The following is a 72,089-nucleotide window of genomic DNA, read 5'->3' on the forward strand; positions in this document are numbered from 1 at the left end:
CTGTCTGGAGGAATGTTCACCTACTGTAATGACTTCTGTCTGGAGGAATGTTTCACCTACTCTAATGACCTCTGTCTGGGGGAACGTTTCACCTACTGTAATGACTTCTGTCTGGGGGAATGTTTCACCTACTGTAATGACTTCTGTCTGGGGGAATGTTTCACCTACTGTAATGACTTCTGTCTGGAGGAATGTTTCACCTACCGTAATGACTTCTGTCTGGAGGAATGTTTCACCTACCGTAATGACTTCTGTCTGGAGGAATGTTTCACCTACTGTAATGACTTCTGTCTGGAGGAATGTTTCACCTACTGTAATGACTTCCGTCTGGAGGAATGTTTCACCTACTGTAATGACTTCCGTCTGGAGGAATGTTTCACCTACTGTAATGACTTCCGTCTGGAGGAATGTTTCACCTACTGTAATGACATCCGTCTGGAGGAATGTTTCACCTTCTGTAATGACTTCTGTCTGGAGGAATGTTTCACCTTCTGTAATGACTTCCGTCTGGAGGAATGTTTCACCTACTGTAATGACTTCTGTCTGGAGGAATGTTCACCTACTGTAATGACTTCCACCTGGAGGAATGTTTCACCTACTGTAATGACTTCTACCTGGAGGAATGTTTCACCTACTGTAATGACTTCTGTCTGGGGGAACGTTTCACCTACTGTAATGACTTCTGTCTGGAGGAATGTTTCACCTACTGTAATGACTTCTGTCTGGAGGAATGTTCACCTACTGTAATGACTTCTGTCTGGAGGAATGTTTCACCTACTCTAATGACCTCTGTCTGGGGGAACGTTTCACCTACTGTAATGACTTCTGTCTGGGGGAATGTTTCACCTACTGTAATGACTTCTGTCTGGAGGAATGTTTCACCTACCGTAATGACTTCTGTCTGGAGGAATGTTTCACCTACCGTAATGACTTCTGTCTGGAGGAATGTTTCACCTACTGTAATGACTTCTGTCTGGAGGAATGTTTCACCTACTGTAATGACTTCTGTCTGGAGGAATGTTTCACCTACTGTAATGACTTCCGTCTGGAGGAATGTTTCACCTACTGTAATGACATCCGTCTGGAGGAATGTTTCACCTTCTGTAATGACTTCTGTCTGGAGGAATGTTTCACCTTCTGTAATGACTTCCGTCTGGAGGAATGTTTCACCTACTGTAATGACTTCTGTCTGGAGGAATGTTCACCTACTGTAATGACTTCCACCTGGAGGAATGTTTCACCTACTGTAATGACTTCTACCTGGAGGAATGTTTCACCTACTGTAATGACTTCTGTCTGGGGGAACGTTTCACCTACTGTAATGACTTCTACCTGGAGGAATGTTTCACCTACTGTAATGACTTCTACCTGTAGGAATGTTTTATCTTTATTGCTAATAAATGGCTGAAAGACCCAACCAAGAATCTGTTTGGAAATCATTTTGTTGTAACACATTTATGAACACTGGAAAGCTCACCTTTTACTATATTAGCTATCAGGAAGGTTTCCACCACACACACACACGCACTGTGGAGAGGGTAAAGGTTTGGTGAGTCTGGCATAGAAGGTGTGGGATGAGTTGTGAATGGACATTTCCCCATTGAAGGTCTATGACCATTGGAATGCATTGAATTGTATCATATATATTGCTGTGGTTTAAATAACTTCAATCTTTTAAACTTGTCTGATAAAACCACATTTCTTTATGGTGAGCTAGTGTTGCGCCTTTTCCTGTCCAATGGTTTAAAAGTAGAAATGATATGGAAAATATACTGCTCAAAAAAATAAAGGGAACACTTAAACAACACATCCTAGATCTGAATGAAAGAAATAATCTTATCAAATACTTTTTTCTTTACATAGTTGAATGTGCTGACAACAAAATCCCACAGAAATAATCAATGGAAATCCAATTTATCAACCCATGGAGGTCTGGATTTGGAGTCACACTCAAAATGAAAGTGGAAAACCACACTACAGGCTGATCCAACTTTGATGTAATGTCCTTAAAACAAGTCAAAATGAGGCTCAGTAGTGTGTGTGTGTGTGGCCTCCACGTGCCTGTATGACCTCCCTACAACGCCTGGGCATGCTCCTGATGAGGTGGCGGATGGTCTCCTGAGGGATCTCCTCCCAGACCTGGACTAAAGCATCCGCCAACTCCTGGACAGTCTGTGGTGCAACATGGCGTTGGTGGATGGAGCGAGACATGATGTCCCAGATGTGCTCAATTGGATTCAGGTCTGGGGAACGGGCGGGCCAGTCCATAGCATCAATGCCTTCCTCTTGCAGGAACTGCTGACACACTCCAGCCACATGAGGTCTAGCATTGTCTTGCATTAGGAGGAACCCAGGCCAACCGCACCAGCATATGGTCTCACAAGGGGTCTGAGGATCTCATCTCGGTACCTAATGTCAGTCAGGCTACCACTGGCGAGCACATGGAGGGCTGTGCGGCCCCCCAAAGAAACGCGATCCCACACCATGACTGACTCACCGCCAAACCGGTCATGCTGGAGGATGTTGCAGGCAGCAGAACGTTCTCCACGGCATCTCCAGACTCTGTAAAGTCTGTCACGTGCTCAGTGTGAACCTGCTTTCATCTGTGAAGAGCACAGGGCGCCAGTGGCGAATTTGCCAATCTTGGTGTTCTCTGGCAAATGCCAAACGTCCTGCACGGTGTTTGGCTGTAAGCACAACCCCCACCTGTGGACGTCGGGCCCTCATACCACCCTCATGGAGTCTGTTTCTGACCATTTGAGCAGACACATGCACATTTGTGGCCTGCTGGAGGTCATTTTGCAGGGCTCTGGCAGTGCTTCTCCTGCTCCTCCTTGCACAAAGGCGGAGGTAGCGGTCCTGCTGCTGGGTTGTTGCCCTCCTACGGCCTCCTCCACGTCTCCTGATATACTGGCCTGTCTCCTGGTAGGGCCTCCATGCTCTGGACACTACGCTGACAGACACAGCAAACCTTCTTGCCACAGCTCGCATTGATGTGCCATCCTGGATGAGCTGCACTACCTGAGCCACTTGTGTGGGTTGTAGACTCTGTCTCACGCTACCACTAGAGTGAAAGCACCGCCAGCATTCAAAGTGACCAAAACATCAGCCAGGAAGCATAGGAACTGAGAAGTGGTCTGTGGTCCCCACCTGCAGAACCACTCCTTTATTGGGGGTGTCTTGCTAATTGCCTATAATTTCCACCTGTTGTCAATTCCATTTGCACAACAGTATGTGAAATTTATTGTCAATCAGTGTTGCTTCCTAAGTGGACAGTTTGATTTCACAGAAGTGTGATTGACTTGGAGTTACATTGTGTTGTTTAAGTGTTCCCTTTATTTTTTTGAGCAGTGTATTTTCTCAGGTAATGTAGTCTGAAGCAGCCTTTTAATTTGGTTTCTCTAGCTCAAAGGGTTCAGAGCAGGGGTGGGCAGAATACAAATAAGAAGATCATTTAAAGTTAAATTACATGTGTTGAGCTGTTACAAGCACACTAAAACCCTGAAACTATTACCTCGGGTTAGTTCAGTAGCGTATGTGTGTGACAAATTGCATTAGTAAGTCAAAAGAAATAACTTCGGTGGAAAAAGACTCATTTGTCAGTCATTTGTTGCGCACAAAATTAAATATGTGCATAACTTAACATATACTTTGCATATGTATATTTAATTGTAGTTCTTTTTAACATGCTCATATTGTTGTATAACCCCTGAACATGGCATGTTGATAGGACATTGCTATTGTGAGATATTTGAGTGTCTGTTAGTTAATCTCAGTCCCGTGTCATTTCGGTGCCATTCTAGGAAAAGGCTTAGCCATTGACTTCTGCGTTATCTCCCGTGACCTTTTGATCCAGAATTCGGACATATAAATTGTAATATCTCAGCAATGGTAAGGCCTACAGACATGACACAAAGTACACTGTGCTTCTGAGACTCTGTTGTATCATTTGGTATGCTCAGTTCAGCTGTAGAAGCCATGTTTATTTTATCTCCCTACTAGTGGAAACCCTAATTCTGTGCTTAACAGATGTAGACTGACTGTAATTCCAGATTGGATTAGATCCTGGCCGGTGACGTTGGGGGTACTGGAAGACCAGGGTTGGGAAACATTGTTGGGAGTACTGGAGGACCAGGGTTGGGAAACACTGTTGGGGGTACTGGAGGACCAGGGTTGGGAAACACTGTTGGGGGTACTGGAGGACCAGGGTTGGGAAACACTGTTGGGCGTACTGGAGGACCAGGGTTGGGAAACACTGTTGGGGGTACTGGAGGACCAGGGTTGGGAAACACTGTTGGGGGTACTGGAGGACCAGGGTTGGGAAACACTGTTGGGGGAACTGGAGGACCAGGGTTGGGAAACACTGTTGGGGGTAGTGGAGGACCAGGGTTGGGAAACACTGTTGGGGGTAGTGGAGGACCACGGTTGGGAAACACTGTTGGGGGTACTGGAGGACCAGGGCTGGGCTGTTGGGGGTAGTGGAGGACCAGGGTTAGGCTGTTGGTACTGGAGGACCAGGGTTGGGCTGTTGGGGATACTGGAGGACCAGGGTTGGGCTGTTGGGGGTAGTGGAGGACCAGGGTTGGGCTGTTGGGGGTAGTGGAGGACCAGGGTTGGGCTGTTGGGGGTTGTGGAGGACGTGTATGAACTACGACCTAACTAAGTTGTAATGAGGTTTTAGCTAACGTTTTAGCTAAAACGTTAGCCTGTCTGCCTCGCTAGCTAACGTTAGCTAGCCTGCCTCGCTTTAGCAAAAGATGGCTACCTACATAACCAGCGATAACGTTATCTAACATCGTTAGCTAAGTTATACCAGAGATGTCCTCCTATTCCAGTATCTCTGGTTATATTCACCACCACCGGGTCGTTGCACACCAAGCTAGCGTTACTGGTGCAGACTTGGGGATTGACAAACTCTAAGCACCTATTCCGACTGCGTACCAGGGTCCTTTCAGCAGGGCATGTCAACAGTAGAACTTTGGCTGTGGAGGCATGGTCAATCCGTATAGGGCCCGTGATCCTTTGAATGCATTTGGGGGCTATAAAACAACAGAGCCCCATTCAATGAAGGGAAGCCAAGTGGGTGGAGGGGCGATTTGCTCATGGAGGCTTGGCAAAAGGGGACATGATTTGTCGACATAATTGTAATCCAAACCAAAACTTAATTGTGACGCATGAAGGTTCCAAACTCCATTTTAGACGAGACTGACTTTATGACCAAAATGATCCTATTTCCACTTTGTCGTCCGTTCAGACCACTGTAGTAAATGTTTAGGCCCTTTTCAAAGGGATTAGTGGCTTTTTAGAGGCAGGCGCTCTTTAAATTCACAGGCCCGTCGTGTGTGTGTGTGTGTGTGTGTGTGTGTGTGTGTGTGTGTGTGTGTGTGTGTGTTAGACTTAGAATTGATGTGAATGGGCTACCATTACATGACCTTTCACCTGCTTGGCTTGTCCTGCTATGACAGTTGTGTGTGTGTGTCTTACTGCCTGTGCTGTATCATAGTGAGTGTGGGGTGTTGGGTACTGTATCGCTCTGTATTTCTCCAGCTGTTATGTGATGTTCTCTCTCTCCAGTTTATTTGAGAGACACACACACACACAGATCCAGGCTGGCCTAGTTTCTCTCTGCGTTGTAGTGACTCACCTAACAGTCTTCTGCTTGGCTGCACGGCTGACTGGGGACTCACTGTGGATAACACATTGGGATGGTCACACACACATATACACAGCCACACATATGCACGTGCATACCACACACACATCACTCATGTCCACACGGACACACACACAAACAAACATCAACAGGCACTCTCTCCCTCACACACACACACACACACACAGGCACACACACAGGCACACACACACACAGGCACCCCACTTTTGCTCCCTCTCTCTTTCTCTCTCTCTCACACACACACATCCGCATATCATGGGCACACACACACACAAACACATACAGGCACTCTCTCCCTCCCACACACACACACACACACACACACACACACACACACACACACACACACACACACACACACACACACGGGCGCACAATTGTACCGTGTCCAACGTAGGACTGTTATTTGTAAGTGTGTGAACGGCGGGAGAGTAAATAGACTGACCACCCACTCTGCCCAGAGAGGGTGAAAACACGCTTTGGGGATGAAGTTTCACTTCTTTATGTTATAAAAACACATTTTACCAAGACAAAGGTGATTTGTTTATTTTGTGAATGGTTCAGTGGTATCTCTAATATATCATCAATTTAATTCATCTGATAATAACAACTGAGCTCTGTTGACAGAGCGGTGCAGATTTCTCACAAAAAACTTTTCAGGATTTTAGATTTTGTGCTCGTTGTCTTCCAGATTGTTTCCTCAGGTTGAATGGGACTGTAGTGTAGTGAACCATGGTTGAATGGGACTGTGTACTGTAGCAGTGGTATAGTGTAGTGATGGGACTGTAGTGTAGTGAACCATGGTTGAATGGGACTGTGTACTGTAGCAGTGGTATAGTGTAGTGATGGGGACTGTAGTGTAGTGTAGTGTAGTGAACCATGGTTGAATGGGACTGTGTACTGTAGCAGTGGTATAGTGTAGTGATGGGACTGTAGTGTAGTGTAGTGAACCATGGTTGAATGGGACTGTGTACTGTAGCAGTGGTATAGTGTAGTGATGGGACTGTAGTGTAGTGTAGTGAACCATGGTTGAATGGGACTGTGTACTGTAGCAGTGGTATAGTGTAGTGATGGGACTGTAGTGTAGTGAACCATGGTTGAATGGGACTGTGTACTGTAGCAGTGGTATAGTGTAGTACACCATACTGAAGTTGCTATGGTGTTGGGAGAGAGAAATAGAGATACAACATGGAGGCCTGGTTTACAGATTAAACACGGAGGCTTGGTTTACAGATTAAACACGGAGGCTTGGTTTACAGATTAAACATGGAGGCTTGGTTTACAGATTAAACATGGAGGCTTGGTTTACAGATTAAACACGGAGGCTTGGTTTACAGATCAAATTTGGAGGCCTGGTTTACAGATTAAACATGGAGGCTTGGTTTACAGATTAAACATGGAGGCTTGGTTTACAGATAAAACATGGAGGCCTGGTTTACAGATTAAACATGGAGGCTTGGTTTACAGATTAAAAATGGAGGCTAGGTTTACAGATTAAACACGGAGGCTTGGTTTACAGATTAAACACGGAGGCTTGGTTTACAGATAAAACATGGAGGCCTGGTTTACAGATTAAACATGGAGGCTTGGTTTACAGATTAAAAATGGAGGCTAGGTTTACAGATTAAACATGGAGGCTTGGTTTACAGATTAAACATGGAGGCTTGGTTTACAGATTAAACATGGAGGCTTGGTTTACCGATTAAACATGGAGGCTTGGTTTACAGATTAAACATGGAGGCTTGGTTTACAGATAAAACACGGAGGCTTAATTTACAGATTAAACACGGAGGCTTGGTTTACAGATTAAACACGGAGGCTTGGTTTACAGATTAAACACGGAGGCTTGGTTTACAGATTAAACATGGAGGCTTGGTTTACAGATTAAACATGGAGGCTTGGTTTACAGATTAAACATGGAGGCTTGGTTTACAGATTAAACATGGAGGCTGGGTTTACAGATTAAACACGGAAGCTTGATTTACAGATTAAACATGGAGGCTTGGTTTACAGATTTAACACGGAGGCTTGGTTTACAGATAATAGTTGGTTAGCTTGTGAGGGCAGATTAGAGGACTAGTTAGGGACTATTTAAAGGCTGGTCAGAGGCTGTTTAGGGACTAGTTAAGCGCTGGTCAGAGGCTGGCTAGTGGTGGGCTGACTGACCACATGGTTATTGATTCCTGTGGTGAGCTCAGCAGCAGATGTGAAGCCACATCCCATCACAGTGGATTATTATTTTAGAGGTGGACAACACAGAAGTATCTAGCAACCGCTGCAGTGTCTCTGACTGACCCCCCCCCCCCCCCCCATGCTCTCTCTGGGTGGGGTGGTGGGGGGCTAGCTGCCATCAGGAAGTCAGAATCTTACTGTTCCAGATGACTGCCCATTTCTGTTCCATTCATTTAATTTCTAACTCAAAATATTGGCATTTATCGCTTCCACTGATTCAAGTCTTGTCTACCACGCCGCCGGAGAATACATATATCTGGGGGAAACACTGTGCCATTTCATTGAGTTGACCAAGCTAGTTGATTCTGATTTCACACTGTATAGGGAATAGGGCCCTGGTTTATAGTTGTGCACTATATAGGGAATAGGGTGTAAAGTAGTGCACTATATAGGAAATAGGCTGCCGTTTGGGCCTCCGCTGGTGTGATCTGGTACAGGGTGTTTGTCTGTCTGTCTGTCTCTGTCTATCTGTCCGTATTCCCTGGTCCCACAGACACCTGTGACTGGTCTGATCTCTATTCCCTGGTCCCACAGATACCTGTGACTGGTCTGATCTCTACTTCCTGGTCCCACAGATACCTGTGACTGGTCTGATCTCTACTTCCTGGTCCCACAGATACCTGTGACTGGTCTGATCTCTACTTCCTGGTCCCACAGATACCTGTGACTGGTCTGATCTCTACTTCCTGGTCCCACAGATACCTGTTACTGGTCTGATCTCTACTTCCTGGTCCCACAGATACCTGTGACTGGTCTGATCTCTATTCCCTGGTCCCACAGATACCTGTGACTGGTTTGATCTCTATTCCCTGGTCCCACAGATACCTGTGACTGATCTGATCTCTACTTCCTGGTCCCACAGATACCTGTGACTGGTCTGATCTCTACTTCCTGGTCCATCATCAACCTTATGGAAGATCTCCATTAGAACCACAATGCTAGGCCACAATAGCCCCACACACACCCACACACACACACACACACACACACACACACACACACACACACACACACCACACACACACACACACACACACACACACACACACACACACACACACACACACACACACACACACACAGGCTGTATAACACACACACACACATACATGCTCACAGCCAAACACAATAACACCATAAGAAACCAAGCACAGCAACGCAATAGGCCAAGACACACACACACACACACACACACACACCCCACTAGGTTTCTTCCTAGGATTCCCTAATCTCGCTGTAGTGTGTCCAGCTCCCAGCTCTGTATTAGAGGAGGAAGCTGTTGCCCCTCTCTATCTGTCTCTACTCTGTTCTGACGCAGACCGACGCTCCTAACAATGTCATTCAATTTCCTGTTTTTCACTTCACTGGAAAGACACTATCCTACTGTAGTGTACTGGAGTAGGATATATGGCTGACTGGCTGAGTGAAGTAGAATATATGGCTGACTGGATGAGTGAAGTAGGATATATGGCTGGCTGGCTGAGTGAAGTAGGATATATGGCTGACTGGCTGAGTGAAGTAGGATATATGGCTGAGTGAAGTAGGATATATGGCTGGCTGGCTGAGTGAAGTAGGATATATGGCTGGCTGGCTGAGGGAAGTAGTATATATGGCTGACTGGCTGAGCGAAGTAGGATATATGGCTGGCTGGCTGAGTGAAGTAGAATATATGGCTAACTGGCTGAGTGAAGTAGGATATATGGTTGGCTGGCTGAGTGAAGTAGCATATATATAGCTGGCTGGCTGAGTAAAGTAGAATATATGGCTGGCTGGCTGAGTGAAGTGGGATATATGGCTGGCTGAGTGGAGTAGTATATATGGCAGGCTGTCTGAGGGGCGTAGGATCTATGGCTGGCTGGCTGAGTGGAGTAGGATCTATGGCTGGCTGGCTGAGTAGAGTAGAATATATGGCTGACTGGCTGAGTGAAGTAGGATATATGGCTGACTGGCTGAGTAAAGTAGAATATATGGCAGGCTGGCTGAGTGAAGTAGTTTATATGGCAGGCTGGCTGAGTGAAGTAGAATATATGGCTGGCTGAGTGGAGTAGTATATATGGCAGGCTGTCTGAGGGGCGTAGGATCTATGGCTGGCTGGCTGAGTGGAGTAGGATCTATGGCTGGCTGGCTGAGTAGAGTAGAATATATGGCTGACTGGCTGAGTGAAGTAGGATATATGGCTGACTGGCTGAGTAAAGTAGAATATATGGCAGGCTGGCTGAGTGAAGTAGTTTATATGGCAGGCTGGCTGAGTGAAGTAGAATATATGGCTGGCTGAGTGAAGTAGGATATATGGCTGGCTGGCTGAGTGAAGTAGAATATATTACTGGCCGGCTGGCTGAGTGAAGTAGGATTAATGGCTGGCTGGCTGAGTGAAGTAGGAAATATGTCTGGCTGGCTGAGTGGACTATGATATATGGCAGGCTTGCTGAGTGAAGTAGGATATATGGCAGGCTGGCTGAGTGAAGTAGAATATATTGCTGGCTGGCTGGCTGGCTGGCTGAGTGAAGTAGGATAAATGGCTGACTGGCTGAGTGAAGTAAGATATATGGCTGGCTGAGTGAAGTAGGATATATGGCTGGCTTGCTGAGTGAGGTAGGATATATGGCTGGCTGGCTGAGTGAAGTAGAATATATGGCTAACTGGCTGAGTGAAGTAGGATACATGGCTGACTGGCTGAGTGAAGTAGAATATATGGCTGGCTGAGTGGAGTAGTATGTATGGCAGGCTGTCTGAGTGGCGTAGGATCTATGGCTGGCTGGCTGGCTGAGTGAAGTAGGATATATGGCTGGCTGGCTGAGTGAAGTAGAATGTATGGCTGACTGGCTGAGTGAGGTAGGAGATATGGCTGGCTGGCTGAGAGAAGTAGGATATATCGCTAACTGGCTGAGTGAAGTAGAATATATATGGCCGACTGGCTGAGTGAAGTAGGATATATGGCTGGCTGAGTGGAGTAGTATGTATGGCAGGCTGTCTGAGTGGCGTAGGATCTATGGCTGGCTGGCTGAGTAGAGTAGGATATATGGCTGACTGGCTGAGTGAAGTAGCATAAATGGCTGAATGGCTGAGTGAAATAGAATATATGGCAGGCTGGCTGAGTGAAGTAGAATATATTGCTGGCTGGCTGGCTGAGTGAAGTAGAATATATTGCTGGCTGGCTGGCTGAGTGAAGTAGGAAATATGGCTGGCTGGCTGAGTGAAGTATGATATATGGCAGGCTGGCTGAGTGAAGTAGGATAAATGGCTGACTGAGTAGAGAAACACCGCTCTGACTGACTGACTGGAGTCGAGAAACACCGCTCTGACTGACTGACTGGAGTAGAGAAACATCGCTCTGACTGACTGGAGTAGAGAAACACATCTCTGACTGACTGGAGTACAGAAACACCACTCTGACTGACTGACTGGAGTAGAGAAACATCGCTCTGACTGACTGGAGTAGAGAAACACCACTCTGACTGACTGGAGTAGAGAAACACCACTCTGACTGACTGACTGGAGTAGAGAAACATCGCTCTGACTGACTGGAGTAGAGAAACACAGCTCTGACTGACTGGAGTAGAGAAACACAGCTCTGACTGACTGACTGGAGTGGAGAAACACCACTCTGACTGACTGACTGACTGGAGTAGAGAAACACAGCTCTGAATGACTGGAGTAGAGAAACACCACTCTGACTGACTGACTGGAGTAGAGAAACAAAGCTCTGACTGACTGGAGTAGAGAAACACCGCTCTGACTGACTGACTGGAGTAGAGAAACACAGCTCTGACTGACTGACTGGAGTAGAGAAACACCGCTCTGACTGGCTGACTGGAGTAGAGAAACACCGCTCTGACTGACTGACTGGAGTAGAGAAACACAGCTCTGACTGACTGACTGGAGTAGAGAAACACCACTCTGACTGACTGGAGTAGAGAAACACCACTCTGACTGACTGACTGGAGTAGAGAAACACTGCTCTGACTGACTGACTGGAGTAGAGAAACACAGCTCTGATTGACTGACTGGAGTAGAGAAACACCTCTCTGACTGACTGACTGGAGTAGAGAAACATCGCTCTGACTGACTGGAGTAGAGAAACACATCTCTGACTGACTGGAGTACAGAAACACCACTCTGACTGACTGACTGGAGTAGAGAAACATCGCTCTGACTGACTGGAGTAGAGAAACACCACTCTGACTGACTGGAGTAGAGAAACACCACTCTGACTGACTGACTGGAGTAGAGAAACATCGCTCTGACTGACTGGAGTAGAGAAACACCACTCTGACTGACTGGAGTAGAGAAACATCGCTCTGACTGACTGGAGTAGAGAAACACATCTCTGACTGACTGGAGTACAGAAACACCACTCTGACTGACTGACTGGAGTAGAGAAACACCTACTGACTGACTGGAGTAGAGAAACATCAGCTCTGACTGACTGGAGTAGAGAAACACCACTCTGACTGACTGACTGGAGTAGAGAAACACCACTCTGACTGACTGACTGGAGTAGAGAAACACCGCTCTGACTGACTGGAGTAGAGAAACACAGCTCTGACTGACTGACTGGAGTAGAGAAACACCAGCTCTGACTGACTGACTGGAGTGGAGAAACACCACTCTGACTGACTGACTGACTGGAGTAGAGAAACACAGCTCTGACACTGACTGGAGTAGAGAAACACCACTCTGACTGACTGACTGGAGTAGAGCAACACCACTCTGACTGACTGACTGGAGTAGAGAAACACAGCTCTGACTGACTGGAGTAGAGAAACACCGCTCTGACTGACTGACTGGAGTAGAGAAACACCACTCTGACTGACTGACTGGAGTAGAGAAACACCGCTCTGACTCACTGACTGGAGTAGAGAAACACCGCTCTGACTGACTGACTGGAGTAGAGAAACACCGCTCTGACTGACTGACTGGAGTAGAGAAACACTGCTCTGACTGACTGGAGTAGAGAAACACCACTCTGACTGACTGACTGACTGAAGTAGAGAAACACCACTCTGACTGACTGGAGTAGAGAAACACTGTTCTGACTGACTGGAGTAGAGAAACACCACTCTGACTGACTGACTGGAGTAGAGAAACACCACTCTGACTGACTGACTGACTGGAGTAGAGAAACACCACTCTGACTGACTGGAGTAGAGAAACACTGCTCTGACTGACTGGAGTAGAGAAACACTGCTCTGACTGACTGGAGTAGAGAAACACCACTCTGACTGACTGACTGGAGTAGAGAAACACAGCTCTGACTGACTGGAGTAGAGAAACACCGCTCTGACTGACTGACTGGAGTAGAGAAACACAGCTCTGACTGACTGACTGGAGTAGAGAAACACAGCTCTGACTGACTGACTGGAGTAGAGAAACACAGCTCTGACTGACTGACTGGAGTAGAGAAACACCGCTCTGACTGACTGACTGGAGTAGAGAAACAAAGCTCTGACTGACTGACTGGAGTGGAGAAACACCACTCTGACTGACTGACTGACTGGACTAGAGAAACACAGCTCTGAATGACTGGAGTAGAGCAACACCACTCTGACTGACTGACTGGAGTAGAGAAACACAGCTCTGACTGACTGGAGTAGAGAAACACCACTCTGACTGACTGACTGGAGTAGAGAAACACCGCTCTGACTGACTGACTGGAGTAGAGAAACACCACTCTGACTGACTGACTGGAGTAGAGAAACACCGCTCTGACTCACTGACTGGAGTAGAGAAACACCGCTCTGACTGACTGACTGGAGTAGAGAAACACCACTCTGACTGACTGACTGGAGTAGAGAAACACCGCTCTGACTGACTGACTGGAGTAGAGAAACACCGCTCTGACAGACTGACTGGAGTAGAGAAACACCGCTCTGACTCACTGACTGGAGTAGAGAAACACCGCTCTGACTGACTGACTGGAGTAGAGAAACACCACTCTGACTGACTGACTGGAGTAGAGAAACACCACTCTGACTGACTGACTGGAGTAGAGAAACACAGCTCTGACTAACTGGAGTAGAGAAACACCGCTCTGACTGACTGACTGGAGTAGAGAAACACAGCTCTGACTGACTGACTGGAGTAGAGAAACACAGCTCTGACTGACTGACTGGAGTAGAGAAACACCACTCTGACTGACTGACTGGAGTAGAGAAACACAGCTCTGACTGACTGGAGTAGAGAAACACTGCTCTGACTGACTGACTGGAGTAGAGAAACACAGCGCTGACTGACTGACTGGAGTAGAGAAACACCTCTCTGACTGACTGACTGGAGTAGAGAAACACCACTCTGACTGACTGACCGGAGTAGAGAAACACAGCTCTGACTGACTGACTGGAGTAGAGAAACACCGCTCTGACTGACTGACTGGAGTAGAGAAACACTGCTCTGACTGACTGGAGTAGAGAAACACCACTCTGACTGACTGGAGTAGAGAAACACCACTCTGACTGACTGGAGTAGAGAAACACTGCTCTGACTGACTGGAGTAGAGAAACACCACTCTGACTGACTGACTGGAGTAGAGAAACACAGCTCTGACTGACAGGAGTAGAGAAACACCGCTCTGACTGACTGACTGGAGTAGAGAAACACAGCTCTGACTGACTGACTGGAGTAGAGAAACACAGCTCTGACTGACTGGCTGGAGTAGAGAAACACCGCTCTGACTGACTGACTGGAGTAGAGAAACACAGCTCTGACTGACTGACTGGAGTGGAGAAACACCACTCTGACTGACTGACTGACTGGACTAGAGAAACACAGCTCTGAATGACTGGAGTAGAGCAACACCACTCTGACTGACTGACTGGAGTAGAGAAACACAGCTCTGACTGACTGGAGTAGAGAAACACCACTCTGACTGACTGACTGGAGTAGAGAAACACCGCTCTGACTGACTGACTGGAGTAGAGAAACACCGCTCTGACTGACTGACTGGAGTAGAGAAACACCGCTCTGACTCACTGACTGGAGTAGAGAAACACCGCTCTGACTGACTGACTGGAGTAGAGAAACACCACTCTGACTGACTGACTGACTGGAGTAGAGAAACACCTCTCTGACTGACTGGAGTAGAGAAACACTGCTCTGACTGACTGGAGTAGAGAAACACCACTCTGACTGACTGACTGGAGTAGAGAAACACAGCTCTGACTGACTGGAGTAGAGAAACACCGCTCTGACTGACTGACTGGAGTAGAGAAACACAGCTCTGACTGACTGACTGGAGTAGAGAAACACAGCTCTGACTGACTGACTGGAGTAGAGAAACACAGCTCTGACTGACTGACTGGAGTAGAGAAACACCGCTCTGACTGACTGACTGGAGTAGAGAAACACAGCTCTGACTGACTGACTGGAGTGGAGAAACACCACTCTGACTGACTGACTGACTGGACTAGAGAAACACAGCTCTGAATGACTGGAGTAGAGCAACACCACTCTGACTGACTGACTGGAGTAGAGAAACACAGCTCTGACTGACTGGAGTAGAGAAACACCACTCTGACTGACTGACTGGAGTAGAGAAACACCGCTCTGACTGACTGACTGGAGTAGAGAAACACCACTCTGACTGACTGACTGGAGTAGAGAAACACCGCTCTGACTCACTGACTGGAGTAGAGAAACACCGCTCTGACTGACTGACTGGAGTAGAGAAACACCACTCTGACTGACTGACTGGAGTAGAGAAACACCGCTCTGACTGACTGACTGGAGTAGAGAAACACCGCTCTGACTGACTGACTGGAGTAGAGAAACACCGCTCTGACTCACTGACTGGAGTAGAGAAACACCGCTCTGACTGACTGACTGGAGTAGAGAAACACCACTCTGACTGACTGACTGGAGTAGAGAAACACCACTCTGACTGACTGACTGGAGTAGAGAAACACAGCTCTGACTAACTGGAGTAGAGAAACACAGCTCTGACTAACTGGAGTAGAGAAACACCGCTCTGACTGACTGACTGGAGTAGAGAAACACAGCTCTGACTGACTGACTGGAGTAGAGAAACACCGCTCTGACTCACTGACTGGAGTAGAGAAACACCGCTCTGACTGACTGACTGGAGTAGAGAAACACCACTCTGACTGACTGACTGGAGTAGAGAAACACCACTCTGACTGACTGACTGGAGTAGAGAAACACAGCTCTGACTAACTGGAGTAGAGAAACACCGCTCTGACTGACTGACTGGAGTAGAGAAACACCACTCTGACTGACTGACTGGAGTAGAGAAACACAGCTCTGACTGACTGGAGTAGAGAAACACCGCTCTGACTGACTGACTGGAGTAGAGAAACACAGCGCTGACTGACTGACTGGAGTAGAGAAACACCGCTCTGACTGACTGACAGGACTAGAGAAACACCACTCTGACTGACTGACTGGAGTAGAGAAACACAGCTCTGACTGACTGACTGGAGTAGAGAAACACCGCTCTGACTGACTGACTGGAGTAGAGAAACACTGCTCTGACTGACTGGAGTAGAGAAACACCACTCTGACTGACTGACTGACTGGAGTAGAGAAACACCACTCTGACTGACTGGAGTAGAGAAACACTGCTCTGACTGACTGGAGTAGAGAAACACCACTCTGACTGACTGACTGGAGTAGAGAAACACAGCTCTGACTGACAGGAGTAGAGAAACACCGCTCTGACTGACTGGAGTAGAGAAACACCACTCTGACTGACTGACTGGAGTAGAGAAACACAGCTCTGACTGACTGGAGTAGAGAAACACAGCTCTGACTGACTGACTGGAGTAGAGAAACACCACTCTGACTGACTGACTGGAGTAGAGAAACACCGCTCTGACTCACTGACTGGAGTAGAGAAACACCGCTCTGACTGACTGACTGGAGTAGAGAAACACCACTCTGACTGACTGACTGGAGTAGAGAAACACCGCTCTGACTGACTGACTGGAGTAGAGAAACACCGCTCTGACTGACTGACTGGAGTAGAGAAACACCGCTCTGACTCACTGACTGGAGTAGAGAAACACCGCTCTGACTGACTGACTGGAGTAGAGAAACACCACTCTGACTGACTGACTGGAGTAGAGAAACACCACTCTGACTGACTGACTGGAGTAGAGAAACACAGCTCTGACTAACTGGAGTAGAGAAACACCGCTCTGACTGACTGACTGGAGTAGAGAAACACAGCTCTGACTGACTGACTGGAGTAGAGAAACACCGCTCTGACTCACTGACTGGAGTAGAGAAACACCGCTCTGACTGACTGACTGGAGTAGAGAAACACCACTCTGACTGACTGACTGGAGTAGAGAAACACCACTCTGACTGACTGACTGGAGTAGAGAAACACAGCTCTGACTAACTGGAGTAGAGAAACACCGCTCTGACTGACTGACTGGAGTAGAGAAACACAGCTCTGACTGACTGACTGGAGTAGAGATACACAGCTCTGACTGACTGACTGGAGTAGAGAAACACCACTCTGACTGACTGACTGGAGTAGAGAAACACAGCTCTGACTGACTGGAGTAGAGAAACACCGCTCTGACTGACTGACTGGAGTAGAGAAACACAGCGCTGACTGACTGACTGGAGTAGAGAAACACCGCTCTGACTGACTGACAGGACTAGAGAAACACCACTCTGACTGACTGACTGGAGTAGAGAAACACAGCTCTGACTGACTGACTGGAGTAGAGAAACACCGCTCTGACTGACTGACTGGAGTAGAGAAACACTGCTCTGACTGACTGGAGTAGAGAAACACCACTCTGACTGACTGACTGACTGGAGTAGAGAAACACCACTCTGACTGACTGGAGTAGAGAAACACTGCTCTGACTGACTGGAGTAGAGAAACACCACTCTGACTGACTGACTGGAGTAGAGAAACACAGCTCTGACTGACAGGAGTAGAGAAACACCGCTCTGACTGACTGGAGTAGAGAAACACCACTCTGACTGACTGACTGGAGTAGAGAAACACAGCTCTGACTGACTGACTGGAGTAGAGAAACACCGCTCTGACTGACTGACTGGAGTAGAGAAACACAGCTCTGACTGACTGACTGGAGTAGAGAAACACAGCTCTGACTGACTGACTGGAGTAGAGAAACACAGCTCTGACTGACTGACTGGAGTAGAGAAACACCGCTCTGACTGACTGACTGGAGTAGAGAAACACAGCTCTGACTGACTGACTGGAGTGGAGAAACACCACTCTGACTGACTGACTGACTGGACTAGAGAAACACAGCTCTGAATGACTGGAGTAGAGCAACACCACTCTGACTGACTGACTGGAGTAGAGAAACACAGCTCTGACTGACTGGAGTAGAGAAACACCACTCTGACTGACTGACTGGAGTAGAGAAACACCGCTCTGACTGACTGACTGGAGTAGAGAAACACCACTCTGACTGACTGACTGGAGTAGAGAAACACCGCTCTGACTCACTGACTGGAGTAGAGAAACACCGCTCTGACTGACTGACTGGAGTAGAGAAACACCACTCTGACTGACTGACTGGAGTAGAGAAACACCGCTCTGACTGACTGACTGGAGTAGAGAAACACCGCTCTGACTGACTGACTGGAGTAGAGAAACACCGCTCTGACTCACTGACTGGAGTAGAGAAACACCGCTCTGACTGACTGAGTGGAGTAGAGAAACACCACTCTGACTGACTGACTGGTGTAGAGAAACACCACTCTGACTGACTGACTGGAGTAGAGAAACACAGCTCTGACTAACTGGAGTAGAGAAACACCGCTCTGACTGACTGACTGGAGTAGAGAAACACAGCTCTGACTGACTGACTGGAGTAGAGAAACACCGCTCTGACTCACTGACTGGAGTAGAGAAACACAGCTCTGACTGACTGACTGGAGTAGAGAAACACAGCTCTGACTGACTGACTGGAGTAGAGAAACACCACTCTGACTGACTGACTGGAGTAGAGAAACACAGCTCTGACTGACTGGAGTAGAGAAACACCGCTCTGACTGACTGACTGGAGTAGAGAAACACAGCGCTGACTGACTGACTGGAGTAGAGAAACACCGCTCTGACTGACTGACAGGACTAGAGAAACACCACTCTGACTGACTGACTGGAGTAGAGAAACACAGCTCTGACTGACTGACTGGAGTAGAGAAACACCGCTCTGACTGACTGACTGGAGTAGAGAAACACTGCTCTGACTGACTGGAGTAGAGAAACACCACTCTGACTGACTGACTGACTGGAGTAGAGAAACACCACTCTGACTGACTGGAGTAGAGAAACACTGCTCTGACTGACTGGAGTAGAGAAACACCACTCTGACTGACTGACTGGAGTAGAGAAACACAGCTCTGACTGACAGGAGTAGAGAAACACCGCTCTGACTGACTGGAGTAGAGAAACACCACTCTGACTGACTGACTGGAGTAGAGAAACACAGCTCTGACTGACTGACTGGAGTAGAGAAACACAGCTCTGACTGACTGACTGGAGTAGAGAAACACAGCTCTGACTGACTGACTGGAGTGGAGAAACACCACTCTGACTGACTGACTGACTGGACTAGAGAAACACAGCTCTGGATGACTGGAGTAGAGCAACACCACTCTGACTGACTGACTGGAGTAGAGAAACACAGCTCTGACTGACTGGAGTAGAGAAACACCGCTCTGACTGACTGACTGGAGTAGAGAAACACCACTCTGACTGACTGACTGGAGTAGAGAAACACCGCTCTGACTCAATGACTGGAGTAGAGAAACACCGCTCTGACTGACTGACTGGAGTAGAGAAACACCACTCTGACTGACTGACTGGAGTAGAGAAACACCGCTCTGACTGACTGACTGGAGTAGAGAAACACCGCTATGACTGACTGACTGGAGTAGAGAAACACCGCTCTGACTGACTGACTGGAGTAGAGAAACACAGCTCTGACTGACTGGAGTAGAGAAACACCGCTCTGACTGACTGACTGGAGTAGAGAAACACAGCGCTGACTGACTGACTGGAGTAGAGAAACACCGCTCTGACTGACTGACGGGACTAGAGAAACACCACTCTGACTGACTGACTGGAGTAGAGAAACACAGCTCTGACTGACTGACTGGAGTAGAGAAACACCGCTCTGACTGACTGACTGGAGTAGAGAAACACTGCTCTGACTGACTGGAGTAGAGAAACACCACTCTGACTGACTGACTGACTGAAGTAGAGAAACACCACTCTGACTGACTGGAGTAGAGAAACACTGTTCTGACTGACTGGAGTAGAGAAACACCACTATGACTGACTGACTGGAGTAGAGAAACACAGCTCTGACTGACTGGAGTAGAGAAACACCGCTCTGACTGACTGACTGGAGTAGAGAAACACCACTCTGACTGACTGACTGACTGGAGTAGAGAAACACCACTCTGACTGACTGGAGTAGAGAAACACTGCTCTGACTGACTGGAGTAGAGAAACACCACTCTGACTGACTGACTGGAGTAGAGAAACACAGCTCTGACTGACTGGAGTAGAGAAACACCGCTCTGACTGACTGACTGGAGTAGAGAAACACAGCTCTGACTGACTGACTGGAGTAGAGAAACACAGCTCTGACTGACTGACTGGAGTAGAGAAACACAGCTCTGACTGACTGACTGGAGTAGAGAAACACCGCTCTGACTGACTGACTGGAGTAGAGAAACAAAGCTCTGACTGACTGACTGGAGTGGAGAAACACCACTCTGACTGACTGACAGGACTAGAGAAACACCACTCTGACTGACTGACTGGAGTAGAGAAACAAAGCTCTGACTGACTGACTGGAGTGGAGAAACACCACTCTGACTGACTGACTGGAGTAGAGAAACACCGCTCTGACTGACTGACTGGAGTAGAGAAACAAAGCTCTGACTGACTGACTGGAGTAGAGAAACACCGCTCTGACTGACTGACAGGACTAGAGAAACACCACTCTGACTGACTGACTGGAGTAGAGAAACACAGCTCTGACTGACTGACTGGAGTAGAGAAACACCGCTCTGACTGACTGACTGGAGTAGAGAAACACTGCTCTGACTGACTGGAGTAGAGAAACACCACTCTGACTGACTGACTGACTGGAGTAGAGAAACACCACTCTGACTGACTGGAGTAGAGAAACACTGCTCTGACTGACTGGAGTAGAGAAACACCACTCTGACTGACTGACTGGAGTAGAGAAACACAGCTCTGACTGACAGGAGTAGAGAAACACCGCTCTGACTGACTGGAGTAGAGAAACACCACTCTGACTGACTGACTGGAGTAGAGAAACACAGCTCTGACTGACTGACTGGAGTAGAGAAACACAGCTCTGACTGACTGACTGGAGTAGAGAAACACAGCTCTGACTGACTGACTGGAGTGGAGAAACACCACTCTGACTGACTGACTGACTGGACTAGAGAAACACAGCTCTGGATGACTGGAGTAGAGCAACACCACTCTGACTGACTGACTGGAGTAGAGAAACACAGCTCTGACTGACTGGAGTAGAGAAACACCGCTCTGACTGACTGACTGGAGTAGAGAAACACCACTCTGACTGACTGACTGGAGTAGAGAAACACCGCTCTGACTCAATGACTGGAGTAGAGAAACACCGCTCTGACTGACTGACTGGAGTAGAGAAACACCACTCTGACTGACTGACTGGAGTAGAGAAACACCGCTCTGACTGACTGACTGGAGTAGAGAAACACCGCTATGACTGACTGACTGGAGTAGAGAAACACCGCTCTGACTGACTGACTGGAGTAGAGAAACACAGCTCTGACTGACTGGAGTAGAGAAACACCGCTCTGACTGACTGACTGGAGTAGAGAAACACAGCGCTGACTGACTGACTGGAGTAGAGAAACACCGCTCTGACTGACTGACGGGACTAGAGAAACACCACTCTGACTGACTGACTGGAGTAGAGAAACACAGCTCTGACTGACTGACTGGAGTAGAGAAACACCGCTCTGACTGACTGACTGGAGTAGAGAAACACTGCTCTGACTGACTGGAGTAGAGAAACACCACTCTGACTGACTGACTGACTGAAGTAGAGAAACACCACTCTGACTGACTGGAGTAGAGAAACACTGTTCTGACTGACTGGAGTAGAGAAACACCACTATGACTGACTGACTGGAGTAGAGAAACACAGCTCTGACTGACTGGAGTAGAGAAACACCGCTCTGACTGACTGACTGGAGTAGAGAAACACCACTCTGACTGACTGACTGACTGACTGGAGTAGAGAAACACCACTCTGACTGACTGGAGTAGAGAAACACTGCTCTGACTGACTGGAGTAGAGAAACACCACTCTGACTGACTGACTGGAGTAGAGAAACACAGCTCTGACTGACTGGAGTAGAGAAACACCGCTCTGACTGACTGACTGGAGTAGAGAAACACAGCTCTGACTGACTGACTGGAGTAGAGAAACACAGCTCTGACTGACTGACTGGAGTAGAGAAACACAGCTCTGACTGACTGACTGGAGTAGAGAAACACCGCTCTGACTGACTGACTGGAGTAGAGAAACAAAGCTCTGACTGACTGACTGGAGTGGAGAAACACCACTCTGACTGACTGACTGACTGGACTAGAGAAACACAGCTCTGAATGACTGGAGTAGAGAAACACCACTCTGACTGACTGACTGGAGTAGAGAAACACAGCTCTGACTGACTGGAGTAGAGAAACACCACTCTGACTGACTGACTGGAGTAGAGAAACACCGCTCTGACTGACTGACTGGAGTAGAGAAACACCACTCTGACTGACTGACTGGAGTAGAGAAACACCGCTCTGACTCACTGACTGGAGTAGAGAAACACCGCTCTGACTGACTGACTGGAGTAGAGAAACACCACTCTGACTGACTGACTGGAGTAGAGAAACACCGCTCTGACTGACTGACTGGAGTAGAGAAACACCGCTCTGACAGACTGACTGGAGTAGAGAAACACCGCTCTGACTCACTGACTGGAGTAGAGAAACACCGCTCTGACTGACTGACTGGAGTAGAGAAACACCACTCTGACTGACTGACTGGAGTAGAGAAACACCACTCTGACTGACTGACTGGAGTAGAGAAACACAGCTCTGACTAACTGGAGTAGAGAAACACCGCTCTGACTGACTGACTGGAGTAGAGAAACACAGCTCTGACTGACTGACTGGAGTAGAGAAACACAGCTCTGACTGACTGACTGGAGTAGAGAAACACCACTCTGACTGACTGACTGGAGTAGAGAAACACAGCTCTGACTGACTGGAGTAGAGAAACACCGCTCTGACTGACTGACTGGAGTAGAGAAACACAGCGCTGACTGACTGACTGGAGTAGAGAAACACCGCTCTGACTGACTGACTGGAGTAGAGAAACACCACTCTGACTGACTGACTGGAGTAGAGAAACACAGCTCTGACTGACTGACTGGACTAGAGAAACACCGCTCTGACTGACTGACTGGAGTAGAGAAACACTGCTCTGACTGACTGGAGTAGAGAAACACCACTCTGACTGACTGACTGACTGGAGTAGAGAAACACCACTCTGACTGACTGGAGTAGAGAAACACTGCTCTGACTGACAGGAGTAGAGAAACACCACTCTGACTGACTGACTGGAGTAGAGAAACACAGCTCTGACTGACAAGAGTAGAGAAACACCGCTCTGACTGACTGGAGTAGAGAAACACCACTCTGACTGACTGACTGGAGTAGAGAAACACAGCTCTGACTGACTGACTGGAGTAGAGAAACACAGCTCTGACTGACTGGCTGGAGTAGAGAAACACCGCTCTGACTGACTGACTGGAGTAGAGAAACACAGCTCTGACTGACTGACTGGAGTGGAGAAACACCACTCTGACTGACTGACTGACTGGACTAGAGAAACACAGCTCTGAATGACTGGAGTAGAGCAACACCACTCTGACTGACTGACTGGAGTAGAGAAACACAGCTCTGACTGACTGGAGTAGAGAAACACCACTCTGACTGACTGACTGGAGTAGAGAAACACCGCTCTGACTGACTGACTGGAGTAGAGAAACACCGCTCTGACTGACTGACTGGAGTAGAGAAACACCGCACTGACTCACTGACTGGAGTAGAGAAACACCGCTCTGACTGACTGACTGGAGTAGAGAAACACCACTCTGACTGACTTACTTGAGTAGAGAAACACCACTCTGACTGACTGACTGGAGTAGAGAAACACAGCTCTGACTAACTGGAGTAGAGAAACACCACTCTGACTGACTGACTGACTGGAGTAGAGAAACACCTCTCTGACTGACTGGAGTAGAGAAACACTGCTCTGACTGACTGGAGTAGAGAAACACCACTCTGACTGACTGACTGGAGTAGAGAAACACAGCTCTGACTGACTGGAGTAGAGAAACACCGCTCTGACTGACTGACTGGAGTAGAGAAACACAGCTCTGACTGACTGACTGGAGTAGAGAAACACAGCTCTGACTGACTGACTGGAGTAGAGAAACACAGCTCTGACTGACTGACTGGAGTAGAGAAACACCGCTCTGACTGACTGACTGGAGTAGAGAAACACAGCTCTGACTGACTGACTGGAGTGGAGAAACACCACTCTGACTGACTGACTGACTGGACTAGAGAAACACAGCTCTGAATGACTGGAGTAGAGCAACACCACTCTGACTGACTGACTGGAGTAGAGAAACACAGCTCTGACTGACTGGAGTAGAGAAACACCACTCTGACTGACTGACTGGAGTAGAGAAACACCGCTCTGACTGACTGACTGGAGTAGAGAAACACCGCTCTGACTGACTGACTGGAGTAGAGAAACACAGCTCTGACTGACTGACTGGAGTGGAGAAACACCACTCTGACTGACTGACTGACTGGACTAGAGAAACACAGCTCTGAATGACTGGAGTAGAGCAACACCACTCTGACTGACTGACTGGAGTAGAGAAACATAGCTCTGACTGACTGGAGTAGAGAAACACCACTCTGACTGACTGACTGGAGTAGAGAAACACCGCTCTGACTGACTGACTGGAGTAGAGAAACACCACTCTGACTGACTGACTGGAGTAGAGAAACACCGCTCTGACTCACTGACTGGAGTAGAGAAACACCGCTCTGACTGACTGACTGGAGTAGAGAAACACCACTCTGACTGACTGACTGGAGTAGAGAAACACCGCTCTGACTGACTGACTGGAGTAGAGAAACACCGCTCTGACTGACTGACTGGAGTAGAGAAACACCGCTCTGACTCACTGACTGGAGTAGAGAAACACCGCTCTGACTGACTGACTGGAGTAGAGAAACACCACTCTGACTGACTGACTGGAGTAGAGAAACACCACTCTGACTGACTGACTGGAGTAGAGAAACACAGCTCTGACTAACTGGAGTAGAGAAACACCGCTCTGACTGACTGACTGGAGTAGAGAAACACAGCTCTGACTGACTGACTGGAGTAGAGAAACACCGCTCTGACTGACTGACTGGAGTAGAGAAACACTGCTCTGACTGACTGGAGTAGAGAAACACCACTCTGACTGACTGACTGACTGGAGTAGAGAAACACCACTCTGACTGACTGGAGTAGAGAAACACTGCTCTGACTGACTGGAGTAGAGAAACACCACTCTGACTGACTGACTGGAGTAGAGAAACACAGCTCTGACTGACAGGAGTAGAGAAACACCGCTCTGACTGACTGGAGTAGAGAAACACCACTCTGACTGACTGACTGGAGTAGAGAAACACAGCTCTGACTGACTGACTGGAGTAGAGAAACACAGCTCTGACTGACTGACTGGAGTAGAGAAACACAGCTCTGACTGACTGACTGGAGTGGAGAAACACCACTCTGACTGACTGACTGACTGGACTAGAGAAACACAGCTCTGAATGACTGGAGTAGAGCAACACCACTCTGACTGACTGACTGGAGTAGAGAAACACAGCTCTGACTGACTGGAGTAGAGAAACACCACTCTGACTGACTGACTGGAGTAGAGAAACACCGCTCTGACTGACTGACTGGAGTAGAGAAACACCACTCTGACTGACTGACTGGAGTAGAGAAACACCGCTCTGACTCACTGACTGGAGTAGAGAAACACCGCTCTGACTGACTGACTGGAGTAGAGAAACACCACTCTGACTGACTGACTGGAGTAGAGAAACACCGCTCTGACTGACTGACTGGAGTAGAGAAACACCGCTCTGACTGACTGACTGGAGTAGAGAAACACCGCTCTGACTCACTGACTGGAGTAGAGAAACACCGCTCTGACTGACTGACTGGAGTAGAGAAACACCACTCTGACTGACTGACTGGAGTAGAGAAACACCACTCTGACTGACTGACTGGAGTAGAGAAACACAGCTCTGACTAACTGGAGTAGAGAAACACCACTCTGACTGACTGACTGACTGACTGGAGTAGAGAAACACCACTCTGACTGACTGGAGTAGAGAAACACTGCTCTGACTGACTGGAGTAGAGAAACACGACTCTGACTGACTGACTGGAGTAGAGAAACACAGCTCTGACTGACTGGAGTAGAGAAACACCGCTCTGACTGACTGACTGGAGTAGAGAAACACAGCTCTGACTGACTGACTGGAGTAGAGAAACACAGCTCTGACTGACTGACTGGAGTAGAGAAACACAGCTCTGACTGACTGACTGGAGTAGAGAAACACCGCTCTGACTGACTGACTGGAGTAGAGAAACACAGCTCTGACTGACTGACTGGAGTGGAGAAACACCACTCTGACTGACTGACTGACTGGACTAGAGAAACACAGCTCTGAATGACTGGAGTAGAGCAACACCACTCTGACTGACTGACTGGAGTACAGAAACACAGCTCTGACTGACTGGAGTAGAGAAACACAGCTCTGACTGACTGACTGGAGTAGAGAAACACCACTCTGACTGACTGACTGGAGTAGAGAAACACAGCTCTGACTGACTGGAGTAGAGAAACACCGCTCTGACTCACTGACTGGAGTAGAGAAACACCGCTCTGACTGACTGACTGGAGTAGAGAAACACCACTCTGACTGACTGACTGGAGTAGAGAAACACCGCTCTGACTGACTGACTGGAGTAGAGAAACACCGCTCTGACTGACTGACTGGAGTAGAGAAACACCGCTCTGACTCACTGACTGGAGTAGAGAAACATCGCTCTGACTGACTGACTGGAGTAGAGAAACACCACTCTGACTGACTGACTGGAGTAGAGAAACACCACTCTGACTGACTGACTGGAGTAGAGAAACACAGCTCTGACTAACTGGAGTATAGAAACACCGCTCTGACTGACTGACTGGAGTAGAGAAACACAGCTCTGACTGACTGACTGGAGTAGAGAAACACAGCTCTGACTGACTGACTTTAGTAGAGAAACACCACTCTGACTGACTGACTGGAGTAGAGAAACACAGCTCTGACTGACTGGAGTAGAGAAACACCGCTCTGACTGACTGACTGGAGTAGAGAAACACAGCGCTGACTGACTGACTGGAGTAGAGAAACACCGCTCTGACTGACTGACAGGTCTAGAGAAACACCACTCTGACTGACTGACTGGAGTAGAGAAACACAGCTCTGACTGACTGACTGGAGTAGAGAAACACCGCTCTGACTGACTGACTGGAGTAGAGAAACACTGCTCTGACTGACTGGAGTAGAGAAACACCACTCTGACTGACTGACTGACTGGAGTAGAGAAACACCACTCTGACTGACTGGAGTAGAGAAACACTGCTCTGACTGACTGGAGTAGAGAAACACCACTCTGACTGACTGACTGGAGTAGAGAAACATAGCTCTGACTGACAGGAGTAGAGAAACACCGCTCTGACTGACTGGAGTAGAGAAACACCACTCTGACTGACTGACTGGAGTAGAGAAACACAGCTCTGACTGACAGGAGTAGAGAAACACCGCTCTGACTGACTGGAGTAGAGAAACACCACTCTGACTGACTGACTGGAGTAGAGAAACACAGCTCTGACTGACTGACTGGAGTAGAGAAACACAGCTCTGACTGACTGACTGGAGTAGAGAAACACAGCTCTGACTGACTGACTGGAGTGGAGAAACACCACTCTGACTGACTGACTGACTGGACTAGAGAAACACAGCTCTGAATGACTGGAGTAGAGCAACACCACTCTGACTGACTGACTGGAGTAGAGAAACACAGCTCTGACTGACTGGAGTAGAGAAACACCACTCTGACTGACTGACTGGAGTAGAGAAACACCGCTCTGACTGACTGACTGGAGTAGAGAAACACCACTCTGACTGACTGACTGGAGTAGAGAAACACCGCTCTGACTCACTGACTGGAGTAGAGAAACACCGCTCTGACTGACTGACTGGAGTAGAGAAACACCACTCTGACTGACTGACTGGAGTAGAGAAACACCGCTCTGACTGACTGACTGGAGTAGAGAAACACCGCTCTGACTGACTGACTGGAGTAGAGAAACACCGCTCTGACTCACTGACTGGAGTAGAGAAACACCGCTCTGACTGACTGACTGGAGTAGAGAAACACCACTCTGACTGACTGACTGGAGTAGAGAAACACCACTCTGACTGACTGACTGGAGTAGAGAAACACAGCTCTGACTAACTGGAGTAGAGAAACACCACTCTGACTGACTGACTGACTGACTGGAGTAGAGAAACACCACTCTGACTGACTGGAGTAGAGAAACACTGCTCTGACTGACTGGAGTAGAGAAACACGACTCTGACTGACTGACTGGAGTAGAGAAACACAGCTCTGACTGACTGGAGTAGAGAAACACCGCTCTGACTGACTGACTGGAGTAGAGAAACACAGCTCTGACTGACTGACTGGAGTAGAGAAACACAGCTCTGACTGACTGACTGGAGTAGAGAAACACAGCTCTGACTGACTGACTGGAGTAGAGAAACACCGCTCTGACTGACTGACTGGAGTAGAGAAACACAGCTCTGACTGACTGACTGGAGTGGAGAAACACCACTCTGACTGACTGACTGACTGGACTAGAGAAACACAGCTCTGAATGACTGGAGTAGAGCAACACCACTCTGACTGACTGACTGGAGTACAGAAACACAGCTCTGACTGACTGGAGTAGAGAAACACAGCTCTGACTGACTGACTGGAGTAGAGAAACACCACTCTGACTGACTGACTGGAGTAGAGAAACACAGCTCTGACTGACTGGAGTAGAGAAACACCGCTCTGACTCACTGACTGGAGTAGAGAAACACCGCTCTGACTGACTGACTGGAGTAGAGAAACACCACTCTGACTGACTGACTGGAGTAGAGAAACACCGCTCTGACTGACTGACTGGAGTAGAGAAACACCGCTCTGACTGACTGACTGGAGTAGAGAAACACCGCTCTGACTCACTGACTGGAGTAGAGAAACATCGCTCTGACTGACTGACTGGAGTAGAGAAACACCACTCTGACTGACTGACTGGAGTAGAGAAACACCACTCTGACTGACTGACTGGAGTAGAGAAACACAGCTCTGACTAACTGGAGTATAGAAACACCGCTCTGACTGACTGACTGGAGTAGAGAAACACAGCTCTGACTGACTGACTGGAGTAGAGAAACACAGCTCTGACTGACTGACTTTAGTAGAGAAACACCACTCTGACTGACTGACTGGAGTAGAGAAACACAGCTCTGACTGACTGGAGTAGAGAAACACCGCTCTGACTGACTGACTGGAGTAGAGAAACACAGCGCTGACTGACTGACTGGAGTAGAGAAACACCGCTCTGACTGACTGACAGGTCTAGAGAAACACCACTCTGACTGACTGACTGGAGTAGAGAAACACAGCTCTGACTGACTGACTGGAGTAGAGAAACACCGCTCTGACTGACTGACTGGAGTAGAGAAACACTGCTCTGACTGACTGGAGTAGAGAAACACCACTCTGACTGACTGACTGACTGGAGTAGAGAAACACCACTCTGACTGACTGGAGTAGAGAAACACTGCTCTGACTGACTGGAGTAGAGAAACACCACTCTGACTGACTGACTGGAGTAGAGAAACATAGCTCTGACTGACAGGAGTAGAGAAACACCGCTCTGACTGACTGGAGTAGAGAAACACCACTCTGACTGACTGACTGGAGTAGAGAAACACAGCTCTGACTGACTGACTGGAGTAGAGAAACACAGCTCTGACTGACTGACTGGAGTAGAGAAACACCGCTCTGACTGACTGACTGGAGTAGAGAAACACAGCTCTGACTGACTGACTGGAGTGGAGAAACACCACTCTGACTGACTGACTGACTGGACTAGAGAAACACAGCTCTGAATGACTGGAGTAGAGCAACACCACTCTGACTGACTGACTGGAGTAGAGAAACACAGCTCTGACTGACTGGAGTAGAGAAACACCACTCTGACTGACTGACTGGAGTAGAGAAACACCGCTCTGACTGACTGACTGGAGTAGAGAAACACCACTCTGACTGACTGACTGGAGTAGAGAAACACCGCTCTGACTCACTGACTGGAGTAGAGAAACACCGCTCTGACTGACTGACTGGAGTAGATAAACACCACTCTGACTGACTGACTGGAGTAGAGAAACACCGCTCTGACTGACTGACTGGAGTAGAGAAACACCGCTCTGACTGACTGACTGGAGTAGAGAAACACCGCTCTGACTCACTGACTGGAGTAGAGAAACACCGCTCTGACTGACTGACTGGAGTAGAGAAACACCACTCTGACTGACTGACTGGAGTAGAGAAACACCACTCTGACTGACTGACTGGAGTAGAGAAACACAGCTCTGACTAACCGGAGTAGAGAAACACCGCTCTGACTGACTGACTGGAGTAGAGAAACACAGCGCTGACTGACTGATTGGAGTAGAGAAACACCGCTATGACTGACTGACTGGAGTAGAGAAACACCGCTCTGACTGACTGAGTGGAGTAGAGAAACACCGCTCTGACTGACTGACTGGAGTAGAGAAACACTGCTCTGACTGACTGGAGTAGAGAAACACCACTCTGACTGACTGGAGTAGAGAAACACTGCTCTGACTGACTGGAGTAGAGAAACACCACTCTGACTGACTGACTGGAGTAGAGAAACACAGCTCTGACTGACTGGAGTAGAGAAACACAGCTCTGACTGACTGACTGGAGCAGAGAAACACCGCTCTGACTGACTGACTGGAGTAGAGAAACACTGCTCTGACTGACTGGAGTAGAGAAACACCACTCTGACTGACTGACTGGAGTAGAGAAACACAGCTCTGACTGACTGGAGTAGAGAAACACCGCTCTGACTGACTGACTGGAGTAGAGAAACACAGCTCTGACTGACTGACTGGAGTAGAGAAACACAGCTCTGACTGACTGACTGGAGTAGAGAAACACAGCTCTGACTGACTGACTGGAGTAGAGAAACACCGCTCTGACTGACTGACTGGAGTAGAGAAACACAGCTCTGACTGACTGGAGTAGAGAAACACCGCTCTGACTGACTGACTGGAGTAGAGAAACACAGCGCTGACTGACTGACTGGAGTAGAGAAACACCGCTCTGACTGACTGACAGGTCTAGAGAAACACCACTCTGACTGACTGACTGGAGTAGAGAAACACAGCTCTGACTGACTGACTGGAGTAGAGAAACACCGCTCTGACTGACTGACTGGAGTAGAGAAACACTGCTCTGACTGACTGGAGTAGAGAAACACCACTCTGACTGACTGACTGACTGGAGTAGAGAAACACCACTCTGACTGACTGGAGTAGAGAAACACTGCTCTGACTGACTGGAGTAGAGAAACACCACTCTGACTGACTGACTGGAGTAGAGAAACACAGCTCTGACTGACAGGAGTAGAGAAACACCGCTCTGACTGACTGGAGTAGAGAAACACCACTCTGACTGACTGACTGGAGTAGAGAAACACAGCTCTGACTGACTGACTGGAGTAGAGAAACACAGCTCTGACTGACTGACTGGAGTAGAGAAACACCGCTCTGACTGACTGACTGGAGTAGAGAAACACAGCTCTGACTGACTGACTGGAGTGGAGAAACACCACTCTGACTGACTGACTGACTGGACTAGAGAAACACAGCTCTGAATGACTGGAGTAGAGCAACACCACTCTGACTGACTGACTGGAGTAGAGAAACACAGCTCTGACTGACTGGAGTAGAGAAACACCACTCTGACTGACTGACTGGAGTAGAGAAACACCGCTCTGACTGACTGACTGGAGTAGAGAAACACCACTCTGACTGACTGACTGGAGTAGAGAAACACCGCTCTGACTCACTGACTGGAGTAGAGAAACACCGCTCTGACTGACTGACTGGAGTAGATAAACACCACTCTGACTGACTGACTGGAGTAGAGAAACACCGCTCTGACTGACTGACTGGAGTAGAGAAACACCGCTCTGACTCACTGACTGGAGTAGAGAAACACCGCTCTGACTGACTGACTGGAGTAGAGAAACACCACTCTGACTGACTGACTGGAGTAGAGAAACACCACTCTGACTGACTGACTGGAGTAGAGAAACACCGCTCTGACTGACTGACTGGAGTAGAGAAACACCACTCTGACTGACTGACTGGAGTAGAGAAACACCACTCTGACTGACTGACTGGAGTAGAGAAACACAGCTCTGACTAACTGGAGTAGAGAAACACCGCTCTGACTGACTGACTGGAGTAGAGAAACACAGCGCTGACTGACTGATTGGAGTAGAGAAACACCGCTATGACTGACTGACTGGAGTAGAGAAACACCGCTCTGACTGACTGAGTGGAGTAGAGAAACACCGCTCTGACTGACTGACTGGAGTAGAGAAACACTGCTCTGACTGACTGGTGTAGAGAAACACCACTCTGACTGACTGGAGTAGAGAAACACTGCTCTGACTGACTGGAGTAGAGAAACACCACTCTGACTGACTGACTGGAGTAGAGAAACACAGCTCTGACTGACTGGAGTAGAGAAACACAGCTCTGACTGACTGACTGGAGCAGAGAAACACCGCTCTGACTGACTGACTGGAGTAGAGAAACACTGCTCTGACTGACTGGAGTAGAGAAACACCACTCTGACTGACTGACTGGAGTAGAGAAACACAGCTCTGACTGACTGGAGTAGAGAAACACCGCTCTGACTGACTGACTGGAGTAGAGAAACACAGCTCTGACTGACTGACTGGAGTAGAGAAACACAGCTCTGACTGACTGACTGGAGTAGAGAAACACAGCTCTGACTGACTGACTGGAGTAGAGAAACACCGCTCTGACTGACTGACTGGAGTAGAGAAACACAGCTCTGACTGACTGACTGGAGTGGAGAAACACCACTCTGACTGACTGACTGACTGGACTAGAGAAACACAGCTCTGAATGACTGGAGTAGAGCAACACCACTCTGACTGACTGACTGGAGTAGAGAAACACAGCTCTGACTGACTGACTGGAGTAGATAAACACCACTCTGACTGACTGACTGGAGTAGAGAAACACCGCTCTGACTGACTGACTGGAGTAGAGAAACACCGCTCTGACTGACTGACTGGAGTAGAGAAACACCGCTCTGACTCACTGACTGGAGTAGAGAAACACCGCTCTGACTGACTGACTGGAGTAGAGAAACACCACTCTGACTGACTGACTGGAGTAGAGAAACACCACTCTGACTGACTGACTGGAGTAGAGAAACACAGCTCTGACTAACTGGAGTAGAGAAACACCGCTCTGACTGACTGACTGGAGTAGAGAAACACAGCGCTGACTGACTGATTGGAGTAGAGAAACACCGCTATGACTGACTGACTGGAGTAGAGAAACACCGCTCTGACTGACTGAGTGGAGTAGAGAAACACCGCTCTGACTGACTGACTGGAGTAGAGAAACACTGCTCTGACTGACTGGAGTAGAGAAACACCACTCTGACTGACTGGAGTAGAGAAACACTGCTCTGACTGACTGGAGTAGAGAAACACCACTCTGACTGACTGACTGGAGTAGAGAAACACAGCTCTGACTGACCGGAGTAGAGAAACACAGCTCTGACTGACTGACTGGAGCAGAGAAACACCGCTCTGACTGACTGACTGGAGTAGAGAAACACTGCTCTGACTGACTGGAGTAGAGAAACACCACTCTGACTGACTGACTGGAGTAGAGAAACACAGCTCTGACTGACTGGAGTAGAGAAACACCGCTCTGACTGACTGACTGGAGTAGAGAAACACAGCTCTGACTGACTGACTGGAGTAGAGAAACACAGCTCTGACTGACTGACTGGAGTAGAGAAACACAGCTCTGACTGACTGACTGGAGTAGAGAAACACCGCTCTGACTGACTGACTGGAGTAGAGAAACACAGCTCTGACTGACTGGAGTAGAGAAACACCGCTCTGACTGACTGACTGGAGTAGAGAAACACAGCGCTGACTGACTGACTGGTGTAGAGAAACACCGCTCTGACTGACTGACAGGTCTAGAGAAACACCACTCTGACTGACTGACTGGAGTAGAGAAACACAGCTCTGACTGACTGACTGGAGTAGAGAAACACCGCTCTGACTGACTGACTGGAGTAGAGAAACACTGCTCTGACTGACTGGAGTAGAGAAACACCACTCTGACTGACTGACTGACTGGAGTAGAGAAACACCACTCTGACTGACTGGAGTAGAGAAACACTGCTCTGACTGACTGGAGTAGAGAAACACCACTCTGACTGACTGACTGGAGTAGAGAAACACAGCTCTGACTGACAGGAGTAGAGAAACACCGCTCTGACTGACTGGAGTAGAGAAACACCACTCTGACTGACTGACTGGAGTAGAGAAACACAGCTCTGACTGACTGACTGGAGTAGAGAAACACAGCTCTGACTGACTGACTGGAGTAGAGAAACACCGCTCTGACTGACTGACTGGAGTAGAGAAACACAGCTCTGACTGACTGACTGGAGTGGAGAAACACCACTCTGACTGACTGACTGACTGGACTAGAGAAACACAGCTCTGAATGACTGGAGTAGAGCAACACCACTCTGACTGACTGACTGGAGTAGAGAAACACAGCTCTGACTGACTGGAGTAGAGAAACACCACTCTGACTGACTGACTGGAGTAGAGAAACACCGCTCTGACTGACTGACTGGAGTAGAGAAACACCACTCTGACTGACTGACTGGAGTAGAGAAACACCGCTCTGACTCACTGACTGGAGTAGAGAAACACCGCTCTGACTGACTGACTGGAGTAGATAAACACCACTCTGACTGACTGACTGGAGTAGAGAAACACCGCTCTGACTGACTGACTGGAGTAGAGAAACACCGCTCTGACTGACTGACTGGAGTAGAGAAACACCGCTCTGACTCACTGACTGGAGTAGAGAAACACCGCTCTGACTGACTGACTGGAGTAGAGAAACACCACTCTGACTGACTGACTGGAGTAGAGAAACATCACTCTGACTGACTGACTGGAGTAGAGAAACACAGCTCTGACTAACTGGAGTAGAGAAACACCGCTCTGACTGACTGACTGGAGTAGAGAAACACAGCGCTGACTGACTGATTGGAGTAGAGAAACACCGCTATGACTGACTGACTGGAGTAGAGAAACACCGCTCTGACTGACTGAGTGGAGTAGAGAAACACCGCTCTGACTGACTGACTGGAGTAGAGAAACACTGCTCTGACTGACTGGAGTAGAGAAACACCACTCTGACTGACTGGAGTAGAGAAACACTGCTCTGACTGACTGGAGTAGAGAAACACCACTCTGACTGACTGACTGGAGTAGAGAAACACAGCTCTGACTGACTGGAGTAGAGAAACACAGCTCTGACTGACTGACTGGAGCAGAGAAACACCGCTCTGACTGACTGGAGTAGAGAAACACTGCTCTGACTGACTGGAGTAGAGAAACACCACTCTGACTGACTGACTGGAGTAGAGAAACACAGCTCTGACTGACTGGAGTAGAGAAACACCGCTCTGACTGACTGACTGGAGTAGAGAAACACAGCTCTGACTGACTGACTGGAGTAGAGAAACACAGCTCTGACTGACTGACTGGAGTAGAGAAACACAGCTCTGACTGACTGACTGGAGTAGAGAAACACCGCTCTGACTGACTGACTGGAGTAGAGAAACACAGCTCTGACTGACTGACTGGAGTGGAGAAACACCACTCTGACTGACTGACTGACTGGACTAGAGAAACACAGCTCTGAATGACTGGAGTAGAGCAACACCACTCTGACTGACTGACTGGAGTAGAGAAACACAGCTCTGACTGACTGGAGTAGAGAAACACCACTCTGACTGACTGACTGGAGTAGAGAAACACCGCTCTGACTGACTGACTGGAGTAGAGAAACACCACTCTGACTGACTGACTGGAGTAGAGAAACACCGCTCTGACTCACTGACTGGAGTAGAGAAACACCGCTCTGACTGACTGACTGGAGTAGAGAAACACCACTCTGACTGACTGACTGGAGTAGAGAAACACCGCTCTAACTGACTGACTGGAGTAGAGAAACACCGCTCTGACTGACTGACTGGAGGAGAGAAACACCGCTCTGACTCACTGACTGGAGTAGAGAAACACCGCTCTGACTGACTGACTGGAGTAGAGAAACACCACTCTGACTGACTGACTGGAGTAGAGAAACACAGCTCTGACTGACTGACTGGAGTAGAGAAACACAGCTCTGACTAACTGGAGTAGAGAAACACCGCTCTGACTGACTGACTGGAGTAGAGAAACACAGCTCTGACTGACTGACTGGAGTAGAGAAACACCGCTCTGACTCACTGACTGGAGTAGAGAAAGACCGCTCTGACTGACTGACTGGAGTAGAGAAACACCACTCTGACTGACTGACTGGAGTAGAGAAACACCACTCTGACTGACTGACTGGAGTAGAGAAACACAGCTCTGACTAACTGGAGTAGAGAAACACCGCTCTGACTGACTGACTGGAGTAGAGAAACACAGCTCTGACTGACTGACTGGAGTAGAGAAACACAGCTCTGACTGACTGACTGGAGTAGAGAAACACCACTCTGACTGACTGACTGGAGTAGAGAAACACAGCTCTGACTGACTGGAGTAGAGAAACACCGCTCTGACTGACTGACTGGAGTAGAGAAACACAGCGCTGACTGACTGACTGGAGTAGAGAAACACCGCTCTGACTGACTGACAGGACTAGAGAAACACCACTCTGACTGACTGACTGGAGTAGAGAAACACAGCTCTGACTGACTGACTGGAGTAGAGAAACACCGCTCTGACTGACTGACTGGAGTAGAGAAACACTGCTCTGACTGACTGGAGTAGAGAAACACCACTCTGACTGACTGACTGACTGGAGTAGAGAAACACCACTCTGACTGACTGGAGTAGAGAAACACTGCTCTGACTGACTGGAGTAGAGAAACACCACTCTGACTGACTGACTGGAGTAGAGAAACACAGCTCTGACTGACAGGAGTAGAGAAACACCGCTCTGACTGACTGGAGTAGAGAAACACCACTCTGACTGACTGACTGGAGTAGAGAAACACAGCTCTGACTGACTGACTGGAGTAGAGAAACACCGCTCTGACTCACTGACTGGAGTAGAGAAACACCGCTCTGACTGACTGACTGGAGTAGAGAAACACCACTCTGACTGACTGACTGGAGTAGAGAAACACCACTCTGACTGACTGACTGGAGTAGAGAAACACAGCTCTGACTAACTGGAGTAGAGAAACACCACTCTGACTGACTGACTGACTGACTGGAGTAGAGAAACACCACTCTGACTGACTGGAGTAGAGAAACACTGCTCTGACTGACTGGAGTAGAGAAACACGACTCTGACTGACTGACTGGAGTAGAGAAACACAGCTCTGACTGACTGGAGTAGAGAAACACCGCTCTGACTGACTGACTGGAGTAGAGAAACACAGCTCTGACTGACTGACTGGAGTAGAGAAACACAGCTCTGACTGACTGACTGGAGTAGAGAAACACAGCTCTGACTGACTGACTGGAGTAGAGAAACACCGCTCTGACTGACTGACTGGAGTAGAGAAACACAGCTCTGACTGACTGACTGGAGTGGAGAAACACCACTCTGACTGACTGACTGACTGGACTAGAGAAACACAGCTCTGAATGACTGGAGTAGAGCAACACCACTCTGACTGACTGACTGGAGTACAGAAACACAGCTCTGACTGACTGGAGTAGAGAAACACCACTCTGACTGACTGACTGGAGTAGAGAAACACCGCTCTGACTGACTGACTGGAGTAGAGAAACACCGCTCTGACTGACTGACTGGAGTAGAGAAACACCGCTCTGACTCACTGACTGGAGTAGAGAAACATCGCTCTGACTGACTGACTGGAGTAGAGAAACACCACTCTGACTGACTGACTGGAGTAGAGAAACACCACTCTGACTGACTGACTGGAGTAGAGAAACACAGCTCTGACTAACTGGAGTATAGAAACACCGCTCTGACTGACTGACTGGAGTAGAGAAACACAGCTCTGACTGACTGACTGGAGTAGAGAAACACAGCTCTGACTGACTGACTGGAGTAGAGAAACACCACTCTGACTGACTGACTGGAGTAGAGAAACACAGCTCTGACTGACTGGAGTAGAGAAACACCGCTCTGACTGACTGACTGGAGTAGAGAAACACAGCGCTGACTGACTGACTGGAGTAGAGAAACACCGCTCTGACTGACTGACAGGTCTAGAGAAACACCACTCTGACTGACTGACTGGAGTAGAGAAACACAGCTCTGACTGACTGACTGGAGTAGAGAAACACCGCTCTGACTGACTGACTGGAGTAGAGAAACACTGCTCTGACTGACTGGAGTAGAGAAACACCACTCTGACTGACTGACTGACTGGAGTAGAGAAACACCACTCTGACTGACTGGAGTAGAGAAACACTGCTCTGACTGACTGGAGTAGAGAAACACCACTCTGACTGACTGACTGGAGTAGAGAAACATAGCTCTGACTGACAGGAGTAGAGAAACACCGCTCTGACTGACTGGAGTAGAGAAACACCACTCTGACTGACTGACTGGAGTAGAGAAACACCGCTCTGACTGGCTGACTGGAGTAGAGAAACACTGCTCTGACTGACTGGAGTAGAGAAACACCACTCTGACTGACTGACTGGAGTAGAGAAACACAGCTCTGACTGACTGGAGTAGAGAAACACCGCTCTGACTGACTGACTGGAGTAGAGAAACACAGCTCTGACTGACTGACTGGAGTAGAGAAACACAGCTCTGACTGACTGACTGGAGTAGAGAAACACAGCTCTGACTGACTGACTGGAGTAGAGAAACACCGCTCTGACTGACTGACTGGAGTAGAGAAACACAGCTCTGACTGACTGACTGGAGTGGAGAAACACCACTCTGACTGACTGACTGACTGGACTAGAGAAACACAGCTCTGAATGACTGGAGTAGAGCAACACCACTCTGACTGACTGACTGGAGTAGAGAAACACAGCTCTGACTGACTGGAGTAGAGAAACACCACTCTGACTGACTGACTGGAGTAGAGAAACACCGCTCTGACTGACTGACTGGAGTAGAGAAACACCACTCTGACTGACTGACTGGAGTAGAGAAACACCGCTCTGACTCACTGACTGGAGTAGAGAAACACCGCTCTGACTGACTGACTGGAGTAGATAAACACCGCTCTGACTGACTGACTGGAGTAGAGAAACACCGCTCTGACTGACTGACTGGAGTAGAGAAACACCGCTCTGACTGACTGACTGGAGTAGAGAAACACCGCTCTGACTCACTGACTGGAGTAGAGAAACACCGCTCTGACTGACTGACTGGAGTAGAGAAACACCACTCTGACTGACTGACTGGAGTAGAGAAACACCACTCTGACTGACTGACTGGAGTAGAGAAACACAGCTCTGACTAACAGGAGTAGAGAAACACCGCTCTGACTGACTGACTGGAGTAGAGAAACACAGCGCTGACTGACTGATTGGAGTAGAGAAACACCGCTATGACTGACTGACTGGAGTAGAGAAACACCGCTCTGACTGACTGAGTGGAGTAGAGAAACACCGCTCTGACTGACTGACTGGAGTAGAGAAACACTGCTCTGACTGACTGGAGTAGAGAAACACCACTCTGACTGACTGGAGTAGAGAAACACTGCTCTGACTGACTGGAGTAGAGAAACACCACTCTGACTGACTGACTGGAGTAGAGAAACACAGCTCTGACTGACTGGAGTAGAGAAACACAGCTCTGACTGACTGACTGGAGCAGAGAAACACCGCTCTGACTGACTGACTGGAGTAGAGAAACACTGCTCTGACTGACTGGAGTAGAGAAACACCACTCTGACTGACTGACTGGAGTAGAGAAACACAGCTCTGACTGACTGGAGTAGAGAAACACCGCTCTGACTGACTGACTGGAGTAGAGAAACACAGCTCTGACTGACTGACTGGAGTAGAGAAACACAGCTCTGACTGACTGACTGGAGTAGAGAAACACAGCTCTGACTGACTGACTGGAGTAGAGAAACACCGCTCTGACTGACTGACTGGAGTAGAGAAACACAGCTCTGACTGACTGACTGGAGTGGAGAAACACCACTCTGACTGACTGACTGACTGGACTAGAGAAACACAGCTCTGAATGACTGGAGTAGAGCAACACCACTCTGACTGACTGACTGGAGTAGAGAAACACAGCTCTGACTGACTGGAGTAGAGAAACACCACTCTGACTGACTGACTGGAGTAGAGAAACACCGCTCTGACTGACTGACTGGAGTAGAGAAACACCACTCTGACTGACTGACTGGAGTAGAGAAACACCGCTCTGACTCACTGACTGGAGTAGAGAAACACCGCTCTGACTGACTGACTGGAGTAGAGAAACACCACTCTGACTGACTGACTGGAGTAGAGAAACACCGCTCTGACTGACTGACTGGAGTAGAGAAACACCGCTCTGACTGACTGACTGGAGTAGAGAAACACCGCTCTGACTCACTGACTGGAGTAGAGAAACACCGCTCTGACTGACTGACTGGAGTAGAGAAACACCACTCTGACTGACTGACTGGAGTAGAGAAACACCACTCTGACTGACTGACTGGAGTAGAGAAACACAGCTCTGACTAACTGGAGTAGAGAAACACCGCTCTGACTGACTGACTGGAGTAGAGAAACACAGCTCTGACTGACTGACTGGAGTAGAGAAACACCGCTCTGACTCACTGACTGGAGTAGAGAAACACCGCTCTGACTGACTGACTGGAGTAGAGAAACACCACTCTGACTGACTGACTGGAGTAGAGAAACACCGCTCTGACTCACTGACTGGAGTAGAGAAACACCGCTCTGACTGACTGACTGGAGTAGAGAAACACCACTCTGACTGACTGACTGGAGTAGAGAAACACCACTCTGACTGACTGACTGGAGTAGAGAAACACAGCTCTGACTAACTGGAGTAGAGAAACACCGCTCTGACTGACTGACTGGAGTAGAGAAACACAGCTCTGACTGACTGACTGGAGTAGAGAAACACCGCTCTGACTGACTGACTGGAGTAGAGAAACACAGCTCTGACTGACTGACTGGAGTGGAGAAACACCACTCTGACTGACTGACTGACTGGACTAGAGAAACACAGCTCTGAATGACTGGAGTAGAGCAACACCACTCTGACTGACTGACTGGAGTAGAGAAACACAGCTCTGACTGACTGGAGTAGAGAAACACCACTCTGACTGACTGACTGGAGTAGAGAAACACCGCTCTGACTGACTGACTGGAGTAGAGAAACACCACTCTGACTGACTGACTGGAGTAGAGAAACACCGCTCTGACTCACTGACTGGAGTAGAGAAACACCGCTCTGACTGACTGACTGGAGTAGAGAAACACCACTCTGACTGACTGACTGGAGTAGAGAAACACCGCTCTGACTGACTGACTGGAGTAGAGAAACACCGCTCTGACTGACTGACTGGAGTAGAGAAACACCGCTCTGACTCACTGACTGGAGTAGAGAAACACCGCTCTGACTGACTGACTGGAGTAGAGAAACACCACTCTGACTGACTGACTGGAGTAGAGAAACACCACTCTGACTGACTGACTGGAGTAGAGAAACACAGCTCTGACTAACTGGAGTAGAGAAACACCGCTCTGACTGACTGACTGGAGTAGAGAAACACAGCTCTGACTGACTGACTGGAGTAGAGAAACACCGCTCTGACTCACTGACTGGAGTAGAGAAACACCGCTCTGACTGACAGACTGGAGTAGAGAAACACCACTCTGACTGACTGACTGGAGTAGAGAAACACCACTCTGACTGACTGACTGGAGTAGAGAAACACAGCTCTGACTGACTGACTGGAGTAGAGAAACACAGCTCTGACTGACTGACTGGAGTAGAGAAACACCACTCTGACTGACTGACTGGAGTAGAGAAACACAGCTCTGACTGACTGGAGTAGAGAAACACCGCTCTGACTGACTGACTGGAGTAGAGAAACACAGCGCTGACTGACTGACTGGAGTAGAGAAACACCGCTCTGACTGACTGACAGGACTAGAGAAACACCACTCTGACTGACTGACTGGAGTAGAGAAACACAGCTCTGACTGACTGACTGGAGTAGAGAAACACCGCTCTGACTGACTGACTGGAGTAGAGAAACACTGCTCTGACTGACTGGAGTAGAGAAACACCACTCTGACTGACTGACTGACTGGAGTAGAGAAACACCACTCTGACTGACTGGAGTAGAGAAACACTGCTCTGACTGACTGGAGTAGAGAAACACCACTCTGACTGACTGACTGGAGTAGAGAAACACAGCTCTGACTGACAGGAGTAGAGAAACACCGCTCTGACTGACTGGAGTAGAGAAACACCACTCTGACTGACTGACTGGAGTAGAGAAACACAGCTCTGACTGACTGACTGGAGTAGAGAAACACCGCTCTGACTCACTGACTGGAGTAGAGAAACACCGCTCTGACTGACTGACTGGAGTAGAGAAACACCACTCTGACTGACTGACTGGAGTAGAGAAACACCACTCTGACTGACTGACTGGAGTAGAGAAACACAGCTCTGACTAACTGGAGTAGAGAAACACCACTCTGACTGACTGACTGACTGACTGGAGTAGAGAAACACCACTCTGACTGACTGGAGTAGAGAAACACTGCTCTGACTGACTGGAGTAGAGAAACACGACTCTGACTGACTGACTGGAGTAGAGAAACACAGCTCTGACTGACTGGAGTAGAGAAACACCGCTCTGACTGACTGACTGGAGTAGAGAAACACAGCTCTGACTGACTGACTGGAGTAGAGAAACACAGCTCTGACTGACTGACTGGAGTAGAGAAACACAGCTCTGACTGACTGACTGGAGTAGAGAAACACCGCTCTGACTGACTGACTGGAGTAGAGAAACACAGCTCTGACTGACTGACTGGAGTGGAGAAACACCACTCTGACTGACTGACTGACTGGACTAGAGAAACACAGCTCTGAATGACTGGAGTAGAGCAACACTACTCTGACTGACTGACTGGAGTACAGAAACACAGCTCTGACTGACTGGAGTAGAGAAACACCACTCTGACTGACTGACTGGAGTAGAGAAACACAGCTCTGACTGACTGACTGGAGTGGAGAAACACCACTCTGACTGACTGACTGACTGGACTAGAGAAACACAGCTCTGAATGACTGGAGTAGAGCAACACCACTCTGACTGACTGACTGGAGTAGAGAAACACAGCTCTGACTGACTGGAGTAGAGAAACACCACTCTGACTGACTGACTGGAGTAGAGAAACACCGCTCTGACTGACTGACTGGAGTAGAGAAACACCACTCTGACTGACTGACTGGAGTAGAGAAACACCGCTCTGACTCACTGACTGGAGTAGAGAAACACCGCTCTGACTGACTGACTGGAGTAGAGAAACACCACTCTGACTGACTGACTGGAGTAGAGAAACACAGCTCTGACTGACTGACTGGAGTAGAGAAACACAGCTCTGACTGACTGACTGGAGTAGAGAAACACCACTCTGACTGACTGACTGGAGTAGAGAAACACAGCTCTGACTGACTGGAGTAGAGAAACACCGCTCTGACTGACTGACTGGAGTAGAGAAACACAGCGCTGACTGACTGACTGGAGTAGAGAAACACCGCTCTGACTGACTGACAGGACTAGAGAAACACCACTCTGACTGACTGACTGGAGTAGAGAAACACAGCTCTGACTGACTGACTGGAGTAGAGAAACACCGCTCTGACTGACTGACTGGAGTAGAGAAACACTGCTCTGACTGACTGGAGTAGAGAAACACCACTCTGACTGACTGACTGACTGGAGTAGAGAAACACCACTCTGACTGACTGGAGTAGAGAAACACTGCTCTGACTGACTGGAGTAGAGAAACACCACTCTGACTGACTGACTGGAGTAGAGAAACACAGCTCTGACTGACAGGAGTAGAGAAACACCGCTCTGACTGACTGGAGTAGAGAAACACCACTCTGACTGACTGACTGGAGTAGAGAAACACAGCTCTGACTGACTGACTGGAGTAGAGAAACACCGCTCTGACTCACTGACTGGAGTAGAGAAACACCGCTCTGACTGACTGACTGGAGTAGAGAAACACCACTCTGACTGACTGACTGGAGTAGAGAAACACCACTCTGACTGACTGACTGGAGTAGAGAAACACAGCTCTGACTAACTGGAGTAGAGAAACACCACTCTGACTGACTGACTGACTGACTGGAGTAGAGAAACACCACTCTGACTGACTGGAGTAGAGAAACACTGCTCTGACTGACTGGAGTAGAGAAACACGACTCTGACTGACTGACTGGAGTAGAGAAACACAGCTCTGACTGACTGGAGTAGAGAAACACCGCTCTGACTGACTGACTGGAGTAGAGAAACACAGCTCTGACTGACTGACTGGAGTAGAGAAACACAGCTCTGACTGACTGACTGGAGTAGAGAAACACAGCTCTGACTGACTGACTGGAGTAGAGAAACACCGCTCTGACTGACTGACTGGAGTAGAGAAACACAGCTCTGACTGACTGACTGGAGTGGAGAAACACCACTCTGACTGACTGACTGACTGGACTAGAGAAACACAGCTCTGAATGACTGGAGTAGAGCAACACTACTCTGACTGACTGACTGGAGTACAGAAACACAGCTCTGACTGACTGGAGTAGAGAAACACCACTCTGACTGACTGACTGGAGTAGAGAAACACAGCTCTGACTGACTGACTGGAGTGGAGAAACACCACTCTGACTGACTGACTGACTGGACTAGAGAAACACAGCTCTGAATGACTGGAGTAGAGCAACACCACTCTGACTGACTGACTGGAGTAGAGAAACACAGCTCTGACTGACTGGAGTAGAGAAACACCACTCTGACTGACTGACTGGAGTAGAGAAACACCGCTCTGACTGACTGACTGGAGTAGAGAAACACCACTCTGACTGACTGACTGGAGTAGAGAAACACCGCTCTGACTCACTGACTGGAGTAGAGAAACACCGCTCTGACTGACTGACTGGAGTAGAGAAACACCACTCTGACTGACTGACTGGAGTAGAGAAACACCGCTCTGACTGACTGACTGGAGTAGAGAAACACCGCTCTGACTGACTGACTGGAGTAGAGAAACACCGCTCTGACTCACTGACTGGAGTAGAGAAACACCGCTCTGACTGACTGACTGGAGTAGAGAAACACCACTCTGACTGACTGACTGGAGTAGAGAAACACCACTCTGACTGACTGACTGGAGTAGAGAAACACAGCTCTGACTAACTGGAGTAGAGAAACACCGCTCTGACTGACTGACTGGAGTAGAGAAACACAGCTCTGACTGACTGACTGGAGTAGAGAAACACCGCTCTGACTCACTGACTGGAGTAGAGAAACACCGCTCTGACTGACTGACTGGAGTAGAGAAACACCACTCTGACTGACTGACTGGAGTAGAGAAACACCACTCTGACTGACTGACTGGAGTAGAGAAACACAGCTCTGACTAACTGGAGTAGAGAAACACCGCTCTGACTGACTGACTGGAGTAGAGAAACACAGCTCTGACTGACTGACTGGAGTAGAGAAACACAGCTCTGACTGACTGACTGGAGTAGAGAAACACCACTCTGACTGACTGACTGGAGTAGAGAAACACAGCTCTGACTGACTGGAGTAGAGAAACACCGCTCTGACTGACTGACTGGAGTAGAGAAACACCGCTCTGACTGACTGACTGGAGTAGAGAAACACCACTCTGACTGACTGACTGGAGTAGAGAAACACCACTCTGACTGACTGACTGGAGTAGAGAAACACAGCTCTGACTAACTGGAGTAGAGAAACACCACTCTGACTGACTGACTGACTGACTGGAGTAGAGAAACACCACTCTGACTGACTGGAGTAGAGAAACACTGCTCTGACTGACTGGAGTAGAGAAACACGACTCTGACTGACTGACTGGAGTAGAGAAACACAGCTCTGACTGACTGGAGTAGAGAAACACCGCTCTGACTGACTGACTGGAGTAGAGAAACACAGCTCTGACTGACTGACTGGAGTAGAGAAACACAGCTCTGACTGACTGACTGGAGTAGAGAAACACAGCTCTGACTGACTGACTGGAGTAGAGAAACACCGCTCTGACTGACTGACTGGAGTAGAGAAACACAGCTCTGACTGACTGACTGGAGTGGAGAAACACCACTCTGACTGACTGACTGACTGGACTAGAGAAACACAGCTCTGAATGACTGGAGTAGAGCAACACTACTCTGACTGACTGACTGGAGTACAGAAACACAGCTCTGACTGACTGGAGTAGAGAAACACCACTCTGACTGACTGACTGGAGTAGAGAAACACAGCTCTGACTGACTGACTGGAGTGGAGAAACACCACTCTGACTGACTGACTGACTGGACTAGAGAAACACAGCTCTGAATGACTGGAGTAGAGCAACACCACTCTGACTGACTGACTGGAGTAGAGAAACACAGCTCTGACTGACTGGAGTAGAGAAACACCACTCTGACTGACTGACTGGAGTAGAGAAACACCGCTCTGACTGACTGACTGGAGTAGAGAAACACCACTCTGACTGACTGACTGGAGTAGAGAAACACCGCTCTGACTCACTGACTGGAGTAGAGAAACACCGCTCTGACTGACTGACTGGAGTAGAGAAACACCGCTCTGACTGACTGACTGGAGTAGAGAAACACCGCTCTGACTGACTGACTGGAGTAGAGAAACACCGCTCTGACTGACTGACTGGAGTAGAGAAACACCGCTCTGACTCACTGACTGGAGTAGAGAAACACCGCTCTGACTGACTGACTGGAGTAGAGAAACACCACTCTGACTGACTGACTGGAGTAGAGAAACACCACTCTGACTGACTGACTGGAGTAGAGAAACACAGCTCTGACTAACTGGAGTAGAGAAACACCGCTCTGACTGACTGACTGGAGTAGAGAAACACAGCTCTGACTGACTGACTGGAGTAGAGAAACACCGCTCTGACTCACTGACTGGAGTAGAGAAACACCGCTCTGACTGACTGACTGGAGTAGAGAAACACCACTCTGACTGACTGACTGGAGTAGAGAAACACCACTCTGACTGACTGACTGGAGTAGAGAAACACAGCTCTGACTAACTGGAGTAGAGAAACACCGCTCTGACTGACTGACTTGAGTAGAGAAACACAGCTCTGACTGACTGACTGGAGTAGAGAAACACAGCTCTGACTGACTGACTGGAGTAGAGAAACACCACTCTGACTGACTGACTGGAGTAGAGAAACACAGCTCTGACTGACTGGAGTAGAGAAACACCGCTCTGACTGACTGACTGGAGTAGAGAAACACAGCGCTGACTGACTGACTGGAGTAGAGAAACACCGCTCTGACTGACTGACAGGACTAGAGAAACACCACTCTGACTGACTGACTGGAGTAGAGAAACACAGCTCTGACTGACTGACTGGAGTAGAGAAACACCGCTCTGACTGACTGACTGGAGTAGAGAAACACTGCTCTGACTGACTGGAGTAGAGAAACACCACTCTGACTGACTGACTGACTGGAGTAGAGAAACACCACTCTGACTGACTGGAGTAGAGAAACACTGCTCTGACTGACTGGAGTAGAGAAACACCACTCTGACTGACTGACTGGAGTAGAGAAACACAGCTCTGACTGACAGGAGTAGAGAAACACCGCTCTGACTGACTGGAGTAGAGAAACACCACTCTGACTGACTGACTGGAGTAGAGAAACACAGCTCTGACTGACTGACTGGAGTAGAGAAACACCGCTCTGACTCACTGACTGGAGTAGAGAAACACCGCTCTGACTGACTGACTGGAGTAGAGAAACACCACTCTGACTGACTGACTGGAGTAGAGAAACACCACTCTGACTGACTGACTGGAGTAGAGAAACACAGCTCTGACTAACTGGAGTAGAGAAACACCACTCTGACTGACTGACTGACTGACTGGAGTAGAGAAACACCACTCTGACTGACTGGAGTAGAGAAACACTGCTCTGACTGACTGGAGTAGAGAAACACGACTCTGACTGACTGACTGGAGTAGAGAAACACAGCTCTGACTGACTGGAGTAGAGAAACACCGCTCTGACTGACTGACTGGAGTAGAGAAACACAGCTCTGACTGACTGACTGGAGTAGAGAAACACAGCTCTGACTGACTGACTGGAGTAGAGAAACACAGCTCTGACTGACTGACTGGAGTAGAGAAACACCGCTCTGACTGACTGACTGGAGTAGAGAAACACAGCTCTGACTGACTGACTGGAGTGGAGAAACACCACTCTGACTGACTGACTGACTGGACTAGAGAAACACAGCTCTGAATGACTGGAGTAGAGCAACACTACTCTGACTGACTGACTGGAGTACAGAAACACAGCTCTGACTGACTGGAGTAGAGAAACACCACTCTGACTGACTGACTGGAGTAGAGAAACACCGCTCTGACTGACTGACTGGAGTAGAGAAACACCACTCTGACTGACTGACTGGAGTAGAGAAACACCGCTCTGACTCACTGACTGGAGTAGAGAAACACCGCTCTGACTGACTGACTGGAGTAGAGAAACACCACTCTGACTGACTGACTGGAGTAGAGAAACACCGCTCTGACTGACTGACTGGAGTAGAGAAACACCGCTCTGACTGACTGACTGGAGTAGAGAAACACCGCTCTGACTCACTGACTGGAGTAGAGAAACATCGCTCTGACTGACTGACTGGAGTAGAGAAACACCACTCTGACTGACTGACTGGAGTAGAGAAACACCACTCTGACTGACTGACTGGAGTAGAGAAACACAGCTCTGACTAACTGGAGTATAGAAACACCGCTCTGACTGACTGACTGGAGTAGAGAAACACAGCTCTGACTGACTGACTGGAGTAGAGAAACACAGCTCTGACTGACTGACTGGAGTAGAGAAACACCACTCTGACTGACTGACTGGAGTAGAGAAACACAGCTCTGACTGACTGGAGTAGAGAAACACCGCTCTGACTGACTGACTGGAGTAGAGAAACACAGCGCTGACTGACTGACTGGAGTAGAGAAACACCGCTCTGACTGACTGACAGGTCTAGAGAAACACCACTCTGACTGACTGACTGGAGTAGAGAAACACAGCTCTGACTGACTGACTGGAGTAGAGAAACACCGCTCTGACTGACTGACTGGAGTAGAGAAACACTGCTCTGACTGACTGGAGTAGAGAAACACCACTCTGACTGACTGACTGACTGGAGTAGAGAAACACCACTCTGACTGACTGGAGTAGAGAAACACTGCTCTGACTGACTGGAGTAGAGAAACACCACTCTGACTGACTGACTGGAGTAGAGAAACATAGCTCTGACTGACAGGAGTAGAGAAACACCGCTCTGACTGACTGGAGTAGAGAAACACCACTCTGACTGACTGACTGGAGTAGAGAAACACAGCTCTGACTGACTGACTGGAGTAGAGAAACACAGCTCTGACTGACTGACTGGAGTAGAGAAACACCGCTCTGACTGACTGACTGGAGTAGAGAAACACAGCTCTGACTGACTGACTTGAGTGGAGAAACACCACTCTGACTGACTGACTGACTGGACTAGAGAAACACAGCTCTGAATGACTGGAGTAGAGCAACACCACTCTGACTGACTGACTGGAGTAGAGAAACACAGCTCTGACTGACTGGAGTAGAGAAACACCACTCTGACTGACTGACTGGAGTAGAGAAACACCGCTCTGACTGACTGACTGGAGTAGAGAAACACCACTCTGACTGACTGACTGGAGTAGAGAAACACCGCTCTGACTCACTGACTGGAGTAGAGAAACACCGCTCTGACTGACTGACTGGAGTAGATAAACACCACTCTGACTGACTGACTGGAGTAGAGAAACACCGCTCTGACTGACTGACTGGAGTAGAGAAACACCGCTCTGACTGACTGACTGGAGTAGAGAAACACCGCTCTGACTCACTGACTGGAGTAGAGAAACACCGCTCTGACTGACTGACTGGAGTAGAGAAACACCACTCTGACTGACTGACTGGAGTAGAGAAACACCACTCTGACTGACTGACTGGAGTAGAGAAACACAGCTCTGACTAACTGGAGTAGAGAAACACCGCTCTGACTGACTGACTGGAGTAGAGAAACACAGCGCTGACTGACTGATTGGAGTAGAGAAACACCGCTATGACTGACTGACTGGAGTAGAGAAACACCGCTCTGACTGACTGAGTGGAGTAGAGAAACACCGCTCTGACTGACTGACTGGAGTAGAGAAACACTGCTCTGACTGACTGGAGTAGAGAAACACCACTCTGACTGACTGGAGTAGAGAAACACTGCTCTGACTGACTGGAGTAGAGAAACACCACTCTGACTGACTGACTGGAGTAGAGAAACACAGCTCTGACTGACTGGAGTAGAGAAACACAGCTCTGACTGACTGACTGGAGCAGAGAAACACCGCTCTGACTGACTGACTGGAGTAGAGAAACACTGCTCTGACTGACTGGAGTAGAGAAACACCACTCTGACTGACTGACTGGAGTAGAGAAACACAGCTCTGACTGACTGGAGTAGAGAAACACCGCTCTGACTGACTGACTGGAGTAGAGAAACACAGCTCTGACTGACTGACTGGAGTAGAGAAACACAGCTCTGACTGACTGACTGGAGTAGAGAAACACTGCTCTGACTGACTGGAGTAGAGAAACACCGCTCTGACTGACTGACTGGAGTAGAGAAACACAGCTCTGACTGACTGGAGTAGAGAAACACCGCTCTGACTGACTGACTGGAGTAGAGAAACACAGCGCTGACTGACTGACTGGAGTAGAGAAACACCGCTCTGACTGACTGACAGGTCTAGAGAAACACCACTCTGACTGACTGACTGGAGTAGAGAAACACAGCTCTGACTGACTGACTGGAGTAGAGAAACACCGCTCTGACTGACTGACTGGAGTAGAGAAACACTGCTCTGACTGACTGGAGTAGAGAAACACCACTCTGACTGACTGACTGACTGGAGTAGAGAAACACCACTCTGACTGACTGGAGTAGAGAAACACTGCTCTGACTGACTGGAGTAGAGAAACACCACTCTGACTGACTGACTGGAGTAGAGAAACACAGCTCTGACTGACAGGAGTAGAGAAACACCGCTCTGACTGACTGGAGTAGAGAAACACCACTCTGACTGACTGACTGGAGTAGAGAAACACAGCTCTGACTGACTGACTGGAGTAGAGAAACACAGCTCTGACTGACTGACTGGAGTAGAGAAACACCGCTCTGACTGACTGACTGGAGTAGAGAAACACAGCTCTGACTGACTGACTGGAGTGGAGAAACACCACTCTGACTGACTGACTGACTGGACTAGAGAAACACAGCTCTGAATGACTGGAGTAGAGCAACACCACTCTGACTGACTGACTGGAGTAGAGAAACACAGCTCTGACTGACTGGAGTAGAGAAACACCACTCTGACTGACTGACTGGAGTAGAGAAACACCGCTCTGACTGACTGACTGGAGTAGAGAAACACCACTCTGACTGACTGACTGGAGTAGAGAAACACCGCTCTGACTGACTGACTGGAGTAGAGAAACACCGCTCTGACTGACTGACTGGAGTAGATAAACACCACTCTGACTGACTGACTGGAGTAGAGAAACACCGCTCTGACTGACTGACTGGAGTAGAGAAACACCGCTCTGACTGACTGACTGGAGTAGAGAAACACCGCTCTGACTCACTGACTGGAGTAGAGAAACACCGCTCTGACTGACTGACTGGAGTAGAGAAACACCACTCTGACTGACTGACTGGAGTAGAGAAACACCACTCTGACTGACTGACTGGAGTAGAGAAACACAGCTCTGACTAACTGGAGTAGAGAAACACCGCTCTGACTGACTGACTGGAGTAGAGAAACACAGCGCTGACTGACTGATTGGAGTAGAGAAACACCGCTATGACTGACTGACTGGAGTAGAGAAACACCGCTCTGACTGACTGAGTGGAGTAGAGAAACACCGCTCTGACTGACTGACTGGAGTAGAGAAACACTGCTCTGACTGACTGGAGTAGAGAAACACCACTCTGACTGACTGGAGTAGAGAAACACTGCTCTGACTGACTGGAGTAGAGAAACACCACTCTGACTGACTGACTGGAGTAGAGAAACACAGCTCTGACTGACTGGAGTAGAGAAACACAGCTCTGACTGACTGACTGGAGTGGAGAAACACCACTCTGACTGACTGACTGACTGGACTAGAGAAACACAGCTCTGAATGACTGACTGGAGTAGAGAAACACAGCTCTGACTGACTGACTGGAGTAGAGAAACACCGCTCTGACTGACTGACTGGAGTAGAGAAACACTGCTCTGACTGACTGGAGTAGAGAAACACCACTCTGACTGACTGACTGACTGGAGTAGAGAAACACCACTCTGACTGACTGGAGTAGAGAAACACTGCTCTGACTGACTGGAGTAGAGAAACACCACTCTGACTGACTGACTGGAGTAGAGAAACACAGCTCTGACTGACAGGAGTAGAGAAACACCGCTCTGACTGACTGGAGTAGAGAAACACCACTCTGACTGACTGACTGGAGTAGAGAAACACAGCTCTGACTGACTGACTGGAGTAGAGAAACACAGCTCTGACTGACTGACTGGAGTAGAGAAACACAGCTCTGACTGACTGACTGGAGTGGAGAAACACCACTCTGACTGACTGACTGACTGGACTAGAGAAACACAGCTCTGAATGACTGGAGTAGAGCAACACCACTCTGACTGACTGACTGGAGTAGAGAAACACAGCTCTGACTGACTGGAGTAGAGAAACACCACTCTGACTGACTGACTGGAGTAGAGAAACACCGCTCTGACTGACTGACTGGAGTAGAGAAACACCGCTCTGACTGACTGACTGGAGTAGAGAAACACCGCTCTGACTCACTGACTGGAGTAGAGAAACACCGCTCTGACTGACTGACTGGAGTAGAGAAACACCACTCTGACTGACTGACTGGAGTAGAGAAACACCGCTCTGACTGACTGACTGGAGTAGAGAAACACCGCTCTGACTGACTGACTGGAGTAGAGAAACACCGCTCTGACTCACTGACTGGAGTAGAGAAACACCGCTCTGACTGACTGACTGGAGTAGAGAAACACCACTCTGACTGACTGACTGGAGTAGAGAAACACCACTCTGACTGACTGACTGGAGTAGAGAAACACAGCTCTGACTAACTGGAGTAGAGAAACACCGCTCTGACTGACTGACTGGAGTAGAGAAACACAGCTCTGACTGACTGACTGGAGTAGAGAAACACCGCTCTGACTCACTGACTGGAGTAGAGAAACACCGCTCTGACTGACTGACTGGAGTAGAGAAACACGACTCTGACTGACTGACTGGAGTAGAGAAACACCACTCTGACTGACTGACTGGAGTAGAGAAACACAGCTCTGACTAACTGGAGTAGAGAAACACCGCTCTGACTGACTGACTGGAGTAGAGAAACACAGCTCTGACTGACTGACTGGAGTAGAGAAACACAGCTCTGACTGACTGACTGGAGTAGAGAAACACCACTCTGACTGACTGACTGGAGTAGAGAAACACAGCTCTGACTGACTGGAGTAGAGAAACACCGCTCTGACTGACTGACTGGAGTAGAGAAACACAGCGCTGACTGACTGACTGGAGTAGAGAAACACCGCTCTGACTGACTGACAGGACTAGAGAAACACCACTCTGACTGACTGACTGGAGTAGAGAAACACAGCTCTGACTGACTGACTGGAGTAGAGAAACACCGCTCTGACTGACTGACTGGAGTAGAGAAACACTGCTCTGACTGACTGGAGTAGAGAAACACCACTCTGACTGACTGACTGACTGGAGTAGAGAAACACCACTCTGACTGACTGGAGTAGAGAAACACTGCTCTGACTGACTGGAGTAGAGAAACACCACTCTGACTGACTGACTGGAGTAGAGAAACACAGCTCTGACTGACAGGAGTAGAGAAACACCGCTCTGACTGACTGGAGTAGAGAAACACCACTCTGACTGACTGACTGGAGTAGAGAAACACAGCTCTGACTGACTGACTGGAGTAGAGAAACACAGCTCTGACTGACTGACTGGAGTAGAGAAACACAGCTCTGACTGACTGACTGGAGTGGAGAAACACCACTCTGACTGACTGACTGACTGGACTAGAGAAACACAGCTCTGAATGACTGGAGTAGAGCAACACCACTCTGACTGACTGACTGGAGTAGAGAAACACAGCTCTGACTGACTGGAGTAGAGAAACACCACTCTGACTGACTGACTGGAGTAGAGAAACACCGCTCTGACTGACTGACTGGAGTAGAGAAACACCACTCTGACTGACTGACTGGAGTAGAGAAACACCGCTCTGACTCACTGACTGGAGTAGAGAAACACCGCTCTGACTGACTGACTGGAGTAGAGAAACACCACTCTGACTGACTGACTGGAGTAGAGAAACACCGCTCTGACTGACTGACTGGAGTAGAGAAACACCGCTCTGACTGACTGACTGGAGTAGAGAAACACCGCTCTGACTCACTGACTGGAGTAGAGAAACACCGCTCTGACTGACTGACTGGAGTAGAGAAACACCACTCTGACTGACTGACTGGAGTAGAGAAACACCACTCTGACTGACTGACTGGAGTAGAGAAACACAGCTCTGACTAACTGGAGTAGAGAAACACCACTCTGACTGACTGACTGACTGACTGGAGTAGAGAAACACCACTCTGACTGACTGGAGTAGAGAAACACTGCTCTGACTGACTGGAGTAGAGAAACACGACTCTGACTGACTGACTGGAGTAGAGAAACACAGCTCTGACTGACTGGAGTAGAGAAACACCGCTCTGACTGACTGACTGGAGTAGAGAAACACAGCTCTGACTGACTGACTGGAGTAGAGAAACACAGCTCTGACTGACTGACTGGAGTAGAGAAACACAGCTCTGACTGACTGGAGTAGAGAAACACCGCTCTGACTGACTGACTGGAGTAGAGAAACACAGCGCTGACTGACTGATTGGAGTAGAGAAACACCGCTATGACTGACTGACTGGAGTAGAGAAACACCGCTCTGACTGACTGAGTGGAGTAGAGAAACACCGCTCTGACTGACTGACTGGAGTAGAGAAACACTGCTCTGACTGACTGGAGTAGAGAAACACCACTCTGACTGACTGGAGTAGAGAAACACTGCTCTGACTGACTGGAGTAGAGAAACACCACTCTGACTGACTGACTGGAGTAGAGAAACACAGCTCTGACTGACTGGAGTAGAGAAACACAGCTCTGACTGACTGACTGGAGCAGAGAAACACCGCTCTGACTGACTGACTGGAGTAGAGAAACACTGCTCTGACTGACTGGAGTAGAGAAACACCACTCTGACTGACTGACTGGAGTAGAGAAACACAGCTCTGACTGACTGGAGTAGAGAAACACCGCTCTGACTGACTGACTGGAGTAGAGAAACACAGCTCTGACTGACTGACTGGAGTAGAGAAACACAGCTCTGACTGACTGACTGGAGTAGAGAAACACAGCTCTGACTGACTGACTGGAGTAGAGAAACACCGCTCTGACTGACTGACTGGAGTAGAGAAACACAGCTCTGACTGACTGACTGGAGTGGAGAAACACCACTCTGACTGACTGACTGACTGGACTAGAGAAACACAGCTCTGAATGACTGGAGTAGAGCAACACCACTCTGACTGACTGACTGGAGTAGAGAAACACAGCTCTGACTGACTGGAGTAGAGAAACACCACTCTGACTGACTGACTGGAGTAGAGAAACACCGCTCTGACTGACTGACTGGAGTAGAGAAACACCACTCTGACTGACTGACTGGAGTAGAGAAACACCGCTCTGACTCACTGACTGGAGTAGAGAAACACCGCTCTGACTGACTGACTGGAGTAGAGAAACACCACTCTGACTGACTGACTGGAGTAGAGAAACACCGCTCTGACTGACTGACTGGAGTAGAGAAACACCGCTCTGACTGACTGACTGGAGTAGAGAAACACCGCTCTGACTCACTGACTGGAGTAGAGAAACACCGCTCTGACTGACTGACTGGAGTAGAGAAACACCACTCTGACTGACTGACTGGAGTAGAGAAACACCACTCTGACTGACTGACTGGAGTAGAGAAACACAGCTCTGACTAACTGGAGTAGAGAAACACCGCTCTGACTGACTGACTGGAGTAGAGAAACACAGCTCTGACTGACTGACTGGAGTAGAGAAACACCGCTCTGACTCACTGACTGGAGTAGAGAAACACCGCTCTGACTGACTGACTGGAGTAGAGAAACACGACTCTGACTGACTGACTGGAGTAGAGAAACACCACTCTGACTGACTGACTGGAGTAGAGAAACACAGCTCTGACTAACTGGAGTAGAGAAACACCGCTCTGACTGACTGACTGGAGTAGAGAAACACAGCTCTGACTGACTGACTGGAGTAGAGAAACACAGCTCTGACTGACTGACTGGAGTAGAGAAACACCACTCTGACTGACTGACTGGAGTAGAGAAACACAGCTCTGACTGACTGGAGTAGAGAAACACCGCTCTGACTGACTGACTGGAGTAGAGAAACACAGCGCTGACTGACTGACTGGAGTAGAGAAACACCGCTCTGACTGACTGACAGGACTAGAGAAACACCACTCTGACTGACTGACTGGAGTAGAGAAACACAGCTCTGACTGACTGACTGGAGTAGAGAAACACCGCTCTGACTGACTGACTGGAGTAGAGAAACACTGCTCTGACTGACTGGAGTAGAGAAACACCACTCTGACTGACTGACTGACTGGAGTAGAGAAACACCACTCTGACTGACTGGAGTAGAGAAACACTGCTCTGACTGACTGGAGTAGAGAAACACCACTCTGACTGACTGACTGGAGTAGAGAAACACAGCTCTGACTGACAGGAGTAGAGAAACACCGCTCTGACTGACTGGAGTAGAGAAACACCACTCTGACTGACTGACTGGAGTAGAGAAACACAGCTCTGACTGACTGACTGGAGTAGAGAAACACAGCTCTGACTGACTGACTGGAGTAGAGAAACACAGCTCTGACTGACTGACTGGAGTGGAGAAACACCACTCTGACTGACTGACTGACTGGACTAGAGAAACACAGCTCTGAATGACTGGAGTAGAGCAACACCACTCTGACTGACTGACTGGAGTAGAGAAACACAGCTCTGACTGACTGACTGGAGTAGAGAAACACCACTCTGACTGACTGACTGGAGTAGAGAAACACAGCTCTGACTAACTGGAGTAGAGAAACACCGCTCTGACTGACTGACTGGAGTAGAGAAACACAGCTCTGACTGACTGACTGGAGTAGAGAAACACAGCTCTGACTGACTGACTGGAGTAGAGAAACACCACTCTGACTGACTGACTGGAGTAGAGAAACACAGCTCTGACTGACTGGAGTAGAGAAACACCGCTCTGACTGACTGACTGGAGTAGAGAAACACAGCGCTGACTGACTGACTGGAGTAGAGAAACACCACTCTGACTGACTGACTGGAGTAGAGAAACACAGCTCTGACTAACTGGAGTAGAGAAACACCGCTCTGACTGACTGACTGGAGTAGAGAAACACAGCTCTGACTGACTGACTGGAGTAGAGAAACACCGCTCTGACTCACTGACTGGAGTAGAGAAACACCGCTCTGACTGACTGACTGGAGTAGAGAAACACGACTCTGACTGACTGACTGGAGTAGAGAAACACCACTCTGACTGACTGACTGGAGTAGAGAAACACAGCTCTGACTAACTGGAGTAGAGAAACACCGCTCTGACTGACTGACTGGAGTAGAGAAACACAGCTCTGACTGACTGACTGGAGTAGAGAAACACAGCTCTGACTGACTGACTGGAGTAGAGAAACACCACTCTGACTGACTGACTGGAGTAGAGAAACACAGCTCTGACTGACTGGAGTAGAGAAACACCGCTCTGACTGACTGACTGGAGTAGAGAAACACAGCGCTGACTGACTGACTGGAGTAGAGAAACACCGCTCTGACTGACTGACAGGACTAGAGAAACACCACTCTGACTGACTGACTGGAGTAGAGAAACACAGCTCTGACTGACTGACTGGAGTAGAGAAACACCGCTCTGACTGACTGACTGGAGTAGAGAAACACTGCTCTGACTGACTGGAGTAGAGAAACACCACTCTGACTGACTGACTGACTGGAGTAGAGAAACACCACTCTGACTGACTGACTGGAGTAGAGAAACACAGCTCTGACTGACAGGAGTAGAGAAACACCGCTCTGACTGACTGGAGTAGAGAAACACCACTCTGACTGACTGACTGGAGTAGAGAAACACAGCTCTGACTGACTGACTGGAGTAGAGAAACACAGCTCTGACTGACTGACTGGAGTAGAGAAACACAGCTCTGACTGACTGACTGGAGTGGAGAAACACCACTCTGACTGACTGACTGACTGGACTAGAGAAACACAGCTCTGAATGACTGGAGTAGAGCAACACCACTCTGACTGACTGACTGGAGTAGAGAAACACAGCTCTGACTGACTGGAGTAGAGAAACACCACTCTGACTGACTGACTGGAGTAGAGAAACACCGCTCTGACTGACTGACTGGAGTAGAGAAACACCACTCTGACTGACTGACTGGAGTAGAGAAACACCGCTCTGACTCACTGACTGGAGTAGAGAAACACCGCTCTGACTGACTGACTGGAGTAGAGAAACACCACTCTGACTGACTGACTGGAGTAGAGAAACACCGCTCTGACTGACTGACTGGAGTAGAGAAACACCGCTCTGACTGACTGACTGGAGTAGAGAAACACCGCTCTGACTCACTGACTGGAGTAGAGAAACACCGCTCTGACTGACTGACTGGAGTAGAGAAACACCACTCTGACTGACTGACTGGAGTAGAGAAACACCACTCTGACTGACTGACTGGAGTAGAGAAACACAGCTCTGACTAACTGGAGTAGAGAAACACCACTCTGACTGACTGACTGACTGACTGGAGTAGAGAAACACCACTCTGACTGACTGGAGTAGAGAAACACTGCTCTGACTGACTGGAGTAGAGAAACACGACTCTGACTGACTGACTGGAGTAGAGAAACACAGCTCTGACTGACTGGAGTAGAGAAACACCGCTCTGACTGACTGACTGGAGTAGAGAAACACAGCTCTGACTGACTGACTGGAGTAGAGAAACACAGCTCTGACTGACTGACTGGAGTAGAGAAACACAGCTCTGACTGACTGACTGGAGTAGAGAAACACCGCTCTGACTGACTGACTGGAGTAGAGAAACACAGCTCTGACTGACTGACTGGAGTGGAGAAACACCACTCTGACTGACTGACTGACTGGACTAGAGAAACACAGCTCTGAATGACTGGAGTAGAGCAACACCACTCTGACTGACTGACTGGAGTACAGAAACACAGCTCTGACTGACTGGAGTAGAGAAACACCACTCTGACTGACTGACTGGAGTAGAGAAACACCGCTCTGACTGACTGACTGGAGTAGAGAAACACCACTCTGACTGACTGACTGGAGTAGAGAAACACCGCTCTGACTGACTGACTGGAGTAGAGAAACACCACTCTGACTGACTGACTGGAGTAGAGAAACACCGCTCTGACTCACTGACTGGAGTAGAGAAACACCGCTCTGACTGACTGACTGGAGTAGAGAAACACCACTCTGACTGACTGACTGGAGTAGAGAAACACCGCTCTGACTGACTGACTGGAGTAGAGAAACACCGCTCTGACTGACTGACTGGAGTAGAGAAACACCGCTCTGACTCACTGACTGGAGTAGAGAAACATCGCTCTGACTGACTGACTGGAGTAGAGAAACACCACTCTGACTGACTGACTGGAGTAGAGAAACACCACTCTGACTGACTGACTGGAGTAGAGAAACACAGCACTGACTAACTGGAGTAGAGAAACACCGCTCTGACTGACTGACTGGAGTAGAGAAACACAGCTCTGACTGACTGACTGGAGTAGAGAAACACAGCTCTGACTGACTGACTGGAGTAGAGAAACACCACTCTGACTGACTGACTGGAGTAGAGAAACACAGCTCTGACTGACTGGAGTAGAGAAACACCGCTCTGACTGACTGACTGGAGTAGAGAAACACAGCGCTGACTGACTGACTGGAGTAGAGAAACACCGCTCTGACTGACTGACAGGACTAGAGAAACACCACTCTGACTGACTGACTGGAGTAGAGAAACACAGCTCTGACTGACTGACTGGAGTAGAGAAACACCGCTCTGACTGACTGACTGGAGTAGAGAAACAGTGCTCTGACTGACTGGAGTAGAGAAACACCACTCTGACTGACTGACTGACTGGAGTAGAGAAACACCACTCTGACTGACTGGAGTAGAGAAACACTGCTCTGACTGACTGGAGTAGAGAAACACCACTCTGACTGACTGACTGGAGTAGAGAAACACAGCTCTGACTGACAGGAGTAGAGAAACACCGCTCTGACTGACTGGAGTAGAGAAACACCACTCTGACTGACTGACTGGAGTAGAGAAACACAGCTCTGACTGACTGACTGGAGTAGAGAAACACAGCTCTGACTGACTGACTGGAGTAGAGAAACACCGCTCTGACTGACTGACTGGAGTAGAGAAACACAGCTCTGACTGACTGACTGGAGTGGAGAAACACCACTCTGACTGACTGACTGACTGGACTAGAGAAACACAGCTCTGAATGACTGGAGTAGAGCAACACCACTCTGACTGACTGACTGGAGTAGAGAAACACAGCTCTGACTGACTGGAGTAGAGAAACACCACTCTGACTGACTGACTGGAGTAGAGAAACACCGCTCTGACTGACTGACTGGAGTAGAGAAACACCACTCTGACTGACTGACTGGAGTAGAGAAACACCGCTCTGACTCACTGACTGGAGTAGAGAAACACCGCTCTGACTGACTGACTGGAGTAGAGAAACACCACTCTGACTGACTGACTGGAGTAGAGAAACACCGCTCTGACTGACTGACTGGAGTAGAGAAACACCGCTCTGACTGACTGACTGGAGTAGAGAAACACCGCTCTGACTCACTGACTGGAGTAGAGAAACACCGCTCTGACTGACTGACTGGAGTAGAGAAACACCACTCTGACTGACTGACTGGAGTAGAGAAACACCACTCTGACTGACTGACTGGAGTAGAGAAACACAGCTCTGACTAACTGGAGTAGAGAAACACCGCTCTGACTGACTGACTGGAGTAGAGAAACACAGCGCTGACTGACTGATTGGAGTAGAGAAACACCGCTATGACTGACTGACTGGAGTAGAGAAACACCGCTCTGACTGACTGACTGGAGTAGAGAAACACAGCTCTGACTGACTGACTGGAGTAGAGAAACACAGCTCTGACTGACTGACTGGAGTAGAGAAACACCACTCTGACTGACTGACTGACTGGAGTAGAGAAACACCACTCTGACTGACTGGAGTAGAGAAACACTGCTCTGACTGACTGGAGTAGAGAAACACCACTCTGACTGACTGACTGGAGTAGAGAAACACAGCTCTGACTGACAGGAGTAGAGAAACACCGCTCTGACTGACTGGAGTAGAGAAACACCACTCTGACTGACTGACTGGAGTAGAGAAACACAGCTCTGACTGACTGACTGGAGTAGAGAAACACAGCTCTGACTGACTGACTGGAGTAGAGAAACACAGCTCTGACTGACTGACTGGAGTGGAGAAACACCACTCTGACTGACTGACTGACTGGACTAGAGAAACACAGCTCTGAATGACTGGAGTAGAGCAACACCACTCTGACTGACTGACTGGAGTAGAGAAACACAGCTCTGACTGACTGACTGGAGTAGAGAAACACCACTCTGACTGACTGACTGGAGTAGAGAAACACAGCTCTGACTAACTGGAGTAGAGAAACACCGCTCTGACTGACTGACTGGAGTAGAGAAACACAGCTCTGACTGACTGACTGGAGTAGAGAAACACAGCTCTGACTGACTGACTGGAGTAGAGAAACACCACTCTGACTGACTGACTGGAGTAGAGAAACACAGCTCTGACTGACTGGAGTAGAGAAACACCGCTCTGACTGACTGACTGGAGTAGAGAAACACAGCGCTGACTGACTGACTGGAGTAGAGAAACACCACTCTGACTGACTGACTGGAGTAGAGAAACACAGCTCTGACTAACTGGAGTAGAGAAACACCGCTCTGACTGACTGACTGGAGTAGAGAAACACAGCTCTGACTGACTGACTGGAGTAGAGAAACACCGCTCTGACTCACTGACTGGAGTAGAGAAACACCGCTCTGACTGACTGACTGGAGTAGAGAAACACGACTCTGACTGACTGACTGGAGTAGAGAAACACCACTCTGACTGACTGACTGGAGTAGAGAAACACAGCTCTGACTAACTGGAGTAGAGAAACACCGCTCTGACTGACTGACTGGAGTAGAGAAACACAGCTCTGACTGACTGACTGGAGTAGAGAAACACAGCTCTGACTGACTGACTGGAGTAGAGAAACACCACTCTGACTGACTGACTGGAGTAGAGAAACACAGCTCTGACTGACTGGAGTAGAGAAACACCGCTCTGACTGACTGACTGGAGTAGAGAAACACAGCGCTGACTGACTGACTGGAGTAGAGAAACACCGCTCTGACTGACTGACAGGACTAGAGAAACACCACTCTGACTGACTGACTGGAGTAGAGAAACACAGCTCTGACTGACTGACTGGAGTAGAGAAACACCGCTCTGACTGACTGACTGGAGTAGAGAAACACTGCTCTGACTGACTGGAGTAGAGAAACACCACTCTGACTGACTGACTGACTGGAGTAGAGAAACACCACTCTGACTGACTGACTGGAGTAGAGAAACACAGCTCTGACTGACAGGAGTAGAGAAACACCGCTCTGACTGACTGGAGTAGAGAAACACCACTCTGACTGACTGACTGGAGTAGAGAAACACAGCTCTGACTGACTGACTGGAGTAGAGAAACACAGCTCTGACTGACTGACTGGAGTAGAGAAACACAGCTCTGACTGACTGACTGGAGTGGAGAAACACCACTCTGACTGACTGACTGACTGGACTAGAGAAACACAGCTCTGAATGACTGGAGTAGAGCAACACCACTCTGACTGACTGACTGGAGTAGAGAAACACAGCTCTGACTGACTGGAGTAGAGAAACACCACTCTGACTGACTGACTGGAGTAGAGAAACACCGCTCTGACTGACTGACTGGAGTAGAGAAACACCACTCTGACTGACTGACTGGAGTAGAGAAACACCGCTCTGACTCACTGACTGGAGTAGAGAAACACCGCTCTGACTGACTGACTGGAGTAGAGAAACACCACTCTGACTGACTGACTGGAGTAGAGAAACACCGCTCTGACTGACTGACTGGAGTAGAGAAACACCGCTCTGACTGACTGACTGGAGTAGAGAAACACCGCTCTGACTCACTGACTGGAGTAGAGAAACACCGCTCTGACTGACTGACTGGAGTAGAGAAACACCACTCTGACTGACTGACTGGAGTAGAGAAACACCACTCTGACTGACTGACTGGAGTAGAGAAACACAGCTCTGACTAACTGGAGTAGAGAAACACCACTCTGACTGACTGACTGACTGACTGGAGTAGAGAAACACCACTCTGACTGACTGGAGTAGAGAAACACTGCTCTGACTGACTGGAGTAGAGAAACACGACTCTGACTGACTGACTGGAGTAGAGAAACACAGCTCTGACTGACTGGAGTAGAGAAACACCGCTCTGACTGACTGACTGGAGTAGAGAAACACAGCTCTGACTGACTGACTGGAGTAGAGAAACACAGCTCTGACTGACTGACTGGAGTAGAGAAACACAGCTCTGACTGACTGACTGGAGTAGAGAAACACCGCTCTGACTGACTGACTGGAGTAGAGAAACACAGCTCTGACTGACTGACTGGAGTGGAGAAACACCACTCTGACTGACTGACTGACTGGACTAGAGAAACACAGCTCTGAATGACTGGAGTAGAGCAACACCACTCTGACTGACTGACTGGAGTACAGAAACACAGCTCTGACTGACTGGAGTAGAGAAACACCACTCTGACTGACTGACTGGAGTAGAGAAACACCGCTCTGACTGACTGACTGGAGTAGAGAAACACCACTCTGACTGACTGACTGGAGTAGAGAAACACCGCTCTGACTGACTGACTGGAGTAGAGAAACACCACTCTGACTGACTGACTGGAGTAGAGAAACACCGCTCTGACTCACTGACTGGAGTAGAGAAACACCGCTCTGACTGACTGACTGGAGTAGAGAAACACCACTCTGACTGACTGACTGGAGTAGAGAAACACCGCTCTGACTGACTGACTGGAGTAGAGAAACACCGCTCTGACTGACTGACTGGAGTAGAGAAACACCGCTCTGACTCACTGACTGGAGTAGAGAAACATCGCTCTGACTGACTGACTGGAGTAGAGAAACACCACTCTGACTGACTGACTGGAGTAGAGAAACACCACTCTGACTGACTGACTGGAGTAGAGAAACACAGCACTGACTAACTGGAGTAGAGAAACACCGCTCTGACTGACTGACTGGAGTAGAGAAACACAGCTCTGACTGACTGACTGGAGTAGAGAAACACAGCTCTGACTGACTGACTGGAGTAGAGAAACACCACTCTGACTGACTGACTGGAGTAGAGAAACACAGCTCTGACTGACTGGAGTAGAGAAACACCGCTCTGACTGACTGACTGGAGTAGAGAAACACAGCGCTGACTGACTGACTGGAGTAGAGAAACACCGCTCTGACTGACTGACAGGACTAGAGAAACACCACTCTGACTGACTGACTGGAGTAGAGAAACACAGCTCTGACTGACTGACTGGAGTAGAGAAACACCGCTCTGACTGACTGACTGGAGTAGAGAAACAGTGCTCTGACTGACTGGAGTAGAGAAACACCACTCTGACTGACTGACTGACTGGAGTAGAGAAACACCACTCTGACTGACTGGAGTAGAGAAACACTGCTCTGACTGACTGGAGTAGAGAAACACCACTCTGACTGACTGACTGGAGTAGAGAAACACAGCTCTGACTGACAGGAGTAGAGAAACACCGCTCTGACTGACTGGAGTAGAGAAACACCACTCTGACTGACTGACTGGAGTAGAGAAACACAGCTCTGACTGACTGACTGGAGTAGAGAAACACAGCTCTGACTGACTGACTGGAGTAGAGAAACACCGCTCTGACTGACTGACTGGAGTAGAGAAACACAGCTCTGACTGACTGACTGGAGTGGAGAAACACCACTCTGACTGACTGACTGACTGGACTAGAGAAACACAGCTCTGAATGACTGGAGTAGAGCAACATCACTCTGACTGACTGACTGGAGTAGAGAAACACAGCTCTGACTGACTGGAGTAGAGAAACACCACTCTGACTGACTGACTGGAGTAGAGAAACACCGCTCTGACTGACTGACTGGAGTAGAGAAACACCACTCTGACTGACTGACTGGAGTAGAGAAACACCGCTCTGACTCACTGACTGGAGTAGAGAAACACCGCTCTGACTGACTGACTGGAGTAGAGAAACACCACTCTGACTGACTGACTGGAGTAGAGAAACACCGCTCTGACTGACTGACTGGAGTAGAGAAACACCGCTCTGACTGACTGACTGGAGTAGAGAAACACCGCTCTGACTCACTGACTGGAGTAGAGAAACACCGCTCTGACTGACTGACTGGAGTAGAGAAACACCACTCTGACTGACTGACTGGAGTAGAGAAACACCACTCTGACTGACTGACTGGAGTAGAGAAACACAGCTCTGACTAACTGGAGTAGAGAAACACCGCTCTGACTGACTGACTGGAGTAGAGAAACACAGCGCTGACTGACTGATTGGAGTAGAGAAACACCGCTATGACTGACTGACTGGAGTAGAGAAACACCGCTCTGACTGACTGACTGGAGTAGAGAAACACAGCTCTGACTGACTGACTGGAGTAGAGAAACACAGCTCTGACTGACTGACTGGAGTAGAGAAACACCGCTCTGACTGACTGACTGGAGTAGAGAAACACTGCTCTGACTGACTGGAGTAGAGAAACACCACTCTGACTGACTGGAGTAGAGAAACACTGCTCTGACTGACTGGAGTAGAGAAACACCACTCTGACTGACTGACTGGAGTAGAGAAACACAGCTCTGACTGACTGGAGTAGAGAAACACAGCTCTGACTGACTGACTGGAGCAGAGAAACACCGCTCTGACTGACTGACTGGAGTAGAGAAACACAGCTCTGACTGACTGACTGGAGTAGAGAAACACCGCTCTGACTGACTGACTGGAGTAGAGAAACACCACTCTGACTGACGGGAGTAGAGAAACACAGCTCTGACTGACTGACTGGAGTGGAGAAACACCACTCTGACTGACTGACTGACTGGACTAGAGAAACACAGCTCTGAATGACTGGAGTAGAGAAACACCACTCTGACTGACTGACTGGAGTAGAGAAACACCACTCTGACTGACTGACTGGAGTAGAGAAACACCGCTCTGACTCACTGACTGGAGTAGAGAAACACCGCTCTGACTGACTGACTGGAGTAGAGAAACACCACTCTGACTGACTGACTGGAGTAGAGAAACACCGCTCTGACTGACTGACTGGAGTAGAGAAACACCACTCTGACTGACTGACTGGAGTAGAGAAACACCGCTCTGACTCACTGACTGGAGTAGAGAAACACCGCTCTGACTGACCGACTGACTGGAGTAGAGAAACACCACTCTGACTGACTGACTGGAGTAGAGAAACACCACTCTGACTGACTGACTGGAGTAGAGAAACACCGCTCTGACTGACTGACTGGAGTAGAGAAACACAGCGCTGACTGACTGACTGGAGTAGAGAAACACTGCTCTGTCTGACTGACTGGACTAGAGAAACACCGCTCTGACTGACTGACTGGAGTAGAGAAACACAGCTCTGACTAACTGACTGGAGTAGAGAAACACCGCTCTGACTGACTGACTGGAGTAGAGAAACACTGCTCTGACTGACTGGAGTAGAGAAACACCACTCTGACTGACTGACTGACTGACTGGAGTAGAGAAACACCACTCTGACTGACTGGAGTAGAGAAACACTGCTCTGACTGACTGGAGTAGAGAAACACCACTCTGACTGACTGACCGGAGTAGAGAAACACAGCTCTGACTGACTGGAGTAGAGGAACACTGCTCTGACTGACTGGAGTAGAGAAACACCACTCTGACTGACTGACTGGAGTAGAGAAACACAGCTCTGACTGACTGACTGGAGTAGAGAAACACAGCTCTGACTGACTGACTGGAGTAGAGAAACACCGCTCTGACTGACTGACTGGAGTAGAGAAACACAGCTCTGACTGACTGACTGGAGTGGAGAAACACCACTCTGACTGACTGACTGACTGGACTAGAGAAACACAGCTCTGAATGACTGGAGTAGAGCAACACCACTCTGACTGACTGGAGTAGAGAAACACAGCTCTGACTGACTGGAGTAGAGAAACACCACTCTGACTGACTGACTGGAGTAGAGAAACACCGCTCTGACTGACTGACTGGAGTAGAGAAACACCACTCTGCCTGACTGACTGGAGTAGAGAAACACCGCTCTGACTCACTGACTGGAGTAGAGAAACACCGCTCTGACTGACTGACTGGAGTAGAGAAACACCACTCTGACTGACTGACTGGAGTAGAGAAACACCGCTCTGACTGACTGACTGGAGTAGAGAAACACCGCTCTGACTGACTGACTGGAGTAGAGAAACACCGCTCTGACTCACTGACTGGAGTAGAGAAACACCGCTCTGACTGACTGACTGGAGTAGAGAAACACCACTCTGACTGACTGACTGGAGTAGAGAAACACCACTCTGACTGACTGACTGGAGTAGAGAAACACAGCTCTGACTAACTGGAGTAGAGAAACACCGCTCTGACTGACTGACTGGAGTAGAGAAACACAGCGCTGACTGACTGACTGGAGTAGAGAAACACCGCTATGACTGACTGACTGGAGTAGAGAAACACCGCTCTGACTGACTGACTGGAGTAGAGAAACACAGCTCTGACTGACTGACTGGAGTAGAGAAACACAGCTCTGACTGACTGACTGGAGTAGAGAAACACCGCTCTGACTGACTGACTGGAGTAGAGAAACACTGCTCTGACTGACTGGAGTAGAGAAACACCACTCTGACTGACTGACTGGAGTAGAGAAACACCACTCTGACTGACTGACTGGAGTAGAGAAACACTGCTCTGACTGACTGGAGTAGAGAAACACCACTCTGACTGACTGACTGGAGTAGAGAAACACAGCTCTGACTGACTGGAGTAGAGAAACACAGCTCTGACTGACTGACTGGAGCAGAAAAACACCGCTCTGACTGACTGACTGGAGTAGAGAAACACAGCTCTGACTGACTGACTGGAGTGGAGAAACACCGCTCTGACTGACTGACTGGAGTAGAGAAACACCGCTCTGACTGACTGACTGGAGTAGAGAAACACAGCTCTGACTGACTGACTGGAGTAGAGAAACACAGCTCTGACTGACTGACTGGAGTAGAGAAACACCGCTCTGAGTGACTGACTGGAGTAGAGAAACACAGCTCTGACTGACTGACTGGAGTAGAGAAACACAGCTCTGACTGACTGGATTAGAGAAACACCACTCTGACTGACTGACTGACTGACTGGAGTAGAGAAACACCACTCTGACTGACTGGAGTAGAGAAACACTGCTCTGACTGACTGGAGTAGAGAAACACCACTCTGACTGACTGACCGGAGTAGAGAAACACAGCTCTGACTGACTGGAGTAGAGGAACACTGCTCTGACTGACTGGAGTAGAGAAACACCACTCTGACTGACTGACTGGAGTAGAGAAACACAGCTCTGACTGACTGACTGGAGTAGAGAAACACAGCTCTGACTGACTTACTGGAGTAGAGAAACACCGCTCTGACTGACTGACTGGAGTAGAGAAACACAGCTCTGACTGACTGACTGGAGTGGAGAAACACCACTCTGACTGACTGACTGACTGGACTAGAGAAACACAGCTCTGAATGACTGGAGTAGAGCAACACCACTCTGACTGACTGGAGTAGAGAAACACAGCTCTGACTGACTGGAGTAGAGAAACACCACTCTGACTGACTGACTGGAGTAGAGAAACACCGCTCTGACTGACTGACTGGAGTAGAGAAACACCACTCTGCCTGACTGACTGGAGTAGAGAAACACCGCTCTGACTCACTGACTGGAGTAGAGAAACACCGCTCTGACTGACTGACTGGAGTAGAGAAACACCACTCTGACTGACTGACTGGAGTAGAGAAACACCGCTCTGACTGACTGACTGGAGTAGAGAAACACCGCTCTGACTGACTGACTGGAGTAGAGAAACACCGCTCTGACTCACTGACTGGAGTAGAGAAACACCGCTCTGACTGACTGACTGGAGTAGAGAAACACCACTCTGACTGACTGACTGGAGTAGAGAAACACCACTCTGACTGACTGACTGGAGTAGAGAAACACAGCTCTGACTAACTGGAGTAGAGAAACACCGCTCTGACTGACTGACTGGAGTAGAGAAACACAGCGCTGACTGACTGACTGGAGTAGAGAAACACCGCTATGACTGACTGACTGGAGTAGAGAAACACCGCTCTGACTGACTGACTGGAGTAGAGAAACACAGCTCTGACTGACTGACTGGAGTAGAGAAACACAGCTCTGACTGACTGACTGGAGTAGAGAAACACCGCTCTGTCTGACTGACTGGAGTAGAGAAACACTGCTCTGACTGACTGGAGTAGAGAAACACCACTCTGACTGACTGACTGGAGTAGAGAAACACCACTCTGACTGACTGACTGGAGTAGAGAAACACTGCTCTGACTGACTGGAGTAGAGAAACACCACTCTGACTGACTGACTGGAGTAGAGAAACACAGCTCTGACTGACTGGAGTAGAGAAACACAGCTCTGACTGACTGACTGGAGTGGAGAAACACCGCTCTGACTGACTGACTGGAGTAGAGAAACACCGCTCTGACTGACTGACTGGAGTAGAGAAACACAGCTCTGACTGACTGACTGGAGTAGAGAAACACAGCTCTGACTGACTGACTGGAGTAGAGAAACACCGCTCTGAGTGACTGACTGGAGTAGAGAAACACAGCTCTGACTGACTGACTGGAGTAGAGAAACACAGCTCTGACTGACTGGATTAGAGAAACACCACACTGACTGACTAGAGTAGAGAAACACAACTCTGACTGACTGGAGTAGAGAAACACAGCTCTGACTGACTGGAGTAGAGAAACACAGCTCTGACTGACTGACTGGAGTGGAGAAACACCGCTCTGACTGACTGACTGGAGTAGAGAAACACCGCTCTGACTGACTGACTGGAGTAGAGAAACACAGCTCTGACTGACTGACTGGAGTAGAGAAACACAGCTCTGACTGACTGACTGGAGTAGAGAAACACCGCTCTGAGTGACTGACTGGAGTAGAGAAACACAGCTCTGACTGACTGACTGGAGTAGAGAAACACAGCTCTGACTGACTGGAGTAGAGAAACACAGCTCTGACTGACTGACTGGAGTGGAGAAACACCGCTCTGACTGACTGACTGGAGTAGAGAAACACCGCTCTGACTGACTGACTGGAGTAGAGAAACACAGCTCTGACTGACTGACTGGAGTAGAGAAACACAGCTCTGACTGACTGACTGGAGTAGAGAAACACCGCTCTGAGTGACTGACTGGAGTAGAGAAACACAGCTCTGACTGACTGACTGGAGTAGAGAAACACAGCTCTGACTGACTGGATTAGAGAAACACCACACTGACTGACTAGAGTAGAGAAACACAACTCTGACTGACTGGAGTAGAGAAACACAGCTCTGACTGACTGGAGTAGAGAAACACCGCTCTGACTGACTGACTGGAGTAGAGAAACACAGCTCTGACTCACTGACTGGAGTAGAGAAACACCGCTCTGACTGACTGGAGTAGAGAAACACAGCTCT

Source organism: Salmo salar, chromosome 11 (genome assembly GCF_965601325.2).
Source record: "Salmo salar chromosome 11, fSalSal1, whole genome shotgun sequence".
NCBI classification, from domain to species: domain Eukaryota; kingdom Metazoa; phylum Chordata; class Actinopteri; order Salmoniformes; family Salmonidae; genus Salmo; species Salmo salar.